The sequence below is a fragment of the Coregonus lavaretus genome (genome assembly GCF_964263955.1).
Source record: "Coregonus lavaretus genome assembly, contig: HAP1_SCAFFOLD_3891, whole genome shotgun sequence".
Classification (NCBI taxonomy): domain Eukaryota; kingdom Metazoa; phylum Chordata; class Actinopteri; order Salmoniformes; family Salmonidae; genus Coregonus; species Coregonus lavaretus.
In genome coordinates, this window is record NW_028159809.1 from 1 (window position 1) to 56,900 (window position 56,900).

Sequence of the window (56,900 nt, forward strand, 5' to 3'; positions counted from 1 at the left end):
GGGAAAACATGGCAAAGGTCTCCGCAGCGTTCCCTAATCTGCCTTGAGACATTCCAAACGCTCAGCTAGAACCCCCTCTCCACCCCATTCCACCCCACCCTCCACCCTACCATGGCATGGCCTGTGTAGACTAAGGCCTCTGGGGCAGGGAGCCTCTCTTCCAGCTGCCAGCCTGGCAGAAACCCAGAGCCAGTCCCTCCCTACCCTGTCCCTCCCTACCCCCCTCCACCACCACCCCTCCTCCATTGCCTGTTCTGACACAAACCAGCCTCGGAAGGCCTAGCCCAGACCAGACCAGGACCACGGCTGAAGCAGTTGTCACTCAGTAGTGGCAGGCTCCCCTGGCGTTACCCCCCCTCCATCCCAACCTCCACCCCCCTTGGCTCCTGGCCCTGACACGGCCCAGACTACCAACCCATTTCCACCTCTTCCACAGGCCTGCTTCCGCACAAACACTGAGGGGCTGAGGCTGGCTACGGCTCGGGGCTAGAGACGCATTGCTGGTTTATTTTACTAATTAAAACTAACGCCGGGGTTCAGTCGGGTGTGTGGAGAAACCTACCCAGCTGATTGGACTCTACACAGGGGGAGGAGGAGGGTGACAACAAACTCTTTCTTAGACTCACACACCTTCACTCCCTCTATTCATTCATGTATATGTGTGTTCATGCAATACACCTCAAATCTCTTTCTCTCGCGTGCTGTCTCTCTTCAATCGTTCTCTCTTTCTCTCTCTCACACACACACACACACACAAACAAACAAACACACACACACTGTTTTTCTACTCTCTCTCTCTGATGGCACCATGCCGTGCGGGGTGTGGATTTATTCATTCTCCTGATCATCAGAGCAGCTCCGAGGTAAATAGTGGGTGTCAGAGATCCAATTTAGCAGCTGGTTGTATTAACCATGCACCATGCTCCTGGCCATGCCTGGGTAATGGGCCTCTAGCTGGAGAAATGACCGACCACAGCCCCCCTCTCCCCACTGGTCCTGGTAATGAATCTGCATGCGTGGGTAGGTAGGTGGTGGGCTAAAGCACATCTGGATGGGAATGAACTGAATGAGGTGATAAATCAGCGTCTGCCCTCGGTGCCCGCCATGCGATGCTCCAGTCACTGAGCATGAAGGGCAGCTGAATGGCAGGAGATGAGGAGGACTAAGTACGGAGCTACAGAGCGTGTTCTGTTGTCCTCTATAGAGGCCGTAGGGAGAGAGACCAACATCTCACTATACTGTACACACAGTCCAGCTCATGATCTGATGGAAGTGGTCTTTTTATCATAATTTTGGTTGTTAAAATGTGATATCAGAGAAATGTTAATATAGGATTATTTGGTGTTTAATTGAATAAGTATGGCATAATATAGGGATCTATATGGTAAGGCTTTTGCCAAATGTATTTTGGATGAACACGACAGACCACAGCTAATTACACCGGCACAGATGTTCCTAGGGGTCCTGACGGACTACCCCTCACACCCCAGGCTCACACACTTTGATCAATCACCTCAATTGAATCCTCCTGCTGGACTTGTGCCAAGCTACTAAGGCAGCTAGAGCTAGCGCCTGGAAACACCACTCACATTCACGCCACGGAAAATACTGAAAAGTGTTCTTATTCTGTGTCATTGACATTTCTATGTAAATCTGAAATGATCTTCTAAAAGTAATATTTAGTTCCCCTTCATCCAACAGTGATGCTGTGAAGACATTGGGTTAGCTAGCTTGCGCTAATCGCTATCTTGCCCTGCCCTGACTCCCATTCCATTGACTTAATGACTTGGGCTTTTCCGAGAACCCCTACATGCATTGTCTGGTATTTCAAGATCCCCTTTCTGACTGTAGGTATGTGTCCCAAATGGCACCCTATTCCCTTAATAGTGCACTCCTTTTGACCAGGGCCCTATGTAGAGTGTAGGGTGCCATTTGGGATGCTCAGTAGATCATCTGTTTGTAATCGATGGCCCAGTCTAATGGACCCAGGAGTGGATTTACACTAAATAAAGAGGGAGGGACAGATCCCATTGTTCTCCTCAGCTGTGAGAGGAGAGGGGGATCAAAGCTTGACTGGCAGAGAAAAGAAGGGTGGGAGAGAGAAAGAGGGGGGAGAGAGAGGAGAGAGGGAGGGAGAGAGAGAGGTGGGGGGAGGGAGGGAGAACCAAAGCCCTGGGCTTTCTGACGCTCACATATCAACTGGCGTCGGTCGGAGGCCTGGAGTCTAGGCCGGGAGATTTTCTCCTACCTGTTAGAGATTAGGAACCATCTCTTTTTTAGTACACTGTGATCCTCCGCAAAAGCTGGAAGGTAGGATGGCAGGCAGAGCCTGGAGTATAGGTCTGGGTCTGAAATGACACCCACTTCCCTATGTAGTGCACTACTTTTGACCAGTCCAGATAGGGGTCTGGTCAAAAGAAGTGCACTAAATGGAGAATAGGGTGCCATTTCGCATGAATCCCAGGTATTAGTATACATTAAGTATAGTCTGAGTCTGCAGGCTTAGCTGAGTATCTCTCTCTCTCTCGTCTCTGGTTAGTTTCAGACAATAGGGATAAGCAGTGCCGTTCACAGCAATGCTTTCTCATGGAAATCCCATCTGCAGTCAGTACAGGCCTTCTCTATGAGATCACTCCCAGAGCCCAGGCCAACCCCGGCTCAGCCTCAACCACTGTAGTCTCACACAGTACTCTGCTCTTCTCCACACTCACTCTCTCACACAGTGCAGTCTCTCACTTAAGCTCTGTCTTTCCTGCCCAAGATCTTTCTCTCGCTCGCTCTCTCTCTCTCAATTCAATTTCAATTTAAGGGGCTTTATTGGCATGGGAAACATATGTTAACATTGCCAAAGCAAGTGAAATAGATGATAAACAAAAGTGAAATAAACTATAAAAAATGAACAGTAAACATTACACTCAGAAGTTCCAAAAGAATAAAGACATTTCAAATGTCATTCTGTCTATATACAATGTTGTAACAATGTGCAAACAGTTAAAGTACAAAAGGGAAAATAAATAAACATAATTATGGGTTGTATTTACAATGTATTGGGTTGTATTTACTCTCTCTCTCTCTCTCTCTCTCTCTCTCTCTCTCTCGCTTTCTCTCTGTACCCCCATCTCACCTAGAGTCCTATACACACCTACCTCTGTTGCTGTATGTATTCTTTACTGTGTTGACCATACACTAGTACATCTCTCTGTCCTCCCAGCCCTGTGTTACTTTGACTCTGTGGCCCCTGATGTTGTCCAGAGCTGAGAGGCGGTGTCTCCTGTGACATTTATGGTCCTATATCTCTTAATTAGCGCCACCTAACACGCCTGTCTCTCCCCCCCCTCTCTCTCTCCCCCCCCCTCTCTCTCTCTCTCTCTCTATACCTCTCTCTCTCTCTCTCTCTCTCTCGCCAGGCTGTGGAGGCACAGATCAGGGGTTTCGGACAAACCCCATGTCAGCTGCTCATCGAGCCACACCCACCAAGGAGCTCCGCCATGCAGGTGGTGAGTCACACACACTCACACTCTACCCACAATGACCTCAATTACCTGGACTAACCTGTACCCCCGCACATTGACTCTGTACCGGTACCCCCTGTATATAGCCTCCCTACTGTTATTTTATTTTACTGCTGCTCTTCAATTATTTTTTACTTATCTATTTTTTACTTAACACTTATTTTTCTTACAACTGCATTGTTGGTTAAGGGCTTGTAAGTAAGCAATTCACTGTAAGGTCTACACCTGTTGTATTTGACACATCTGGCTTATATAATTAGATTTGATTTGACACAGACACACACACACACACACACACACACACACACACACACACACACACACACACACACACAGACTGACCACCATACCATACCCAGTACAGACCCATCTCCTCAGTAGTGAAGTATAGATTATAGAACCAATAGAATAGCCAGGAGAGCCATCCATCAGAGAGCTGCCTTGCTAAATGACTGTCTGACTGCTAGTATGTTGAATGACTGTCTGACTGTTAGAATGTTAAATGACTGTCTGGCTGTTAATATGTTAAATGACTGTCTGACTGCTAGTATGTTCAATGACTGTCTTACTGATAGTATGTTCAATGACTGTCTGACTGATAGTATGTTCAATGACTGTCTGACTGCTATTATGTTAATTGACTGTCTGACTGATAGTATGTTCAATGACTGTCTGACTGATAGTATGTTCAATGACTGTCTGACTGTTAGAATGTTCAATGACTGTCTGGCTGTTAATATGTTAAATGACTGTCTGACTGCTAGTATGTTCAATGACTGTCTTACTGATAGTATGTTCAATGACTGTCTGACTGATAGTATGTTCAATGACTGTCTGACTGCTATTATGTTAAATGACTGTCTGACTGATAGTATGTTAAATGACTGTCTGACTGCTAGTATGTTAAATGACTGTTTGACTGCTAGTATGTTCAATGACTGTCTGACTGCTAGTATGTTCAATGACTGTCTGGCTGCTAGTATGTTCAATGACTGTCTGGCTGCTAGTATGTTCAATGACTGTCTGACTGCTAGTATGTTCAATGACTGTCTGACTGATAGTATGTTCAATGACTGTCTGACTGATAGTATGTTCAATGACTGTCTGACTGATAGTATGTTCAATGACTGTCTGACTGATAGTATGTTAAATGACTGTCTGACTGCTAGTATGTTCAATGACTGTCTGGCTGCTAGTATGTTCAATGACTGTCTGACTGATAGTATGTTCAATGACTGTCTGACTGATAGTATGTTCAATGACTGTCTGACTGCTAGTATGTTAATTGACTGTCTGACTGCTAGTATGTTCAATGACTGTCTGACTGCTAGTATGTTAATTGACTGTCTGACTGATAGTATGTTAAATGACTGTCTGACTGATAGTATGTTCAATGACTGTCTGACTGATAGTATGTTAAATGACTGTCTGACTGCTAGTATGTTCAATGACTGTCTGACTGCTAGTATGTTAATTGACTGTCTGACTGATAGTATGTTCAATGACTGTCTGACTGATAGTATGTTAAATTACTGTCTGACTGCTAGTATGTTCAATGACTGTCTGGCTGCTAGTATGTTAAATGACTGTCTGGCTGCTAATATGTTAAATGACTGTCTGACTGCTAGTATGTTAAATGACTGTTTGACTGCTAGTATGTTCAATGACTGTCTGACTGCTAGTATGTTCAATGACTGTATGGCTGCTAGTATGTTCAATGACTGTATGGCTGCTAGTATGTTCAATGACTGTCTGACTGCTAGTATGTTAAATGACTGTCTGACTGCTAGTATGTTAAATGACTGTCTGACTGATAGTATGTTCAATGACTGTCTGGCTGCTAGTATGTTAAATGACTGTCTGACTGCTAGTATGTTCAATGACTGTTTGACTGCTAGTATGTTCAATGACTGTCTGACTGCTAGTATGTTCAATGACTGTCTGGCTGCTAGTATGTTCAATGACTGTCTGGCTGCTAGTATGTTCAATGACTGTATGACTGCTAGTATGTTCAATGACTGTCTGACTGCTAGTATGTTCAATGACTGTCTGACTGCTAGTATGTTCAATGACTGTCTGACTGCTAGTATGTTCAATGACTGTCTGACTGATAGTATGTTCAATGACTGTCTGACTGATATTATGTTAAATGACTGTCTGACTGCTAGTATGTTCAATGACTGTCTGGCTGCTAGTATGTTCAATGACTGTCTGACTGATAGTATGTTCAATGACTGTCTGACTGATAGTATGTTCAATGACTGTCTGACTGATAGTATGTTCAATGACTGTCTGACTGCTAGTATGTTCAATGACTGTCTGACTGATAGTATGTTCAATGACTGTCTGACTGCTAGTATGTTCAATGACTGTCTGACTGCTAGTATGTTCAATGACTGTCTGACTGCTAGTATGTTAAATGACTGTCTGACTGCTAGTATGTTCAATGACTGTCTGGCTGCTAGTATGTTCAATGACTGTCTGGGTGCTAGTATGTTCAATGACTGTCTGGCTGCTAGTATGTTAAATGACTGTCTGACTGCTAGTATGTTAAATGACTGTTTGACTGCTAGTATGTTCAATGACTGTCTGACTGCTAGTATGTTCAATGACTGTCTGGCTGCTAGTATGTTCAATGACTGTCTGACTGCTAGTATGTTCAATTACTGTCTGACTGCTAGTATGTTCAATGACTGTATGACTGATAGTATGTTCAATGACTGTCTGACTGATAGTATGTTCAATGACTGTCTGACTGATAGTATGTTCAATGACTGTCTGACTGATAGTATGTTAAATGACTGTCTGACTGCTAGTATGTTAAATGACTGTCTGACTGATAGTATGTTCAATGACTGTCTCTGCTTTGACTCACACTAGCCCCTCTATATTCCTTCCTTCTCCGTCCCCCGTCCCCGTCCCCGTCCCTGTCATCCCTCCATCCTAACCCTGGGAAACGTGAGCTCTGGTTTTGAACCCGTCTCCTCTCATCATCAGAGACGGGTGAGGTGTGATTTGGGGTGTAGGTGTGGCGGATGAGGGTGAATGGATTAGCACTGTGGAAACATGGTCCTGAGCCAAACTCCCACTCTACACCTTAGACAGACATAGACAGACGGGGGGACCAGGGGAGAACCAGAGGGAGGTGGACCGGCTGGGAACAATGGCCTAAAGGTGACAGGCTTTTAAGGGGCAGGAAGAGGGGTTGAGGCGGGTGACGTGCCGAGTTGAACCCCCCAGAGCCCCCATTAGCGCGGTGGCCCTGTGGTGCTGACAGCTGGAGACCATTGGCACACACACATATACCCAAACACACACGCACATACCGCTGCCCATACGCCACCCATGGGCGGCAGGTAGCTTAGTGGTTAAGAGCGTTGTACCAGTAACCGAAAGGTCGCTGGTTCTAATCCCCAAGCCGACTAGGTGAAAAATCTGTCGATGTGCCCTTGAGCAAGGCACTTAACCCTAATTGCTCCTGTAAGTCGCTCTGGATAAGAGCGTCTGCTAAATGACCAATTTATTATTATTAATTTATGTTTACCAAACACCCCATTAGTTCCTCACCGCAAATCCAAATAATGCTACATTCATGCACAGGTTTAGGGTCTAGGGTTTCCCCCAGACCTGGGTGCAAATACCACTTGAAATCTTTCAAACACTTTTAGCGTTTGCCTGCCTGGAGTGCCAGGTGGGTGAGGTTTGCACTTTTGGGACTTTCCTATTGTTTCAATTGCAACAGGCAAGCTCAATCAAGCACAGGTAAAGTATTTAAATTATTTCAAATGGTTTTTGAACCCAGGTCTTTTTTTAAATGTTGATTTGAAAAAATGCAGGGGTAGATCAGCTTTAATATTGCAGATATATTGTGGGTTCTATCAAATTAATTGTTTGCATAATTTCTAATCCACCTAATTTAGATTTTTTATTTCTTTATATTTTTCCCCCTACCGTACCATCCCTCCCTGATTGGAGTACATTTAATGGAAAACAATACTTCTACTGCTACTTACAGCTATTTTTTGCTCACATGTACAGTACATGTAGTTAAATAATTATATATTCCTAATTTCCTCTCTCTGCAAGTGCTGGATTATCACCCACAGCGGCCAATCCACCATTCATTCTGATCTTAACTCCAGCCCTCTGATGTCCACAGATTAACCCATCTTTCCCTGTATAAGGCCATTTTGCTATTTCCTTTTGCAATACATCCCTCACTGTGATGTCTTGTGACGGTCCTGAGCCGTACAGTACGGTAAGGTGCAGTATATAACAGTACAGTAGGGTGGAGTACAGTACAGTAGGGTACAGTACAGTACAGTAGGGTGCAGTACAGTACAGTAGGGTACAGTGCAGTGAGGTACAGTAGGGTACAGTACAGTGAGGTACATTAGGGTAGGGTAAAGTACAGTACATTAGGGTACAGTGAGGTACAGTACAGTACAGTACATTAGGGTACAGTACAGTGAGGTACCATACAGTAGGGTATAGTACAGTGAGGTACAGTACAGTACATTAGGGTACAGTACAGTGAGGTACAGTACAGTAGGGTACAGTACAGTACATTAGGGTACAGTAAAGTAGGGTACAGTACATTAGGGTACAGTACAGTGAGGTACAGTACAGTACATTAGGGTACAGTAAAGTAGGGTACAGTACATTAGGGTACAGTACAGTGAGGTACAGTACAGTAAAGTAGAGTACAGTAAAGTAGGGTACAGTACATTAGGGTACAGTACAGTGAGGTACAGTACAGTAGGGTACAGTACAGTACATTAGGGTACAGTAAAGTAGGGTACAGTACATTAGGGTACAGTACAGTGAGGTACAGTACAGTACATTAGGGTACAGTAAAGTAGGGTACAGTACATTAGGGTACAGTACAGTGAGGTACAGTACAGTAAAGTAGAGTACAGTAAAGTAGGGTACAGTAAAGTAGGGTACAGTACATTAGGGTACAGTACAGTGAGGTACAGTACAGTAAAGTAGAGTACAGTAAAGTAGGGTACAGTACATTAGGGTACAGTACAGTGAGGTACAGTACAGTAAAGTAGAGTACAGTAAAGTAGGGTACAGTAAAGTAGGGTACAGTACATTAGGGTACAGTACAGTGAGGTACAGTACAGTAAAGTAGAGTACAGTAAAGTAGGGTACAGTAAAGTAGGGTACAGTACATTAGGGTACAGTACAGTGAGGTACAGTACAGTAAAGTAGAGTACAGTAGGGTACAGTACAGCGAGGTGCAGTACAGTAAAGTAGAGTACAGTAGGGTACAGTACAGTGAGGTGCAGTACAGTAAAGTAGAGTACAGTAGGGTACAGTACAGTGAGGTACAGTAGGAGCTGCTGAGATGAGAAGAAAGGAGCAGTAGAATAATGAGGGAAGAAACGGGGAGACACTTTCCTAGACAAATAAACGAGGTTGTTGAGCAGGGCCTGAATTCCCTGTGGTGAGACACACACGTACGCACACACATGTACGTACACACATACACACACACACACAGAAAAGAGAGGTTTTGACTTCCAAGGCAACACCAGAGAAAACCCATTGGAAACTCGACCCCAGTACTGCAGCAGGAGTGCACATGAGTCCGTACTTTCAAGTGGTTAAAGGTGTCTTGTATTTCATTGTTTGGCCTCTCCGGTGGTGGTAGGTGGGCCTGGTGTGTTTGGAGAGGCAGACTGATGTTCACACTACCTTTCTCTTTCCCTTCACACCAGCAGCAGATGAGGGACTTCTTTCCTTCTTGCTCTTCTTTCCTTCTCTCTCTCGTTTCTTTCTCTCTCTCGCTTTTTCTGCCTTGCACTCGCAATTTTTCTCTCTCTCTGACTCACCCCCATTTCTATCTCTTTACACCTCTCTTTGCTGTCTCTTTCTCTCCCACTGTCTCCTTCTCCACCTTTGTATCCCGTCCCTCCCTCCTCCATCTCCATCTCCCCCTGTCTGAGTGTAGTGTGGTGTCAGACTCCAGTCCTGGCATCTCCCCATGTTGGTGGTCAGTAATGACGTTGTCAGAGTACTCTAGTAGCCTGTTAAAACAACAGAGATTTACCCCAGTGTGCCTCTGACGTTATGCATGTGTACTATGTTCCCCGGCTCACTACAAGCATCCTGCAAATGGCTCCTCAGTCTGAATAAATTCTGCGTCTCAAATGGCACCCTATTTCATGTGGAGTGCACTTTCTTTGACCAGAAACCTGGTCAAAAGTAGTGTACTATATGGAGGGAATAGGGTGCCATTTGGGACACACACTGAATAATATGTGTGAGCCAAGCCAGTAAAAACAACTCTTATCAGTAGAACTGAACTCACGTCGTTTAAAGTGAGTGTCGGTGTCTTGACAAAGCTTGCAACAAATGAACATTCTAATATGAAGATAGATACAAAGGGCTTTTTATTTGACCGTTTATGCGGCGACTGATTGTTACTAATGATAAAAGTATCAAGTTCACGTCTGACCATTGTCATGTTAATGCCTATTTCCTGAAGAGACCTGAGCAAATTCTGAGGAAGAATGTTGACTTTGCTCATTGGTACAAGATAGATAAATAATGTCTAGCATGTACAGTAGTCCTTCTATAGAGGTTCAGTACAAGTAACTACTAGTAGCCTCTTGATTCATTACAGATGGTGTAGTATGTCAGACTAGATGAGGACTCCAGTACCCAGCAGCCCTCACTAACAGGCTATTAATGGTGTCACATTTGATGAGGCGTTACCATAGAGATAGATAGAGCACTTTAGATGGCTGTAACTAACCACAGATGCCATAATGCAACACAGAAACAAAGATGAGTCCTCTATCTATCTCTGTGGGCATTACAGACACTTTTAATAGAGAGGGTTAGGGAGGGAGCACTATAACAACGTTAACACAGGGAGTTACACAGAGGAGTTTTGTGCCATCGAGGGTATTCCCTATTTCACACATACACCCACACTATACCAATCCTGTGGATTTTTCTCCTCTTACGTTTTGTCTATTCATTTGTTTGTCTTCCGTTTCAATGCTAAGACATGTTCTTCCTTTAGTATTGACACAAACTTTGTCTTTAAGAAATAGTTTTCTTATGTCTGTTTTTCTTGCCCTGACTTATAATCGATGTCATTATGTGAATAATGGTACTCTGCTTTTAGTGCCTCAGCTTTTCTCCCAACTGCCCTCCTTCCCTATAGCTTGGCTGCTGAGTGCTGCTACTCCATGCTAGCTTCCTAGCTAACTTTCTCTCTGTCCCTCTCCTCCCTTCCCCTCTCTCTCTCTCTCTCTCTCTCTCTCACTTTCACTCTTTTCTGCGTGCTGCTGCTGCTCCTGCTGTTCCTCTTATCCTCCGTGCTCTCCTCCGCTGCTCCATTGGACTCCTCCTCCTCTCTGCTCCTCTCCCTCCTTCCCTCCGTCTGTCCGTTGATCTGTCCATCATCACCAGTATGTCCTCCTGCAGACCCCCCTGATGTTCACGGAGCAGATGCAGCAGGATGTCATCATGGTGTTGAAGTTCCCTAGCAACTCTCCCGTGGCCCACGTGGCCGCCAACACCCAGCCGGGCCTCGCTGCGCCTGCCATCATCACCGTCACCGCCAACCGCCTCTTCGCCGTCAACAAGTGGCACGGCCTCGCCGGTAAGAGGGGGATTGTTGGAAATGGAGTCTAAAGTAGGATTATCTTGTAGTGGTCAGCAGGCCTGAAATGTAAATTTAACCAATTCATTGAAATTCAACTAATATGTAGGATATGAGATATCAAGGATATACTATTTTTGATCATAAGTCTGATTTCATGTAGCACATCAAGGAATGGTACCTTTAGTCAGTATTTATCTTTGTGTATCTCAACGAGAGCAGCCGAAAGGCTTGTCTCTTTCATCTTCCCAGGACAGGACGTTGATTTCTGAGACAGTTGAGCGGTCCTCCTAAAAGGCAGGATCAAATGTGACACGTGCACTCTGCAAGCGTTAGGTTTCACTTCCACTTTGATACATCAAGACCTCACTCTTCATGGTTTATTTACCAAACATCAATCCTGCTGTGGAATAACAGGGAAGGGGATATGGGATGAAGTCGGAAGTTATGAAACTCAAAGACGATGAAGATTTGTAGATCTCATTGAATTTGGAGTATTTTGTTGTGATTAATTGATTTCATGTGATATTGTTTGTAGTTAGATCTTGAATTATGATATTTGCATTATTTTAACTTGTTTATGGTATAAATCTGTATTAATAAAGGATGTCCAGAGTCACAGAAAGAGTTAAAATGTAAGGATTCACGATATTATCTTATTAACTTGTTTATGTATTACTATGTATTATCAGAGTCAATTTGGAGTCACAGAAAACAGTTTTACAGCTAAATGTATCGCTTTGGTAGAGCACTCTGGGGGACAATAGTCTTTGAGTGTGGCAAATTATGTTTTAGCATTGCCCATATTGAACACAAGCCCAAGTACTCCACAGGGCCAAATGACTATGATATTAAACCCATCCTTCTTTCTGCATCCCTCTCTCATTCCTTCCTCCCCCACCTCTCTCTTTTCGTCTCACTCCATCTCTCTCTCTCTCTTTTTTTTTCTCTCTCTCTCTCTCTCTCGCTCTCTCGCTCTCTCGTTCTCTCTTTTTCTCTCTCTTTTCTCTCTCTCTCTCTCTCTCTCTCAGGTCATCAAGGCTCTTCGGTGCAGGACCAGCAGTACCAACTGCCGGTGGAAATCGACCCTCTGATAGGTCTGTCACTTGTGTGTGGTGTCTGTGCGCACTTGCGGGTGTCACTGCGTGTGTGTGTATATGCATTAAAGTGAGTAAGTGTATGTGTGTATGTATCTCTGGGTGTCTCTGGGATTCATTGTGATGACCAATGGCAGTGGCCCTGGCCAGCAGATTGCTGTTGTTTTTCAGCCTCTGCCCAACAACAGCCCGCCACCCCACCACCACCCCCCTGTCCTCTCATCTCCTGAAATAAATCCTCCACTCTGCTCTCTCCTCTGCTAAACCATTTGCATGCAAATTGGAATGCAATGAGCTGTGGCCCGGACTGGTATTTCATCATCAACCTCTCTACCTCTCCTCTATCCCTCTCTCTCGCTCTCCCTCTCTCTCTCTCTCTCTCTCTCTCTCTCTCCCTCTCTCTCTGGTTTAATTTGAGCCGGGGAAAGGATGTGTGTCAGTATAAATGAATATGAATGGAGTAATAATGTGTGATTGAGAATGCGCGGCGGGTGGATGTCAGGACAATATGGGTGCCTCTCATCACTCACGAGTTGATGAGGAGCGGAGCGCTAGTAATGTATAGGATGCATGGTCTGGGAGAGAGTGGTCAGAGGCAGAGCTCTAGTGATGTATAGGATGCATTGTCTGGGAGAGAGTGGTCAGAGGCAGAGCTCTAGTGATGTATAGGATGCATGGTCTGGGAGAGAGTGGTCAGAGGCAGAGCTCTAGTGATGCATCATCTGGGAGAGAGTGGTCAGAGGCAGAGCTCTAGTAATGTATAGGATGCATGGTCTGGGAGAGAGTGGTCAGAGGCAGAGCTCTAGTGATGTCTAGGATGCATCGTCTGGGAGAGAGTGGTCAGAGGCAGAGCTCTAGTGATGTATAGGATGCATTGTCTGGGAGAGAGTGGTCAGAGGCAGAGCACTAGTGATGTATAGGATGCACTGTCTGGGAGAGAGTAGTCAGAGGCAGAGCTCTAGTGATGTATAGGATGCATTGTCTGGGAGAGAGTGGTCAGAGGCAGAGCTCTAGTGATGTATAGGATGCATTGTCTGGGAGAGAGTGGTCAGAGGCAGAGCTCTAGTGATGTATAGGATGCATCGTCTGGGAGAGAGTGGTCAGAGGCAGAGCTCTAGTGATGTATAGGATGCATGGTCTGGGAGAGAGTGGTCAGAGGCAGAGCTCTAGTGATGTATAAGATGCATGGTCTGGGAGAGAGTGGTCAGAGGCAGAGCTCTAGTGATGTATAGGATGCACTGTCTGGGAGAGAGTGGTCAGAGGCAGAGCTCTCTCTCCTTTATTGTACTCTCTCTCCTCTCTTGTTTTCTCTCATTCTTCCTCTCTCTGTTGCTCTCTGGTTGCTCTCTAGCCCTCGCAAATGTTCACTCCTTTTCTTTTCTCTCTCACCCCCTCTTTCATTTTCTCCTTGTCTTTGCTCTCTCCCTCTCTAGCTCTCTTTCTCTCTCGTTCTCGCTCTCGTCCATACGCACACATTTTTCCTCTAACGGTTGACTAGTTAAAATGCCATTCCCACCCGCTCATCTTCATCCAGATCCATTTCTCCCCTTTTATGGCCCTCCTTTTCATATACAGTGTGTGTGTGTGTGTGTGTGTGTGTGTGTGTCGTATCAAATCAAATTGTATTCGTCACATGCTGTGTAAACAACAGGTGTAGACTAACAGTGAAATGCTTACTTATGGGCCCTTCCCATCAACACAGAGAGAGAAAATAGAAATGATAGAAAGATAATAACAGGAGGAATTAATAAACAATGAGTAATGATAACTTGGCTATAAACACGGGGTACCAGTACCGAGTCCATGTGCAGAGGTACGAGGTAATAACTTGGCTATAAACACGGGGTACCAGTACCGAGTCCATGTGCAGAGGTACGAGGTAATAACTTGGCTATAAACACGGGGTACCAGTACCGAGTCCATGTGCAGAGGTACGAGGTAATAACTTGGCTATATACACAGGGTACCAGTACCGAGTCCATGTGCAGAGGTACGAGGTAATAACTTGGCTATAAACACGGGGTACCAGTACCGAGTCCATGTGCAGGGGTACGAGGTAATTCAGGTAGATATGTACATATAACTAGGAATAAAGTGACAGATAATAAACAGTAGCAGCAGCATATGTGATGAGTCAAAGGAGTTAGTGCAAAAAGGTTAAAATCTTACGGCTTGGGGATAGAAGCCGTTCAGGGTTCTGTTGGTTCCAGACTTGGTGCATCAGAGCATTTTGAGGATCTGAGGGCCCATGCCCAATCTTTTCAGCCTCCTGAGGGGGAAGAGGCGTTGTCGTGCCCTCTTCGGTCCTCCGTTTCCTGTAACCCACGATCAGCTCCTTGGTCTTACTGACGTTGAGGGAGAGGTTGTTATTCTGGCACCACACTGCCAGGTCTCTGACCTCCTCCCTATAGGCTGTCTGATCGTAGTCTGTGATCAGGGCTACCAACGTTGTGTCGTCGGCAAACTCACCAACTGGGGACGGCCCGTCAGGAAGTCCAGGATCCAGTTGCATTTAGACAGGTTACCATGGCGTTCTTAGGCACAGGGACTATGGTGGTCTGCTTGAAACATGTAGGTATTAAAGTGAAGACACTTGCCAGCTGGTCAGCACATGCTCTGAGTACACGTCCTGGTAATCCGTCTGGCCCTGCAGCCTTGTGAGTGTTAACCTGTTTTAAGATCTTACTCACATCGGCAACGGCGAACGTGATCAAACAGTCGTCCGGAACAGCTGGTGCTCTCATGCATGGTTCAGTGTTGCTTGCCTCTTTGCACTTATTACTGAAGCCAGTGACTGATGTGGTAAACTCCTACTGTAAAATATTCCAGTCTGCGTTAGCGAAACAGTCCTGTAGCTTAGAATCCGCTTCATCGGATCACTTCCCCATTGAGTGCGTCACTGGTACATCCTGTTTGAGATTTTGCTTGTAAGCAAGAATCAGGAGGATAGAGTTATGGTCAGATTTGCCAAATGGAGGGTGAGGGAAAGCTTTGTATGTGTTTCTGTGTGTGGATCTAGGGTTTTTTCGCCTCTAGTTGCACACGTGACATGGGCACTTGCATAGATGTGCATGCATATTTCTGAGTCTATCAATCTTTTAATAATAACAAAAAGCCCCTCTACTTTTTTACATTTTTTTCTTCACACTCGGATTAGGACGACTGATTCTATCTCTGCAACTCACTCACAGCTCTATTTTGTCATTTTTCAGCACCAGCCCACGCTCCACATCACATGTATAATGCGTGTGGTGGGGTGATATTTTCTGAACGTGTCATTTATGTATTTATACTTCTCACATTCCACAAGGAGCTTCAGTTTAAACACAGTAAATTGTATGTGACTGGCGGGGCGGCCGTGGCGGGGGGAAATGTTGATAATTGGTTGAAATATTCGTCAGACATGGCGTGCTGGTCTCTGTCAGGGATGCCTGGGCCGGACCCACACCTGTTCATCTTGAGTTAGAGCAGAAGAGAGAGAGGAGAGAAGGGGAGGATAAAGTTACAGAAGTCTAGAACCTAATGTGCCTGTTTGTTCCCTGGAAACAGATTAAGTCTAGTCCCGGACTAAAAATGATTTTTAATGGAGATTCTAATAATGATTTAGGATTAGACTTAATGTTTGTCCGGGAAACTGGCGCAGCGTATCTTAATATCTTACCCACTACAAAGCACATGATGATAGATGGCTACATCTGCAAGGCCAAGGAAGTGCATCAGTCCAAAACAGACATGGCTCTGCCTTTGTTTTAGTCTGTTATCTCTTAGTCTTTTATCTCTCTCTCTCTCTCTTTCTCTCTGTCTCTGTCTCTTTCTCTCTCTCTCCAACGAACCTCCAACTCAGTGATAAGGGGCCAAAGTGGATTTAATTTATGTTGTCCTGACGATGCGAGGAAGTCTCTTCTCCTTCTGGGGAGAGAGAGAATATGCACGCTCATCGTTACTCAAACTCTTAGGCCCAGTGGAAAATGTGAAACCCTTGTAAACGCCACGTCCTAGATGTTTTATGTATTCCCTCACAAATCAAAATGGTGCTGCTGCCGTGGCGACGACCGTAAGTAAACGCCATGCGTGACAAATGTCATAGTTGGTAGCTCCAGTAATGGTCTAATGTCCTTGTGAAAGCGATTTAAAGCGGTGATATCTTAAAAGAAAACTAACAGATTTTATACAATATGTTTTTCCTCAGACTTACCTGCTTTACTTAATGAATTACTGTACAACATCTCAGTCTGTATATTTCTCTCCCTCACCTCCCCCTCTCCCCTTCCCTCTCCCCTCTCTCCCCCCTCTCTCCTCCCTCTCACCTCCCTCCTTCTCTCCTCCCTCTCCCCTCCCCCTCCCTCCTCCCTCCCTCTCTCCCCTCCCCTCTCCCCTCCCTCCCTCTTTCCTCCCTCTCCCTCCTCTCTCCCCCCTGCTCTCCCCCTCTCCCCCCTCCCTCCCCCCTCTCTCCTCCCTCCCCTCCCTCTCATCTCCCTCTCCCTCCTCTCTCCCACCCTCTCCCCGCTCCCTCCCCCCTCTCCCCTCCCTCTCACCTCCCTCTCACCTCCTTCCCTCTCCCCCCTCTCTCCTCCCTCTCACCTCCTACCCTCTCCCCCCTCTCTCCTCCCTCTCACCTCCCTCCTTCTCTCCTCCCTCTCACCTGCCTCCTTCTCTCCTCCCTCCCTCTCTCCCCTCCCCTCTCCCCCTCTCTCCTCCCTCCCCTCCCTCCCTCTCTCCTCCCTCTCTCTCCCTCTCCTCCCCCCTCCTCCTCTATCTCCTCCTCCCTCCCTCCACCCCTCCCTCCCCCTCTCCTCCTCTCCTCCCCCTCTCCAGCCAGTAACGTGGGGACCCACCGTCGTCAGATCACAGACCTGTTGGACCAGAGCATTCACATCCACTCGCAGTGCTTCATCATCACGGCAGACAACCGCTTCATCCTGCTCTGTGGTTTCTGGGACAAGAGCTTCCGCGTCTATTCCACTGACTCAGGTACATCCTTTTAGAAATCTGCTCTACCACAGTCACATCAGAGTTCTATGTAGTCAACCCACCCAGATACAGCCCTTATGTATCTGTTCATTAATACTTTGATATAGTAATCTGACCCATGTACAGTCTTTATACTATTGCCTCTACAGATTCTTATTCTCTTCTCTAACTCAGGTACAGCCCTTACAACATAGCTCCATATGAGCACTGTGTATATCACTGCCTCAGAATCAGTCCTTATTCTAGACTCTACTAGAATCTAGAATTCTAGAATCTAGAGCGTCTTCAGTGTCCAATTAACTTCACCAATCACTTCACAGCCCCTAATCATCGGCCCTTCCACAAGACACCTAATCCATCAGGTACAGCCTTTTATAGTAGGTATAGCCCCATTAGAGCCCTGTTTACTGTACTGACCCAGGTACAGCCTTTATAGTAGCTATAGGTATAGCCCTATTAGAGCCCTGTTTACTGTACTGACCCAGGTACAGCCTTTATAGTAGGTACAGGTATAGCCCCATTAGAGCCCTGTGTACTGTACTGATCCAGGTACTGCCATTATAGACTCTATATTTCCATTTAGAGCCCTATGTATTCCCACTACCTCTCTATTTCCCACTACCTCTCTATCCCCCAGCTACATCTCTATCCCCCAGCTACATCTCTATCCTCCAGCTACATCTCTATCCTCCAGCTACATCTCTATCCCCAGCTACATCTCTATCCCCAGCTACATCTCTATCCCCCAGCTACATCTCTATCCTCCAGCTACATCTCTATCCCCCAGCTACATCTCTATCCCCCAGCTACATCTCTATCCCCCAGCTACATCTCTATCCCCCAGCTACATCTCTATCTGACAGCAACAGCTCTATCCCCCAGCTACATCTCTATCCCCCAGCTACATCTCTATCCCCCAGCTACACTCTATCCTCCAGCTACATCTCTATCCCCCAGCTACATCTCTATCTCCCAGCTACATCTCTATCTCCCAGCTACATCTCTATCCCCCAGCTACATCTCTATCCTCCAGCTACATCTCTATCCTCCAGCTACATCTCTATCCTCCAGCCACATCTCTATCCCCAGCCACATCTCTATCCTCCAGCTACATCTCTATCCCCCAGCCACATCTCTATCCCCCAGCCACATCTCTATCCCCCAGCTACATCTCTATCCCCCAGCCACATCTCTATCCCCCAGCTACATCTCTATCCTCCAGCTACATCTCTATCCTCCAGCCACATCTCTATCCCCAGCCACATCTCTATCCCCCAGCCACATCTCTATCCTCCCAGCTACATCTCTATCCCCCAGCTACATCTCTATCCCCCAGCTACATCTCTATCTCCCAGCTACATCTCTATCCTCCAGCCACATCTCTATCTCCCAGCCACATCTCTATCTCCCAGCTACATCTCTATCCTCCAGCTACATCTCTATCCTCCAGCTACATCTCTATCTCCCAGCTACATCTCTATCTCCCAGCTACATCTCTATCCCCCAGCTACATCTCTATCCCCCAGCTACATCTCTATCTCCCAGCTACATCTCTATCCCCCAGCTACATCTCTATCTCCCAGCTACATCTCTATCCTCCAGCTACATCTCTATCTCCCAGCTACATCTCTACCCCCCAGCTACATCTCTATCCCCCAGCTACATCTCTATCCTCCAGCTACATCTCTATCCCCCAGCTACATCTCAATCCGACAGCTACCCCATCTCCAACCCCATTCAGACCCACTCTGGAGATCTACATAAGGCCTGTGATTCAATTTCGAAAGGGCCATGCTCTCTATCTCTCCATCTCCTATAAAGGGGAAGAGAGGGAGGGAAAGAGGGGCGGGTAGGTGAAGAGAGAGACCATTGTGTGTCTGTCTCAGGGGTGTGAGACCGGAACACAAACACGGTTTTAATCATACACGCGTTCAACAGCTGCTGTCCCGCTCCCCATAGCCCCCCAGGTTAAAGAATAGGACTGATTTGATCAATTACGACACTTGATTTGGAAACAGCGACACACTCCTCCCTCTCCACCTTGCTCATAGTGCCCTGTTGATTGAATAGAATCTGAAATTGAAGTGGGTGTGGGTGTATTTAAAGGCATAATTCACCCAAATTACAAAATTACATATTGGTTTCCTTACATACTAGCTAGCCATTGCTTTCTGCCAACGAAGAAACCCGTCCTCCCACGGCACGAACGCACAGAGAGAGCCAAGCTAACGTTAACTAGTCACCCATGTCCCGAATTCCCTTGAACGATTCTGGCTACCAGTATGTAATACGGTGCAGTCGTCCTGTCCCCTTTGCAGAAAAGCATCCCCAATGAATGATTTTTTCGCCTCCATGCTTCACAGTTGGGATGGTGTTCTTGGGGTTGTACTCATCCTTCTTCTTCCTCCAAACACGGCAAGTGGAGTTTAGACCAAAAAGCTATATTTTTGTCTCATCAGACCACATGACCTTCTCCCATTCCTCCTCTGGATCATCCAGATGGTCATTGGCAAACTTCAGACGGGCCTGGATATGCGCTGGCTTGAGCAGGGGGACCTTGCATGCGCTGCAGGATTTAAATCCATGACGGCGTAGTGTGTTACTAATGGTTTTCTTTGAGGCTGTGGTCCCAGCTCTCTTCAGGTCATTGACCAGGTCCTGCCGTGTAGTTCTGGGCTGATCCCTCACCTTCCTCATGAACATTGATGCCCCACGAGGTGAGATCTTGCATGGAGCCCCAGACCGAGGGTGATTGACCGTCATCTTGAACTTCTTCCATTTTCTAATAATTGCGCCAACAGTTGTTGCCTTCTCACCAAGCTGCTTGCCTATTGTCCTGTAGCCCATCCCAGCCGTGTGCAGGTCTACAATTTTATCCCTGATGTCCTTACACAGCTCTCTGGTCTTGGCCATTGTGGAGAGGTTGGAGTCTGTTTGATTGAGTGTGTGTCTTTTATACAGGTAACGAGTTCAAACAGGTGCAGTTAATACAGGTAATGAGTGGAGAACAGGAGGGCTTCTTAAAGAAAAACTAACAGGTCTGTGAGAGCCGGAATTCTTACTGGTTGGTAGGTGATCAAATACTTATGTCATGCAATAAAATGCAAATTAATTACTTAAAAATCATACAATGTGATTTTCTGGATTTCCGTCTCTCACAGTTGAAGTGTACCTATGATAAAAATTACAGACCTCTACATGCTTTGTAAGTAGGAAAACCTGCAAAATCGGCAGTGTATCAAATACTTGTTCTCCCCACTGTATATATACACATCCTTTTTTTAAATATATTTTCCTTTGTTACTTTCCAACCCTACCACCCCTCCCCTAATTGGAGTAAACTAGTGAACAACAACGCTTAGGCCTTTACTTCCAGCTTATACATACTATATACATTTTATGGACACTGTCAATTTTTACAATAGTTATGTTTTGTTTGTTTTTACTCCTGAACTTCCTCTACCCTCAACCTCTCCGATAATTTTCATGATGTCCATCCGGTTTGCTTCTATATGCCATATCTTTCAAACTGTGCTCTTTCACAAAGGATCTCAACCTATAACCTATATACTTATTATGGACACAGTATGTTTTACGAGTATGAGTTATCTTGTTGTTACTAGTTGTTATTAGTCCGTGTAGAATAGTTAACAGACAGTAGACGCATGCAACAACTAGGTATATTACTGGTTCATAGAGTATATTTTTTGCTCAGCACATTTGTTTGCAAGTAGATCATTTATATGATGGAATATTATATTGAGACATTTTATGTTAATGACAGATGTTTTATAAATGTTATTTTAGAACGTTTACCATTAGTGTTGTTGGTAGCACTTAATTTACAGTAGTATTACAGCATATTGTGTTGCTTGTATGTCAAGTGCCAAATAGAGTAAATGGAGTACTATAAAATATATTGCCACCATATTTTAATATTTCATAACTAGAATAAAAATCAGAGGGCTGTGGTTTATATTGTGTGTGTGTGTGTGTGTGTGTGTTTCCAGGAAAGCTGACCCAGATAGTGTTTGGTCACCGTGACGTGGTGACGTGTCTGGCCAGGTCTGAGTCGTACATCGGAGGGGACTGCTACGTCCTGTCAGGCTCCAGAGACGCCACGCTGCTGCTCTGGTACTGGAACGGAAAACACAGCAGCATCGGAGAGAACCCCGGAAGTAAGTACACTTCCTATGCTAGGTGGAAAATATCCTACAGTAACACGGAGAGTAAGTCTGCGTTTACACAGGCAGCCCAATTCTGATTTTTTTTCTTCACTAATTGGTCTTTTGACCAATCAGATCAGCTCTTTTGCCAATAATTGGGCAAACAATCAGAATTGGGCTGCCTGTGTAAACGCAGCCTAGTATACCCCAATCAGAACCCTGCTAGTAAGTGCTGGGACATTCTTCTAACAGGCTGCAGCAACCTTGGGCTCCCGAGTGGCGCAGCGGTCACTGCATGTCAGTGCTAGAGGCGTCACTACAGACCCTGGTTCGATTCCAGGCTGCATCACAATCCTTCCGTGATCGGGAGTCCCAGAGGGCGGTGCACAATTGGCCCAGCGTCGTCTGGTTTTGGCCAGGGTGTCATTGTAAATAAGAATGTGTTCTTAACTGACTTGCCTAGTTAAATAAAGGTTAAATAAAATAAATAAAAACCTAGCCGTACCCTCCTCAATCCTCATATTAGATCACAATCAAATCGTTACAGGGGTTCCACAAGCAGCGGACACCATTGAGGCAGGGTGGTGTGTGCGAGGTTTGTGATTTTCAAGTGCTCCCCCCCACCACACCCCATATCTCACACACACACACACTGTTGCCCAGAACCCTCTCTCTCAGAGACAGGTCTGACTGTATTTACGGCCCCAGTCTGTAAAGTAACATCTCGTTTCATCTGACCACACTAGGTTTTCTGCACACAGATTGGATTTCAGGGCACTGACTATTGTCAAGAAATGGGCTCTCGCTCTAATGTGTGTGTGTGTGAGAGAAAGTTAGTGTGTGTGCGCGCGCGCATGCATGCGTGCTACTCATACGTGTGTGTGTCGTCCCTCCATGTGTGAGTGAGTGAAAGTGAGAGTACGAGGGCCACTTAAAGACGATAAACGTGACGTGGGGGTCGCTGGTCACATGAAAGCCCACCGCCATCCATCTGATGTGGGGTTAGAACAGTCATGAAAAGTGAAAAACGTTGCCGTCGCGGGCCGCCCCTTCCAGCTCTTGCTCTTACCATAACATATGGCATGGACCATGATGATCAAAGGACTAAACACACCGCACAGAGCAGTGAGCGTCACTGCCTCCATGGTGCTAATTTGGCTAGCTTAGAGACCTTTACATGCTGTTAAGTGCTCTGCTACAAATGGACTGCAATTTATGACAAATTGTGATTTGGTTAATAAGACACATCGGTTGTTGATCTGTTGATTTGAAAGACGGAACGTTAGACGGTGGCGTGTCACTGACCTCATCTGGTGTTTTGGATGTGGATGTCGTAGTCTATCCCACCACAAGTGGAATTTACCAAGAGGTGTTTCTAAAACTAAAATAAAGTAAAATAACATTATAGGCCTATGGGAAGTGGGCATGTTGCTGAAGTTACAAAATACAGACTTGTGTTTTTTTGTTATTTGGATGATATTTTGTGATTTAGCAGTCAAGAAGTATTCCTTGTTTCTGAAGTGTAAATTACCATTGGCCCGCATATTCGGTTAATTCTAAATTATATCAATCATTTGATTTATAATCAATTATCATATGAGGTAATTACTTCACACATGGATGATTACATCACTCTGAGTACAATCAGTATACATTTACATTTAATTTATAAAACATGCATACTGTGGGATGTTAATTTGTACCAATAGATCAAAGAAGAAAATATGATTACATTCCACACACATTAAATGATGTGTGTGCCTTATGAATCCCCAATTCCACATTGGCTACTCATGACTTTAAGGTTGGCAGGTTTGATTGAATGGGGCGGTTGTCTTAGGAGTAGGGTATCTGTGTCTATGTACATTGTCATTCTCCTGCCTCAGCCAGTGCCAGTTTGCATGGTGTACAGTCTAGTAGTGAATCTAGTGTATGTTTGTATAAAGTGTGTGTGTACTTCAGTGCCTTCAGAATGTATTCATACCCCTTGACTTATTCCACATTTTGTTGTTACAGCCTGAATACAAAATGGATTCAAAAAAATGTTTCTCACCCATCTACACGCAATACCTCATAATGACAAATTGAAAACATGTTTTTAGAAATTTTTGCAAATGTATTTAAAATTAAATATATAAATATCTAATTTACATAAGTATTTACACCCCTAAGTCAATACTTTGTAGAAGCACCTTTGGCTGTGATTACAGCTGTGAGTCTTTCTGGGTAAGTCTCTAAGAGCTTTCCACACCTGGATTGTGCAACATTTTCCCATTGTTCTTTTCAGAATTCTTCAAGCTCTGTCAAATTGGTTGTCGATCATTGCTAGACAACCATTTTCCGGTCTTGGCATAGATTTTCAAGTAGATTTAAGTCAAAACTGTAACTCGGCCACTCAAGAACATTCAATGTCTTGGTAAGCAACTCCAGTGTATATTTGGCCTTGTGTTTTAGGTTATTGTCCTGCTGGAAGGTGAATTTGTCTTCCAGTGTCTGGTGGAAAGCAGACTGAACCATGTTTTCCTCTAGGATTTTGCCTGTGCATTCCAATTCTTTTTTATCCTGAAAAACACCCCAGTCCTTAACAATTTCAAGCATACCCATAACATGATGCAGCAACCACTATGCTTGAAAATATGGAGAGTGGTACTCAGTAATGTGTTGTATTAGTTTTGCCCCAAACATAATGCTTTGTATTCAGGACAACAAGTTAATCGCTTTGCCAAATTTTTTGCAGTATTACTTTAGTGCCTTGTTGCAAACAGGATGCATGTTTTGGAATATTTTTATTCTGTACAGGCGTCCTTATTTTCCCTCTGTCAATTAGGTTAGTATTGTGGAGTAACTACAATGTTGTTGATCCATCCTCAGTTTTCTCCTATCACAGCCATTAAACTCTGTAACTGTTTTAAAGTCACCATTGGCCTCATGGTGAAATCCCTGAGCGGTTTCCTTCCTCTCCGGCAACTGAGTTAGGAAGGACACCTGTATCTTTTTATTTTTATTCACCAAAAGGTGCTCTTATTTGCGAGGCATTGGAAAACCTCCCTGGTCTTTGTGGTTGAATCGGTGTTTGAAATTCACTGCTCGACTGGGGGACCTTACAGATAATTGTATGTGTGGGGTACAGAGATCGGGTAGTCATTTAAAAATCATGTTAAACACTATTATTGCACACAGAGTGAGCCCATGAAACTTATTGTGTGACTTGTTAAGCATTTTTACTCCTGAACTTATTTAGGCTTGCCATAACAAAGGGCTACTGATTGAATCAAGACATTTCAGCTTTTCATTTGTAAAAATGTTGATAAACATAATTCCACACATCTAAATGTAATCAATTTTAAATTCAGTCTGTAACACAACAAAATGTAGAAAAAGTCAAGTGGTGTGAATACTTTCTGAAGGGACTGTATCTGTATATGTGAATCTGTTATTCTTTGGCCTCAGCCTGAGCCAGCCTGCATGGTGTACAGAGTAGTTTGTGTGAATCAAGTCTGTCTCTGTGTCTGTCTATGTGTCTGTCTCTGTGTCTGTCTCTGTGTCTGTCTATGTGTCTGTCTCTCTCTCTGTCTCTGTCCGTCTCTCTGTCCATCTCTCTGTCTGTCTCTTTCTCTGTGTCAGAGAGAGAGAGAGAGAGAGAGAGAGAGAGAGTGTGTGTGTGTGTGTGTGTGTGTGTGTGTGTGTGTGTGTGTGTGTGTGTGTGTGTGTGTGTGTGTGTGTGTGCGCATCTGTTATTCTGCAGCCTGCCTCAGCCAGAGTCTGCATGGTGCAGCAGTGAGTATTAGCAGCAGGACTTTAATCAGACCGGCCCACCACCACAATATGATGCTCCATTGCTCTAGACCGCAGCAGGGTCTGCTAACCACTCACACACACACACACCAGAGATTCCTTTATTCTCCCGCCAAACACAGTGCTTTCAAGTTCAGCCCCCATACAAACACACACACACACACACAAACACACACGCTAGTTCCTGTTTAGCTGCTGGCTGACACAGATTAGCCTTCTCTGTGCCAAATGTGTCTGCAGTATCCAAATCATACATTTGCACACACACACGCTACACACACACACACATCTACACAATCAGTGCCCACTCCGTACACTCTTCTCTGTGTGAGTGAAGAGCAGTAGAGAGCATGCACAGTGGGAGGGGATTCTGCATACTATACTGACCTCTGGTGGCTCAACGGTAGAGCACACAGGCTTATGGGTCTTCTCCCACCACATTACTTTTTAATAAAGATACATTGAGGAAGTAGCCTCTAGATAATAATTCAGTGAACAACAGCTGAAATTATATATTTTTTCTCTCTCAGTAGCACACACACACACATTTCTCTTTCCCCAGGTAAATGATACTCTTCTCAGTCTACACACACACACACACACACACACACGTTAGCAGCGTTGGTTATATGTATTAGATTGTAATCAGATGTCTCCCTAATGCAAACCAAATGGTGGCGAGCAGCTCAAAGGTTAAACGATACACCAATGTATCAGTTTTATTGATCTTCCGCGGGCAAAATCCGACATCACGCTTTAATCCTCGCCGTTGTAGGGCATAAATCAGCGTTTTTGACGTTTAGGATGTTTGCCAGTTAACTTAATGAAATCTATACATGGAGAGGTCATGACCTGTTGGCCTGTTGTGGCCACGGTATCAGCCTGGTGGAACGAAGTTGGAAAGTCATCAGGGAGGCTGGCAGACACACACACAGAGTCATCAGGGTGCCTGCCTGGGCCTTTAAAAGCCGTTAAAATATTTCACTGAAATGAACTTAAAGGGGTTGTCCATCATACCAGGAGCCTTTTTACTTTGCAAGGGAGGTCAGTGGAGGTATGGAACTTCCGGAACTTTCTGCCTTTACTTTACTGTGTTTAGGGTTACTAACCACCAAGCTGAAGGCAGTTAGTGTATCGGAGGAGTCTGCACTAATGAAAGATTTACACACGTTGGGTTTTTACTCCCGAAAGTTCAAGAGTCAATAATTTATGTGTATTGAGTTAAACTTTCCAAGTCTAATTCAATTAGGGAGTGAAGTTGTTAAATGTGCAGTCAAAATACTCAAATGTATACGAACGCTTGTTGGTTTGCACAATAGCTACATAGTGGGAAAAGGGGTAGTGAAAGAGGCACATCAATGGTTAACCTTGTCAGCTGTCTCCTAGGTATGCTCTCTACAACATAATTCCTCAGAACGTGCTATTCCAGTCCTCAGGGATCAGCAAAGTTGGTGGCTCCCATGTAAAACAATTTGGTATTTAACAACCATGTCCATTCTAGCTTTTCCATTTCTATGACTTCCTTCTTGAAGTGCTGTCTGTCTGTCTGTCTCCTGCTGTAGTTGAACTTGACCCTGTCCTCTCCTCTGTTTGAGAAGACCCAGGGCACCGTGTGAGACGTGGCATTAGGACGCCCTCTGTCTGATAGTGAACTCCTAATGAACTGCAGTGTGGTACTGACTGTGGGACAGTGCTTTAGCAGCTTTACTATGACCTCTGACCTCTCACCCCACATCAAAGGGAGCAGGGGTCAGCTGGGACCCCCTGTTAAACACCAATATTATCAGTGCAGCAACCTGGCTCCTGTAAAGCACCACAAAGTGGCAGGCAGACTTTACTATCCCTCAGAGAGAGGGAGAGATGGAGGGAGGGAGGGAGGGAGGGAGGGAGGAAGGGTGAGGGGGGGTAAGGTCTGACTCTTTCTTCTCTGTCTCCTCTGCATTGGCTGTATCTACTTAACAAGAGTCATCACTGACTGATGTAGTGGTCAACATTGTGGTATATCCAACAGTAGGCAGTACCAGTATTGGCAGGAGAGGTGGTGTTGATTGGTTGGAGCTAACCCAGGGCAGAACACTTGTTTGGGCTCTGTCTCTGACGGCTCAGCCCAACGCATGTGAATGATGGGCTGTTCTTTTTGGCACGTCTCTCTCTCTTTTCTTCTCTTCTCTCTCTTCTCCTCTCCTCTGTCGCATTTCCTAAAGGACGGTATCAGAGCCCAGTCTCTTGTCTGGAGGCATCTGGAGGTGGTTAGGTTCTTCTGGGGGAGTACAGTGTGTTAAAGGAAGAGGGAGACTGTTAGTGACAAGTGTTGGAGAGAGAGTGGAGATGCTATCACTGGAGTCCTGCCTGTTTGCTGAGGGGTAGGTGGGTGGGTGGGGGGGGGGGGGGGGGGGAGTTGGGAGTGTGTGTTTTGGTCTATGCTCTTGTTCCAGTGAGTCCACCACATAGCCGCCCACTCTTAAATAAGGACCAGTTCTCTCACCCACCCACACACCCAGTGGCTACAACCACTGACAGTCATGATGAGAGCTCATCAGAATCACTCTGCCCCTTCACATTGTTTTATAACCGGAGCACACACTCTGACAATATCGTGCCATTCATTTCTGAAGATTCATTTCTATGTGGTGAAATGTATGGTCTTAGAGTGGGTCTACCACCAAGCATCACATTCTGAGACGTTATGACTTATAGAAAAATTATTGTGTGGATTTACCGCCCTCCAGTGGCTATAAAATGAACATGCCCACACCTGATTTCCATTGGCTAATGTGCGTTTGTGTGTTATTCCCCAGCTGAGTTTGTGACGCCCAGAGCCATCCTGACGGGTCATGACTGTGAGGTGACCTGTGCCAGTGTGTGTGCCGAGCTGGGACTGGTTATCAGTGGCTGCAAAGGTTAGTATGTGTGTGGATCAACCAAGGCATCAAAGTAACTTAGATCCTGGTCAGACTGATAATATGAATGTCAGAACAGTGAACCCTTTCAATACTGAACAAACTCATATTGTCAATATAGACAGTTCTGTAAATCGCTTTGGATTTAAAAGAATAAGAAATTACCCTATTATAATTGTATTATTATGAAAACCCTTGAGTGAATCAGTGGAAATCAGAGCTTAGTTAGTAACTTCTATATTCCTCCACTCACAGAGGGCCCGTGTCTGATCCATTCCATGAATGGGGACCTGCTGCGGACCCTGGAGGGCCCGGGAGGCTGCGTGCAGCCCCGTCTCATCCAGTCCTCTACAGAGGGCCACGCCGTAGTCTATTACGACAAGGGACACTTCTGCTTCTTCTCCATCAACGGAAAGCTGCTGGGACACATGGAGGTGGAGGAGAACATCAGGGTAAAGGAACCCACTGATATAGAGGGACAAAGTTGTTTCATTAAGCTTGGAACTGTTTTAATGTTCTGTTGGAAAGCCTAGTGTACACACGTTTTGACCTTCATCAAGTAACTCCACATGAGGTGCTTATTTCTAGACAAAGAATGGAGTTGGCTGCCTCTCTCTGTCCTGTTCTACTGGTCTGGGAGAGTATCTGTGCTTCATCATGACAGTGGTCTGCTCTCTGAAGTCCAGCTCTGCGGTCTGAGGCCTGTCTGCCTCAGGCAATACACGTCTACAAACCCCTCACGCACACACACACACACACACATGCATGCACACACACACTTCTAGCCTAGGAAGTGCCAGGTCAAAGGCTCTTTCCTTCCATTTCTCCTCCAACCTCTCCTCTCCTCCAGTCCAGACAAGTCTCTTTGATCCTGGGCTCCCATGTCGAGTCCTATCAGGTCTTAGTGCTGGTTCAACATAGCAGGAGGGCGGACATTCTCCCAGTCCTAGCCCCATTAACAACCCTCAGGCACCACACGACACATTCCCACATTTCACATTTCCTGCCTCACGGCTACGGTGTCACAAAATGGCCGCCACTCTTTGGCCAGTTTCCCTTTCCCCCTGTTTCCGATGGGCCTGGGAAATGTAACCCACTCTTAGACACACCTGCTTCCCATTTGAGCCAGCTGTACTCTCCCCCTGTCACAGTCATAGTCACAGCCATAGCCCCAGGACCTAGGCTGATTACTGAGCTATATAAATACATACATCCCCCATTTGTTTCCAATAAACAGACTGCATCAGAATTCATTGGCAGAGCAAGTCTGGTGTTGAGTTGATATTCATTGTATTGAAATCACATGCTGCTGAATAGGAAAGGTTAGAAACAGGAACAGGGATGACCTTAGTTTTCTACTGTAGTGTTTCAGATTCAGATTCAACTGAAGATCCAGGCTCTGTCGACCGGGAGACCCATGGGGCGGCGCACAATTGGCCCAGCGTCGTCCAGGGTAGGGGAGGGAATGGCCGGCAGGGATGTAGCATGGCGTTTGCAACGCCAGGGTTGTGGGTTCGATTCCCACGGGGGGCCAGTATGAAAAATAAAATAAAAATAATGTATGCACTCACTAACTGTAAGTCGCTCTGGATAAGAGTGTCTGCTAAATGACTAAAATGTCAAATGTAAGATTAGGTTGGTGAGATGCAGATCAAATTATCCTCGAAATATCCTTCATCAGATTAATTTTCAGTTTTATCCACCTCTATTTTGGTAACTACAACCGTTTTGCCAATAGTGTAGGAAGTTTCCTTTTTTCATGTATATAAACTGTTATTTATCAAAACCACAACGACTCTGATAGAGAGTTAGTTGCTGTCTTATCCAACACAGTTTGGAGGTTTTGCCAGGTCTCCATAGTGTACTCCCCCATCCCGTCTTTTTCATGTACATAAACCGTTAGCCATTCCTGGTCCGTTTTGCGTCTCTCCTCTGCTGTGTGTTGTAAATTCCATGCCACGTCAGACAGAATCAGGGGAGTCTTAACATCTCAGGGTAGCTCTGTGAGAGCAGCGGGCCCCCTGGTCTCAGTATGAGGCCTGGACGTGGTGTTTAATGCACTGCACTAGACACCATTATCAATCTTCAGCTAGCGCTGCGTCCCACCACACAGCATGACTCCGGGATAAATAAATGTTTGTCCTGGCCCAAGGTGTCCCCTTACAGTAGTCTTATGCCAAACTGTGTGTTGGTGTGTGTTTGTATGTGTGTATGTACATTTTTCTGTGTGTGGGTGCACAAGTGCTTATGTGTGCATGCGGCGTGAATGTGACTGTGTGTGACTGTGTTTTTGTGTGACTGTGTATGTTAATAACTGGAGCCTGTTTTTTTTTTATTGGTATTTATTATGGATCCCCATTAGGTCCTGCCAAACAAATTAAGACAAAAATAAAATGAAACATTATTACATCACTACATATCTACAATACAACATTTATAATACCACCGTACATACAGTACGTGTGTGTAGAGTGAGTGTTCTGGTGTGTGTGTGCGTATGCCTGTGTGTGTGTGTGTGTGTGTGTGTCTCTTCATTGTCTGCATTGTTCCATAAGGTGTAGTTTTATGTTTATGTTATTGCTTGCATGAGTTACTTGATGTGGAATAGAGTTCCATGTAGTCATGGCTCTGTGTAGTACTGTGCGTTTTCCTGAGTCCATTTTGGGCTTGGGGACTGTGAAGAGTCCCCTGGTGGCATGTAATAATAAATAATAATAATATGCCATTTAGCAGACGCTTTTATCCAAAGCGACTTACAGTCGTGCGTGCATATATATATATTTTTTTGTGTATGGGTGGTCCCGGGGATCGAACCCACTACCTTGGCGTTACAAGCGCCGTGCTCTACCAGCTGAGCTACAGAGGACCACATGTCTTGTGGGGTATGCATGGGTGTCTGAGCTGTGTGCTAGTCGTTTGAACAGACAGCTCGGTGCTTTCAACATCTCAATAACTCTCACTAAGGCAAGTAGTGATGCAGCCAATCTTTCGTACTCTTTGAGCCAGGAGAGATTAACATGCATGTCATTGATGTTAGCTCTCAGTGTACATTTAAGGGCCAGACGTGCTGCTCTGTTCTGGGCCAGCTGTAATTTGCCTATGTCCCTTTTTGTGGCACTTGACCATATGACTGGGCAGTAGTCCAGGTGCGACAAAACTAGGGCCTGTAGGACTTTTGTTGATAGCAATGTAAAGAAAGCAGAGCAGCGCTTTATTACGGAGAGACCTCTCCCCATCTTAGCTACCGTTGCATCAATATGTTTTGACCATGACCGTTTACAAACCAGGGTTACACCAAGCAGTTTAGTCTCCTCAACTTGCTCAATTTCCACATCATTCATTACAAGATTTAGTTGAGGTTTAGGGTTTAGTGAATGATTTGTCCCAAATACAATGCTTTTAGTTTTTGAAATATTTAGGACTAGCTTATTACTGCATCTCTTTGTTAAATGTTGCAGTGATTTCACTTGCTGTGGTAGCCGACGTGTAGAATGTTGAGTCATCAGCATATATAGACACACAGGCTTTACTCAGAGCCAGTGGCAGGTCATTAGTAAAGTCATTATAGAAAGTAAGGGGCCTAGACAGCTGCCCTGGGGAATGCCCCAACTGTAGCTCAGTTGGTAGAGCATGGCGCTTGCAACGCCAGGGTTGTGGGTTCGTTTCCCACGGGGGGCCAGTATGAAAATGTATGCCCTCACTAACTGTAAGTCGCTCTGGATAAGAGTGTCTGCTAAATTACTAAAATGTAAATGTAAAATGTAAATGTAAATGCCCGACTCTACCTGGATTATGTTGGAGAAGCTTACATTAAGAAACACCCGCTGTGTTCTGTTAGACAGATAACTCTCGATCCACGCTATAGCAGGGGATGTAAAGCCATAATACAGCAGCAGATTATGATGAATAATCATTTTTCCCATTTAGAAATGGGCCTAGTTGCATTGGAGGGCAAAGAGAGTTGGAACTCTCAGCAACAGCCTCTCTCCTAGCTGGTTCTCTGACAGCAGATTCATCCAACATAGTTGAGTTGAGGCCATGCAGAATGGATTACAGTCTTACCCCCACTAATATAACTCAGACAGTGTAAGTAACCATTCTAGCAGATTGTGTTCACTGTCTACTCTGTGTGCATGTAACTGCTAGAATGAACAGCACCATAAATTCAGCTTTACCTTTGGCAGACGACGCAGAATCCCACCTAACCCTTCACATTCCCCTTCGCCCTTCACATTCCCCTTCGCTCACCCTAAAAAGCAGGAAATATGGGTGTTAAAATGAGCATGTGGTTCTATAATGGTTCGCCCTGGCATCATGGCCAGGCTCTGAAGTCATCCTTCAGATACCTGAGTCACGTCGGCCATATTGGCTCCTGTGGAGACGGCGGCCATCTTGTTTGGCCTCCCAGTCGCAGAGTGGCTGATTTATTCTGTCTGGGAACAGCCTCCTACCTGGGTTTGGCTGAGTCGTCTGCCAGGTCTCCAACCCCCCACCAGCACACAGTGGGTTATATACTAGGCCTAGCCATAGTAGGCTACGTCAACACCATAGAAGGCTACGTCAACACCATAGTACATCAACAGTGCCAAAGGCTGGATTGAGTAACACTGACTTCACACGGTCTAAATGGAGGAACAATTGCCACAGAAAGAGAGTAACTGTCAAGTTAGTTCATGCTTATGAGTTGAGGTCATGAATCAGAACAAGTTCAGTTTGGCACTGCTGCCACTAGTTCTGTGAATGTAATGTGGGCCATTCCTCAAATACTGAGAGCCACTTTGGCAAACAATATCTTAACTACATGCTCCTTTATTGAGTTATTCCTAAATGATGTTGATCTAAATCTCTGTTTTCTTAATCAATAGTGTCAGATTAACTCACATAAATTGCTATGTGGCTTTATATGGCAAGATAAAGGACGCAATTACACAGATATCAGACACACAGCAAACAAATCTAAACAGAATGTCATCCCCCACCCCTCCCTCCCCCGATCACCCCACAGCCATGCTCCATTCCCAGACTTCTTTCCCAGTCCTCTTGGATGGCGATCTAACAAAGTGCTTTGGAAAGACTGATCCCTCAGTCCCGTTGCCAGTGTGAGTGTGTATGTGTGAGTGTGTGTGCCTGAGTGAGTGTGTGGCTCGTGTGTATGCAAGTGCACTCGAGTGTGTGTGAGAATGAGTCAGGGCATTAGTTCAGACTGCCAGGTCTTCTGATACTGCAGTTTACTGTTAGCAGTGGCCCGTTCACTGCACATCTTCCATGTGGCTCATAAGAATAGGCCAAAGGTTGTCTCTCTGTCTGTACTGTATATCTGCAACCAATTATCACTTCAACTCCATTGGGAGCAGTCAGGCTAGCTAGAGTGATCTTTGACTTATAGGGTAGACATTTTCCCCTGTTTTGAATGTGCAACTACTGTCGTTGTTAAACATTTTTATTGTTAAATTATCCACTATATTTGTTTTAGTGGTGGTATAAACATCTAACGCAACTTTTGATTGATTTGAGTTGGTATCATAAAAGCAGCTAAACTGATTGCCAGGAATGTGACAAGTTGTGTTAAGTTCAAAATGAAGTTTAATTCATTAGAAATATTTTGCATATAAAATATACAGTCAGGTCCAACATTATTGGCACCCTTGAGAAAGATTAGCAAAAAAGACCTTAACATAAATTCAAATAATGAGCTATATTGTATGCTCATCAAAATGGGGAAATGATATAATGTTATACTAATGCAAGTATAGAGCATGTGGCTCTGTAATGGTTCTCTGGCATCTTGGCTCTGAAGTCATCCTTCAGATACCTGAGTCATGTCCACCATCTTGGCTCCTGTGGCCATTTTGTTTGGCCTCCCAGTCACAGTGGCAGATGTATTCTGTCTGGGAACAGCCTCCTACCTGAGTCGTCTGCCAGGTGTCCAACCCCCCACCAGCACACAATGGGTTACGTACTAGGCCTAGCCATAGTAGGCTACATCAACACCGTAGAAGGCTATGTCAATTTCCCAACATTTAGAATGAGTAAATACGGTCTTTGTTCATGCTTATGAGTTGAGGTCATGAATCAGAAAAAGTTCAGTGTGTGTGTGTGTGTGTGTGCGTGGGTGTTTTGATTGTTCAATTATCCATTATATTTGGTATCAAATGTAATCAAATCTAATTTTGTCACATGCGCCAAATACAACAGGTGTAGACCTTACAGTGAAATGCTTACTTACAAGCCCTTAACCAACAGTTTTAAGAAAAATAAGTGTTAAGTAAAAAATAGATTAAAATAAATAAATAAATAATAATAATAATAATAATTAAAGAGTAGCTGTAAAATAACAGTAGCGAGGCTATATACAGGGAGTACCGGTACAGAGTCAATGTGCGGGGGCACCGGTTAGTCGAGGTAATTGAGGTAATATGTACACTACCGGTCAAAAGTTTTAGAACACCTACTCATTCAAGGGTTTTTCTTGATTTGTTTACTATTTTCTACATTGTAGAATAATAGTGAAGACATCAAAACAATGAAATAACACATATAGAATCATGTAGTAAACAAAAAAGTATTAAACCCCCAAAAAACCAAAAAGTAAATAACCACCTTTTGCCTTGACGACAGCTTTGCACACTCTTGGCATTCTCTCAACCAGCTTCATGAGGTAGTCACCTGGAATGCATTTCAATTAACAGGTGTGCCTTCTTAAAAGTTAATTTGTGGAATTTCTTTCCTTCTTAATGCGTTTGAGCCAATCAGTTGTATTGTGACAAGGTAGGGGGGGGTATACAGAAGATAGCCCTATTTGGTAAAAGACCAAGTCCAAATTATGGCAAGAACAGCTCAAAAAGCAAAGGGAAACGACAGTCTATCATTACTTTAAGACAGGTCAGTCAATATGGAACATTTCAAGAACTTTGAAAGTTTCTTCAAGTGTAGTCGCAAAAACCATCAAGCACTATGATGAAACTGGCTCTCATGAGGACCGCCACAGGAATGGAGGACCCAGAGTTACCTCTGCTACAGAGGATAAGAGTTACCAGCCTAAGAAATTCATTAGAGTTACCAGTCTCAGAAATTGCAGCCCAAATAAATGCTTCACAGAGCTCAAGTAACAGACACATCTCAACATCAACTGTTCAGAGGAGACTGTGAGAATCAGGCCTTCATGGTCGAATTACTGCAAAGAAACCTCTACTAAAGGACACCAATAATAAGAAGAGACTTGCTTGGGCCAAGAAACACGAGCAATGGACATTAGACCGATGGAAATTTGTCCTTTGGTCTGGAGTCCAAGTTGGAGATTTTTGGTTCCAACCGCCGTGTCTTTGTGAGACGCAGTGTGGGTGAACGGATGATCTCCATGTGTATATCCCACCGTAAAGCATGGAGGAGGAGGTGTTATGTTGTGGGGGTGCTTTGCTGGTGACACTGTCTGTGATTTATTTAGAATTCAACGCACACTTAACCAGCATGACTACCACTGCATTCTGCAGCGATACGCCATCCCATCTGGTTTGGGCTTAGTGGGACTATCATTTGTTTTTCAACAGGACAATGACCCAACACACCTCGGGGCTGTGTAAGGGCAATTTTACCAAGAAGGAGAGTGATGGAGCGCTGCATCAGATGACCTGGCCTCCACAATCCCCCGACCTCAACCAAATTGAGATTGTTTGGGATCAGTCGGACCGCAGAGTGAAGGAAAAGCAGCCAACAAGTGCTCAGCTATGTGGGAACTCCCTCAAAGGGTGGCTATTTGAAGAATCTCAAATATAAAATATATTTTGATTTCTTTAACATTTTTTTGGTTACTACATGATTCCATATGTGTTATTTCATAGTTTTGATGTCTTCACTATTATTCTACCATGTAGAAAATAGTAAAAGTAAAGAAAAACCCTTGAATAAGTAGGTGTACATATTACCTCAATTCCCTCGACTAACCTGTGCCCCCGCACATTGACTCTGTACCGGTACCCCCTGTATATAGCCTCGCTACTGTTATTTAACAGCTACTCTTTAATTATTTTTTATTTATTTTTATTATTTATTTATCAATTGTTTACTTAACACTTATTTTTCTTTAAACTGATGGTTAAGGGTTTGTAAGTAAGCATTTGATAGACTAATTATTAATGACTAATTATTACACCCTGAAACTGTGTGTAATGTGTTAGAAATGTGTGCGTGTAGGAACAGTAAAGGCTATGGCATTGAGCCACTATTTAGCAATGTGAGTAAGAGTTAGGCCAGACAACAAAGGCAACTGATAACTGAGGAATTTAGGGAGTAGAGAAACTGTTATGAAAACATGGTGCAGAATATTGTGAGAACGGCAATAACTGAGTAATGCAGGGAGTAGGCTATGATGAGTGTGTGTATGTATGTGTGTATGCATGTGTGTGTGTAAACTGATTTGTCTCCTGAGTGGCGCAGTGGTCTAAGGCACTGCATCGCAGTGCTAACTGTGCCTCTAGAGATCCTGGTTCGAATCCAGGCTCTGTCGCAGCCGGCCGCGACCGGGAGACTCATGGGCGGCGCACAATTGGCCCAGCGTCGTCCAGGGTAGGGGAGGGAATGGCCGGCAGGGATGTAGCTCAGTTGATAGAGCATGGCGTTTGCAACGCCAGGGTTGTGGGTTTGATTCCCACGGGGGGCCAGTATAAAAAAAAGTATAATAAATAAATAAAAATATGTATTCACTAACTGTAAGTCGCTCTGGATAAGAGCGTCTGCTAAAATGACTAAAATGTAAATGTAAAATGAGAGCAGTTTTAGAGTGGAAAACTACAGCCCGCCTACAGAGGGGAGGGAGTTTTTTGTATGATGACGTATGAGTATAAAAGATGGACTCTGAAATTGTGATGGCAGAATTCTCAATGAATAAATCTCTGACTATGCAGATCGAGACTCTGTTCGTTACTTAAATCCCAAAAGACTTACAACCTTTTGGGAGACGCACAGAGACACTGAAATAGTTTGTTAAATAATTCACATAACAGCATTTCACTGTAGGTCTACACCTGTTGTATTCGGCGCATGTGACAAATAAAATTAGATTTGATTAGATTTGATACCACCACTAGAACAAATATAATGGATAATTGAACAATCAAAACACCCACGCACACACACACTCGAGCACACACACACTGAACTTTTTCTGATTCATGACCTCAACTCATAAGCATGAACAAAGACAGTATTTGCTCATTCTAAATGTTGGGAAATTGACATAGCCTTCTACGGTGTTGACGTAGCCTACTATGGCTAGGCCTAGTATATAACCCACTGTGTGCTGGTGGGGGGTTGGACACCTGGCAGACGACTCAGCCAGACCCAGGTAGGAGGCTGTTCCCAGACAGAATAAATCAGCCACTCTGCGACTGGGAGGCCAAACAAGATGGCCGCCGGCTCGAAAGGAGCCAAGATGGCCGACGTGACTCAGGTATCTGAAGGATGACTTCAGAGCCTGGCCATGCTGCCAGGGAGAACCATTATAGAACCACATGCTCCTAGGTAGAGTTAAAGTGACTATACATAGATAGTGAACAGAGAGTGGCGGCAGCGTAAAAGAGGGTGTGGGGTGGGCTACCCGGACAAATAGTCTGGGTAGCCATTTGATTAGCTGTTCAGGAGTCTTATGGCTTGGGGGTAGAAGCTGTTAAGAAGCCTTTTGGACTTAGAGTTGGCGCTCGGGTATCGCTTGCTGTGCGGTAGCCCCAGTGATGTACTGGGCCGTACGCACTACCCTCTGTGTTGCCTTGCGGTCGGAGGCCGAGCAGTTGCCATACCAGGCAGTGTTGCAACTAGTCAGGATGCTCGCGATGGTGCAGCTGTAGAACTCTATGAGGATCTGAGGACCCATGCCAAATCTTTTCAGTCTCATGAGGGGGAATAGGCTTTGTCGTGCCCTCTTCACGACTGTCTTGGTGTGTTTGGACCATGATAGTTTGTTGGTGATGTGGACACCAAGGAACTTGAAGCTCTCAATCTGCTCCACTACAGCCCGTCAATGAGAATGGGGGCGTGCTCGGTCCTCCTTTTCCTGTAGTCCACAATCATCTCCTTTGTCTTGATCACTTTGAGGGAGAGGTTGTTATCCTGGCACCACACGGCCAGGTCTCTGACCTCCTCCCTATAGGCTGCATCTAACGCAACTTTTGATTGACTTGAGTTGGTGTCACAAAAGAAGCTGAACTGATTGCCAGGAATGTGACAATCTGCGTTAAGTTCAAAACTAAGTTTTGCTCATTTGAAATATTTAGCATTTGAAATATACTCTGCCGGCTGCACCACAGATGGCTGGATAATGAATGTTTTTGTTTAATCTACCATCCGTGACTGAAATAGCTGCATCCCATCTAACATACAGTATGTTGATGTGAAACCGCTAATTAGGCTAACTTACACTACTTATCACTTACAAAATGTCCTTGTCATTTCATCAGCGTCCGTTACCTCGTGATTGATGCCTCCGACTGGCTTCAATTCCCAAATATATACTGTATGCATAAATATACCCCAACACAGAAGTTTAGTGTAGCACCGTAGTGTATCCCCCTGTTTCCCTGGGGACCCATTAAAGTGTAACACAGCCCATAAGTGCACAGGAAAACCAGATGAGTAGAATAAATCTCTCTCCACTGTGTCGGAGGGGAGCCGTGGCTTGTAGCAGTTCAGGTGGATGGACTGCTGTGCCGTGCTGCTCGCCACATGAATGCTGTGAAATATCTGATTGATACTGTGCCTCTCTCCCTTGGCGCAGGGAGTGCTCACAGAGACTGTGATTGAAATAACACACAGTGAGGTGGTGAAGTCACTGGTGTCCTATGCTAGGTCACTATATCTGACCACACCACAAAGCCTATACTACTAAAGCTTTGGTTGGATTGTATTGATTGTTATTAAAGAGTTGTTGTAGACGCCTCGCTGTATTGGACAAATGGCAGACGTCAATAGGGCGACAGGATTCCTCACTGACCAATTGTGCTTTATGATGGAGTGGTCAGCTCTGGTGTGGTGAGGGAGTCATATATCCCATCCAAACGTCTGCATGTATTAGCGCCCTCCAGTGGTAGGTGCAATAGGTTGCAGGTCATGACATTGTCCACAGGAGGGCGTCGACAGCATCATTGGCAATGCAATAGAACATTAATACAGCGATGTTCCCTATTGTCTTGTACATAATGTCTCCTGTCAGTTAAAGTGGTGCTGTTTCTCCTCTCCCATCAGGCCATGCTGCTGAGTCGTGATGGCCAGTACCTGCTGACGGGGGGAGACGGGGGAGTTCTGTCTGTCTGGCAGGTTCACAACCTCAAACAGATGTTCACCTACCCAGGCTGTGACGCAGGCATCCGCTCCATGGCCATGTCCCACGACCAAAGGTAACATACACACCTGGACCCTGGTTACTCTGTCATCTTGTTGTGTGGTATCACGTTTTGGCAAAAGGAAGAAATAATTGAAATATACTATCTTCACATGTGGTTTGTAGTAACTAACATCAAAACTTCCCACTCTAGAATGCATAGAATACCAAGATGAAGACCTTGGTGTTATCCACAGTATAATGACAGTAGACGTACTGTGTGTCCTAAAAGTACATAATGTTCTGTCTACATGTATGAGCCTTAACTCAACACTCCCTCTCGGCTCTGTCCTCTCCTAGGTGCATTATAACCGGCATGGCGTCCGGTAGTATAGTACTGTTCTACAACGACTTCAACAGGTGGCACCACGAGTACCAGACCAGATACTGAGGCAGGACCACCCCACAACAACAACAGCAACAACAACAATCCTTGAGAATCTGGTTAACATGGGAACTACCTACTGCAATCCTGTCGTCTGATGTACTAAGGCACTACTCAATACATATTGATATCCTGAATGTATCTTAAGAGAAGAAAAACTGTCTGATTCTGTCGAAAGAAGCAAACTATTTTTTTTAAAAGGGCATTGCTATATTTTGTAGGGCGTATCGAAAATTTCATATAATATAATATCTTAGGGTGGGGTTATATACCTATGGTTACAAATCTATTTTTAGCTTGTTAAGAGTCTATTTTCATCTCGAGCAGAGGAAAATAAGGGTTCAAAGTGGAAGTAGGTAGAAAAGTATATTTGCATCTATTGTCTTAAGAATCCATATATTTGTGTACTTTAGGGGTGAGTGATTTTTTTTCAATAGGTGTGAAACGTGGAGATATAATCATTAATATCCTTTTTTTTTCATGCTCTTTTTGCTACTGTGTGGAAACACAGGGATATAAAATATGTGAAGTTTGTGAGGCGATCGAGCAGGAAGTTCAGTTAGTCCTTTTATGTGTTCATGCCATGAGAGGGAATATATTCTATTTAAATGTTTGTACCACACCTCCTCTCTGTAAGCGGACATATCTTGCCTTCCTGTGCATGAGTTATTCCTCTGCTGTCCTGATGGTGGCATACACTGCACAAAAACATGTCACCAGTTGTCATATGTGTATCAGACAGTCGTCATAGTAACAAGATGGCTGCCGGTGTGATTAGTTTGTATCCGAGTGGAGTGTTGTCATGACGATCATTAGCTTTATTATGTATGTACTGTAACCATACTGATGAATAATATGTCTGTCAGTAGAAACAGATGTCATGGGCTACGTCCTAATTCTATAAAATGGCATCCTTTCCTCATCTCATTTCCTTCATATTGCTTACTTATCACCTATCAGTCCTTTACATGAAGGAGATGGGACAAGGAAAGGAAGCCATTCAAAATGGCTGACGTAGCCATGATGTGCTTCTTTGTATGACTTCTTGTTAGCTTTACCTCCTCTACTGAGGCATTTGCAGTACTTAAGCATATATCATATTAGCAATTGACACAGTACCCAAACCATGCTAGGATCATCAAAGTCCACTGTCTCCAAAGCATCTCATCATGGCAAAGAGAGGTGCAGCGAAATGAGGGACTCGTCAGTCTGACTGTGTGTCACGGTGAATATTCACTGGTTAAACCCGACCACAGACAACCCTGGTCCTGGACAGCCAAAGGGTGTGCACTTTTTAGTTCAAGCCCAGCTTTAAAATACCAGATTCTACCTACTTATGGGCCTTCAGGTCAAAACTGAATTGAATCAGGTGTTTTTGGTGCAGGGTTGGAACAAAAACAAAAACCCTGCACACCCACTGTGGTTCCTCCAATACAACGGTTGCTCATAAGGAGAAACATTCCGTGTTGGTTTGATCTACGCTTGGTGTGGTTACGACTGCAATGAAATGGCTACTACTGTATTTTCTATGTGTCACTCGATATTTTGGCAATCAATTTGGAATGAGTGTTTTTGAAGCGTGATGAGTTCTGACAATAAAATTGAATTTTGTAACTTGAGACGTCTTGTCTTAATTTGAACTCTTATTTGATCTAACGTTTTCTGAAGTTAGACTGGAGTAACCACATCGTTCACAGCAGCTGCACAACTTCCTCACCTGACTGCAGTCAAGGCCTAGGTAGGTGGGTATGTTTAACCCATAGAGAATGATAGAGGCCTCTAGTGGCCAAAAGGCCTATTAGCATGGGCAGTATCATTGAGGGCTTCCACCATTTTAATGTAGTTGACTGGGTGAGACTTCCAACTTCATTGGCTGATCCCTCCTGGTGACCCTGTTGGTGTCATGTCCAACCAGGTCATCAGGAGGGCTCAGCCAATCGCGAAGAAGAAAAGGGACTACTTTAAAATGGCGCTGCCCATGCTGTCACAGGCCCTATAATGGCACAGATACAAAGATGAGACCTCTATCTCTATGGTTTAATCTTAGGTTTATTCAAATTGCGAAACTAGAAGTGTATTCAAAAAATATATATATACACTTTTGCATAAAGACCTAGATGGAATATCATCAACCAACGGCATTAGATTTGTGGAAATATATTGTGTAGCTTTCCCTTTAAGAGATATGAAGGTTGGCAAGTCTTCGCCAGCTCCTGCTTGCTGCTCTCCATGTGGCAAACCCCCAACACAGTGCTGGTGCTGCCAATTTATACCGTAATAGTCCACTCAGGCCAAGTGACCTGCAGAGCAGGGGGTTATGGGAGCTTGCTTGGTTCCCCATAGGCTCAATGTTAGAGCTAGATCTGGTAACCGTTTCTAGCCTGGTGAAAGGCTCAGTAGATCTGATTCATCTGGATAGGTCTGGAGCAAACCTTATGTCATCAAATAGCGGTTTTGATTGGCTAATGGCTTGGTTGGAATTAGGCCATGTTGTTGCTTCAGATATTGTCCACAGGAGGGCGCTGATGATCACATGGGGCTCAGTCACTTTACCTCATTGTGATTGGCTTATAATATCTGATCGCTACGCACCTTCATCAACATAGGTGTCTTAACTTTTCACACACACTCAAAAACATAGTGCCAAAGAAATAAAAACATCTAAAATGAACACTTTGATTTGAATACGTTTTATTGCGTTTTAAGTTCTCCGATGTGCTCCTAATACAAAATGATAAAGGAGTCACAGTGGCTAAATGTCTGCACAAACTAAAAGTGCTGGCCAAAGCTGACAGGAGTGTCTTTCCTGTTTGAAATGACATTTTCATACACATGTATCCAGACTAAAACTGTAATAAAGAAGCATTATGATGATGAAAGTGTAGTTTGACTAGAAGTTCTACAACAGAACAGCTAATATACATAGTAGTACCAGCTTGACGTGTGTGTGACCTGTTTTGTGATGAGGCAGAGGGAGGAACACGGCATGCAACTAAAGCCCCTTGGAGTGGTAGTGTTGTGCATCGGAGCCATTATCAATATCAGAAGGGTTAAACCCTAACCAACTGCAGTAGGCTAGGTACCCTATTTCCATACATAGTGCACTACTTTTTACCAATGCCCTATGGGCCCTGCTCAAAAGTAGTGCACTATATAGGGAATAGGGTGCGATTTGGGACGTAACCATGGACTTTAAAACAAGTGCATTACAGACAAAGTAAGACAAGAAAGTAGAACAGCCTCACATTATTATCAGGTAAATCTGTACTAATAAATGAGTATATGAGGGTATAGAGCTCCCAGTGTTTTCAGCCAAGCTGGTTTCAGAAAGGGAATTTCTAGCTACTGGGTCAGGTTCATTAGGGCACACAACGAAAAACATTTTAAAAGTCCAGGAAGTCCCTTCCTGTTTTCTTCCTGATTAACATTTACATTTGAGTCATTTAGCAGACGGTCTTATCCAGAGCGACTTACAGGAGCAATTAGGGTTAAGTGACTTGCTCAAGGGCACATCGACAGATTTTTCACCTAGTCAGCTCAGGGATTCGAACCAGCGAACTTTCGGTTACTGGCCCAATGCTCTTAAACACTAGGCTACCTGCCGCCCTGAACACACCCCTGATCTGGCAGCTAGTTCACAGGCACACCTCTCCTCATCGACACATTCATCTTCTATTCTGTTGTGTCTCTCTTTTGGTGTTCAGCAGTTAAACACTACAGGCTCCACAGCAGACCAATGATAAACAGGCTTACAGGCAAAAGAAGAAAACAAACTCAAACCTTCAACTTTCATTTGGATGCCTCTTGTGTCTGTCATACAATACTATATACATCTACAGTAGTATGTTATCTTACAACAGACGGCAAGCACACCAAATAATACACTTATAGCCATTATCAACATGTGTGCGTGTCTACCAACCAACCAGAGACAATAAATAAAACCAAAAATAAACGTTAGCAGAAGTCATTCCAGAAAACCCCATCTGAAACCACTCTGTTTTCTCCACATCTCTCATATATAAATACACACATACTGTATATACAATCAACCAAAATGTACAAAACACCTCAAACTCCATCTTGGAGCGTGGATATGATGGGTTCTCTACAGAGATTGTACTATAGGTTGTAGGAGCCATTTTGCTTGTTTTTTACCATTTGTTGCTTGTTGCTAAGAACGATACAGCAGTGGATATCAGCTGATATACTGTACTGAGGATGGAGGTGGAAGGTCTATCTGTATCTAGCCCCCTACATGCGACCCATAGGTCTGGGGATACAGTGGGTGGCGGTAAGGGGGCTGGAAAGGGACAAAGTAGACCATGGTCCAGCAGCCAGTCTTCTCATCCATCATTCTTTTTCACAGCTCTCTGGCGGTAGCAGCAGCGACAGCTTCAACGTCAAGGCCCACCAGGGGTTGGGGCACGGTTGGGGAGGAGCAGGTAATGGATGATGGAGGGGTGGGGGAAGTGGGAGGGGAGCAGGTCAGGGGTGAGGGAGGGCTAGGAAAGTCAGAGGGAGAGAAAGGGGCAGGAGGAGGGGAGGAAGCTTTGCATTTGGAAGGTGATGAAGGAGTGGGGCAAGTAACAGGCATAGGAGAGGCAGGAGGGAAGGTACAGAAATGGAGCTTGGTTGGAGAGGAAAGAGAGGGGGACATTTTGAGTTTGGTAGGTGAAGAGGGAGAGGGAGGAGAGGGAGAGATAACAGGTTTGGTAGGGGAGGAAGGAGAGGGAGAGATAACAGGTTTGGTTGGGGAGGAAGGAGAGGGAGAGATAACAGGTTTGGTAGGAGAGGAAGGAGAGGGAGAGATAACAGGTTTAGTAGGAGAGGAAGGAGAGGAAGGAGAGGGAGTGATAGCAGGTTTGGTAGGGGAGGAAGGAGAGGGAGAGGGAGATATAACAGGTTTGGTAGGAGAGGAAGGAGAGGGAGAGATAACAGGTTTAGTAGGGGAGGAAGGAGAGGGAGAGATAACAGGTTTGGTAGGGGAGGAAGGAGAGGGAGAGATAGCAGGTTTGGTAGGAGAGGAAGGAGAGGGAGAGATAACAAGTTTAGTAGGAGAGGAAGGAGAGGAAGGAGAGGGAGAGATAGCAGGTTTGGTAGGATAGGAAGGAGAGGGAGAGATAACAGGTTTGGTAGGAGAGGAAGGAGAGGGAGAGATAACAGGTTTAGTAGGAGAGGAAGGAGAGGGAGAGATAACAGGTTTAGTAGGAGAGGAAGGAGAGGGAGAGTTGTTGGGCCTGGTAGGGGAGGTAGGATAGAGAGAGATGTTAGGCTTGGTAGGAGAGGAAGGAGAGAGAGGGACAGAGGGAGAGGAAGGATAGAGAGGGACAGAGGGAGAGGTAACAGGTCTGGTAGGTGTTGAAGGAGAGATGGGAGGGGAAACAGGGACGGGCACATCCGTCTGAGGGCTCTTGGGTTCCTCCTCTGGCAGGGCAGGCTCGGTGGGTGATGTCAGCTTGGTGGGTGATGGCAGCTTGGTGGGTGATGGCAGCTTGGTGGGTGATGGCAGCTTGGAGTTGGGTGAGACTGGTGAGGCTTGCTTGACTGGCATGGCTGCAGGATGGATTACCTTCTTCCCAGGCAGTGGTGGGGGTGGAGGTGGTGCTGTGGGCCTCTGGCTGCGACGAGTCAGCTGGATCCTCTTCTTATCTAGAGCTGTGTTCTGGTAGAGGTCAGAGGTTAGGGAGAGAGAAAGTCAGACCAACACTCACCTGCTGTACTGTACAATTCAACAGAACCAAACAGGTAGGGAGAGACGGACATAAAAAATAGTGGGTCAATCTATAATGGAAAGAGAAAACTGACCCTAGATGACTTTCAATCTCACAGGATATACCTTTAGCAACTGATCTCTGACACAGTAACTAACATGGACTAACATTTATATGTAACGTTAACACAGTAGATAAAAATCAAAAACTATGGACAGGAACTTCCATGGATCCATAGATAGGATGATGTTACAGTGACAGACCCTTCACAGTAGTAGACTGACCCAACAAGACAGCAAATCATATCATCAATGCTCAGTGTAAGGGAAAATGAGAAATGATGCTAGAGAGATTTTTCCTCATCACAACCCAACCCAATTATAGATACTGAAGATCAGATCTGGAATTGCAGATCATTTGGATTGCTATAATAATAATACTCAACTATGTAACAATCAGAAGGCATCAAGATTTCCCATGTTCCCTTTGGTGAGTGAGTCTTAGTGGCGTCAGTGAAGAAGCATTAAAGAAGCGTAGCCTTCAGTGTTAGTACATACCATTGCCTTGGAGCTAATTCAGAGGGTGGCAATGTGGGCGTGTCGGGGAGGGGTGGAGGGGGCGGGGAGGAAGCAGAGGGGACAGAGACTAGTCTTACTCACAGCTCAACAACATTAGAGGAGACACAGAAATCAGGGCTGTTTGATTCCTGATCTGGTGTGCCACAGAACTGCTAGTTTTCCTCTGTCCCTGGTAGCTAAGTGAACAGTTAATGTCATTGGTTAGCCAGAGAGTCCACTACTCACCTGGTTTCCAAGTCTAAACAAAAAAAGCAGTGGTGTCCCACTGGGCACAGACATCAATTCAACGTCTATTACACATTGGTTCAATGTAAATTTCATTGACATGACGTGGAAACAACGTTGATTCAACCAGTGTGTGCCCAGTGGTGTGGCTCTTCAGGCCTGGAACTAATTAGCCCTAAAGTCTGCTATGACAACTATCTCTCAGGATGCTAGTTAGCTCATTGACATGATTTTAGAAAAATCTTAACTTCTGGGGAGTACTATACTTTGGTAAGGCTAAAGGAATGTTAAATCCAAGGCAATATAAGCAATTTTCATCTGTCTCTCTCATCCAGTGCAGTAGTGCAGTTTAAATGTTTTACCACAAGGTGGTGGTAGAGCTTAATTTAACAATTATAAGGAGATGAACTGTAATATATCCAAAGGACATTGACAGCAGGTTGGCATTTATTGTCATGAATCTTGTTCTGGAGGCAGCTCTGCAGTAGTCACTAGCTAGCACAGCCACAAAGTAATACAATCTAATTTTAAACCTAATCCTAACCAAACTGCTTAATGCCTAACTCTAACCTTAAATTAAGACCAAAAAACTCATTTTTGTTTTAATTAATTTTTACGATATACCCAATTTTGCAGCTGGTCCATCTAGCGGAAATCGCTCAGTTCTGCCTCCAAGGCAAGATTCATGACAATAAACGTCAACCTGCCATTGACATGGCCAATTGTTATTTATTTTTTATTTTATTTAACATTTATCTTAACTAGGCAAGTCAGTAAAGAACAAATTCTTATTTACAATGACGGCCAATACATGTAGGAGTAGGATCATGGCTTTACATAGACATAAAATATATTGTAAAATTGCCATAGACATTTAATGTCCCCAGGTTATTGTAGGGGCATTAACTATAAAAGCACTACTTTGGATGAGTGACAGAGACGGGGGCAAATTAAACATTAATTCAGCAGAAGCAATGAGGGCTTCTCTTACGACTAGTTAGTTAGCATGCCAAATAACCACCCAGCCAGCCAATAACACAGAATACAATAAACATGTACAAACCTAAAATCAGACAACAACTCTCATCACAGCAGTGACATCATTGTCAACAAAGTCAGTCCACACAGAGACAAGTTGATTAATGAAGATGATTATGAGTGAGGAAAAAGTGGAGGATGAGAGAGGAGGATGAGTGAGAGAGAGAGAGAGAGAGAAAGAGAGAGGGAGAGAAAATGAAAGAGGCCCCATTGGAGGAGGAGAGAAGACCTTAGGCGAATTACACGAGGGGGCAGAGCAGCCATGCAAACTGATTGAAGGCCACTGGAGAAAGTTACTGAGTTATTCTGCCCAGATCAATCTGTTATAGAGAGGCATTACTGGAGCTGGGAGAGGGGAAGAAAGCGGAGGACGGGGGAAATCGGTACCCTGCACTCAGCTCCAAAGCTTCCCCTGTGGTCCTGGGATGAGGTGGGAGTGGGATGTGCAGGGGGGGCGCAGGGATCACCTTTACATCTCAAACTGTCAAAGGAGATTTTCAACAAAATGAGGTTTACCCCCCAAGTCAGGGGCAGTCCCAAATGAACCCTTACACGCCCCTTAGCACATGCTAATCCCCTTCTACTGCTGCAGTGGGTATACTGGACACAGGTGGCTTCCTCTCATTGTCTCCTCTCCTTCATCTTCACCTACAAGGAAGGAGATGAGGAAGTGGGAGCTAATTGAGATGCATCCATTGACAGACCTATGTTGTATTGGTAATTGACAGGCCAGCTCCAGCTCCATAGACCCCCAAGTGGACCAGAGTGGGTGGGTGGGGAAGTGATGTGACTAGAAGTGTGCGGCAGATCGAGAGGAAGTTCACTACCCACAACAGGAAGTTACATAACTGTGCCAGGAGGAGCATAGGCTTGTGGGACAAAGCTTAAAAACAGATAAAGAGGATAGGAGGATATGACTAAGGATGTACCTCTTTAGACCAATGTACTCTGGAGTCACTGAGAACATTGCGTCAATGCTAAAACACTACATTTCTACTACAAGGACGAAAAAGTGTTTTAGAGATAAGATGATGAATCAGGATTTATCCATGTGTAATCCCAGGGGAAAGCATTTTGAATAAATTCTGCGCTCTTAAAACCCTCAGTGATATGATTACATGAACAGAAGTTGTCCATTTCTTATCTTTCCTGTCAGATAATCTCTCATGTTCTTTTGGATCAAACTCTTATGTAACTAACTGATTAATAGTACTATATGTGAAAATGGTTATTCTTGGTTTGAAAGTGAGTAGGTGTAGTGCTGAACTGACTAACATTTGTTACAGCTCATTTTTGTTTTTGATCAATCTTAAAATATAAGCTGATGTTTTGTTTTTGGTTCCTTCAGAATACGACTGGTGGCAAGAAAATCTGGCCATGGTTTCACAATTCTGAAAATATCAAGCATCTACAGACGAGGACTCTGGGGTGTCTATGTACGACAGATGTTGGAATACAGAGAGTGCAGATGAGGGAAAGTATATGGAGATAAACAATGTGTGTAAGGGAAACGTGACCAGAAACTAGTCTCCATAGAGAGGAGAATGATGGGTTGTGATAGTGAATGTTGTCGTCGTGTTCTCACCATGATGACTGCCACTCCTGCTGTGGTTGTGCTGTGCTTTGGCGCTGTGTTGAAGTGTGTCCTCAGTTTACCTGACACCTCCATCTTCATGTTGTTCTCCATGTTGTCATCCTGCAGAGACACACACATATTCTCCTTTATGGTGTCACACACACACACACACACACACACATCACACACACACACACACACGCACACACACACACACACACACACACACACACACACACACACACACACACCACAAAAGTCCACAAAACAAGTTACCGTGACCCAGGGGTGAGAGAGGATGTCCTGTGCCGTGTAGCGAGCCTCCACGTTCACCTGCAGCATCCGCCCAATCAGCTCCTAGAAAACACATCAGGTCATGGTGACATCATCAGTGGTGACTTCTTCAGAGTCCAGTCTCTCTCTCAAGTCATGTCATCGCAACCTTAACTTGACATGTTGACAGTGAGAACATTGTAGAAGTGTCACAGAAGCACTGTTTGGCTACGTTCACTGTGCCTCCAACCAGGGTTGTATTCATTAGGGCTTACCATAACAAAACGTACCAAAATATTTTGTAACGGAAAACGAAAATGAGTCAGTCCATTTTCTTCTATTCCGGTAACTAATGAAGAAAACATGTACTGTCCTGTAAAAAAGTAATCTACAGTGGCTTGCGGAAGTATTCACCCCCCTTGGCATTTTTCCTATTTTGTTGCCTTACAACCTGGAATTAAAATGAATTTTTTGGGGGTTTGTATCATTTGATCAACTTGAGCGTGCATAACTATTCACTCCCCAAAGTCAATACTTTGTATAGCCACCTTTTGCAGCATTTACAGCTGCAAGTCTCTTGGGGTATGTCTCTATAAGCTTGGCACATCTAGCCACTGGGATTTCTGCCCATTCTTCAAGGCAAAACTGCTCCAGCTCCTTCAAGTTGGATGGGTTCCGCTGGTGTACAGCAATCTTTAAGTCATACCACAGATTCTCAATTGGATTGAGGTCTGGGCTTTGACTAGACCATTCCAAGACATTTAAATGTTTCCCCTTAAACCACTAGAGTGTTGCTTTAGCAGTATGCTTAGGGTCATTTTCCTGCTGAAAGGTGAACCTCCGTCCCAGTCTCAAATCTATGGAAGACTGAAACAGGTTTCCCTCAAGAATTTCCCTGTATTTAGCACCATCCATCATTCCGTCAATTCTGACCAGTTTCCCAGTACCGGCCGATGAAAAACATCCCCACAGCATGATGCTGCCACCATGGTGTTCTCGGGGTGATGAGAGGTGTTGGGTTTGCGCCAGACATAGCGTTTTCCTTGATGGCCAAAAAGCTCAATTTTAGTCTCATCTGACCAGAGTACCTTCTTCCATATGTTTGGGGAGTCTCCCACATGCCTTTTGGCGAACACCAAACGTGTTTGCTTATTTTTTTCTTTAAGCAATGGCTTTTTCCTGGCCACTCTTCCGTAAAGCCCAGCTCTGTGGAGTGTACGGCTTAAAGTGGTCCTATGGACAGATACTCCAACCTCCGCTGTGGAGCTTTGCAGCTCCTTCAGAGTTATCTTTGGTCTCTTTGTTGCCTCTCTGATTAATGCCCTCCTTGCCTGGTCCGTGAGTTTTGGTGGGCGGTCCTCTCTTGGCAGGTTTGTTGTGGTGCCATATTCTTTCAATTTTTTAATAATGGATTTAATGGTGCTCTGTGGGATGTTCAATGTTTCGGATATTTTTTTATAACCAAACCCTGATCTGTGTTTCTCCACAACTTTGTCCCTGACCTGTTTGGAGAGCTCCTTGGTCTTCATGGTGCCGCTTGCTTGGTGGTGCCCCTTGCTTAGTGGTGTTGTAGACTCTGGGGCCTTTCAGAACAGGTGTTTATATACTGAGATCATGTGACAGATCATGTGACACTTAGATTGCACACAGGTGGACTTTATTTAACTAATTATGTGATTTCTGAAGGTAATTGGTTGCACCAGATCTTATTTAGGGGCTTCAGCAAAGGGGGTGAATACATATGCATGCACCACTTTTCTGTTATTTATTTGTATTTATTTTTTTAAACAAGTTATTTTTTTCACTTCACCAATTTTGACTATTTTGTGTATGTCCATTACATGAAATCCAAATAAAAATCAATTTAAATTACAGTTTGTAATGCAACAAAATAGGAAAAACACCAAGGGGGATGGATACTTTTGCAAGGCACTGTACATTTAAAATCTGCAATATTACAGGCAGAGGTATACAAAAAATAGACTGTTGAGATCTCTAGACGTAGGCCTCTCTTTGTTAAGTCGAGGTGCCACTGCAGCAGAGGATTTAGTTAGTGGTTCAGCCTTGCTCTGAAATAGCTGCTGTCAGTGTAACACATGGTGGTAATTTAGTGGGTGAGAGGAGGGAGGAGGGAGCACCATGCCCTTCACCACTCACTAGTCATTAAAAGGGAGAGAGAGAGAGAGAGAGAGTGAGAGAGAGAGAGAGAGAGAGAGAGAGAGAAGAGAGAGAGAAAAAAAGATGGAGGCAGAGACAGAGAGAGAGGCAGACAGAAAGATGGAGGCAGAGACAGAGAGAGAAAGAGGCAGAGCAATAAAAGGCAGAGAGGCAGAGCGAGAGAGAGTTCCCTCAGATTACAAAGACCCACAAAGAATTCGAAAACAAACCCAATTTTGATAAACTCCCATATGTATTGGGTGAAATACCACAGTGTGCCATCACAACAGAAAGATTTGTGACATGTTGCCACAAGAAACAGACAACCAGTGAAGAACAAACACCATTGTAAATACAACCCATATTTATGTTTATTTATTTTCCCTTTTGTACTTTAACTATTTGCACATAATATGACATTTGAAATGTCTTTATTCTTACATTTTTGTATTGTTTATTATCTATTTCACTTGCTTTGGCAATGTAAACATGATGACCTGTGCCTGCTGTCACCCCCCACAGCACATGGCCTACAGCAGAACCTGGACCTAGAGCAGTACTGCCAGACCTGGGCCCTGGCAGTAAACCCCAAAAATACAAAAATAATGATTTTCCAGAGAAGATCTAGATCTCAGGGAATTAGACCAATGTTCTCAATTGGTACAACATATATAGAGTACTGCACACACTATAATTACTTAGGTTTAAAAATAAGCTCAACTGGACACCTTAATGAGGCAGTGAAGGAACTGAGAGAGAAAGTACTAATTGAAATACCTATTCAAATTTGGCTAAAACTAATTGAATGTGTCATTGAACCAATTGCACTTTATGGCAGCGAGGTGTGGGGTCCACTTGCAAAACAAGATTTGACCCAATGGGACAAACACTCAATTGAAACCCTGCATGCAGAGTTCTCTAAGATTATCCTACAAACAATGCATGCAGGGCAGAATTAGGACAATATCCACTAATAATAAAAACTCAAAAAATAGCAATTAAGTTTTGGAAACATCTAAAATACAGTGACCCCCTCTCATATCATTACCAAGGCCTGCAATGCCAAGAGCTGAGCAAAGAAATGAGTCCCCTCATCCAGCAGAGTTCACAAACCTGTTCGACTAACACACTGAAGCCTCAGGACCAGAACATCCAATCAATCAGAATAAACCAAATTACAACACAGTCAAAACAAAACTACATTACTTATTGGGAAACACAAGCACAAAGTAAAATGCAGTGCTATCTGGCCCTAAATCGACAGTACACCGTGGCAAACTATTTGACCATGGTTACTGATCAAAACCTTGACAAAGTACAGGCTCAGTGAGCACAGCCTTTCCATTGAGAAGGGTAGACACAGGAAAACCTGGCTCCCTGTAGAGGAAAGGCTGTGCAACCACTGCACCACAGCAGAACCTGAGACAGAGCTGCATTTCTTTAAAAAATGTCAAAAATATAAAACAATTAGAGAGTGTCATTTCCCCAAATTTGAGACCCTTATTCAATGTTTCAAAGACCCCTCTGATGAGAATAGGCTACCTGTGGGCATACGTCCTCTATGCTTATTGTTATTGTTATTGTTCAATGTATGGTCATTTTGACCCTTGATTATTGTTCTACTGTTGTCCAGTTGACAATATTAATTATTATTATTTTAATTATGTTAATATTGTAAATCTCCAAAGTAAGCTTTGGCAATATGTACATTGTTACGTCATGCTAATAAAGCAAATTGAATTGAATTGAATTGAGAGAGAGAGGCAGAGCGAGAGAGAGAGAGAGAGGCAGAGAGAGAGAGAGCGGCAGAGAGAAAGAGAGAGGCAGTGAGAGAGGCAGAGAGAGAGAGAGAGGCAGAGAGAGAGAGCGGCAGAGAGAGAGAGAGAGAGCGGCAGAGAGAGAGGCAGTGAGATAGAGAGAGGCAGAGAGATAGAGAGAGAGAGGCAGAGAGAGAGAGAGAGAGAGAGGCAGAGAGAGAGAGAGGCAGAGAGAGAGAGAGAGAGAGGCAGAGAGAGAGAGAGGCATAGAGAGAGAGAGAGGCAGTGAGATAGAGAGCGGCAGAGAGAGAGAGAGAGAGCGGCAGAGAGAGAGAGAGGCAGTGAGATAGAGAGAGGCAGAGAGAGAGAGAGAGAGAGAGAGAGAGAGAGAGAGAACAGAAAAGAGGAGTAATGAAAGAAGGCAGCCTAAAGACGTGAGAGTGGAAGAAGAGATGGTGTTTGCATCCCCTCTTTCGCTCCTTCTAAACTAACCCTCTCTTTTTCCCTCTCTCCTCTCTCTTGTATAGAGCATCCCTCTCTCTTTCCAAACCATCCCTCTCTTTCTTCAGTCCCTCTCTCCTCTCTTCCATTTCGGGAGATCTCAACGGGACCCTCCCACCCCCTTTTACCCCTCATTACTGTCACTCAAATGAAACGGGGGCTGACGCAACAGGGGTGGTGTTTGTGTGTGTGTGTGTGTGTATGTGTGTGTGTGTGAGTGTGTGTGAGAGTGTGTGTGTGTGGTGGTTACCTTGGCTGAGTCAGTGACGTTGTCCCAGTAGGGAGCAGGGAAGTCCAGTCGTCCCACCAGGATCTGGTCAAACAGGTCCTCTTGAAGGTTGTCCTCACTGTAGAGAGAGACATACTATGCCGTGAACAGATGGATATTTCAGCACATTCAACATACTGTAGTGTATACACACACACACACACTACTACATCCCATATTTTTACATCACAAATGTCCTCATTATATTCACGTCACATTCATAGACACACAGCCTCAGAATAACTCTGACACCATTGTCCTATCTATCCCCTCACTAACTGGCTGCATGCATTTTCCAATTTAGCACCAGGATTCAATTCAAGGACACACCAGAACATAACAAGAGTACCCACAGAAGAGGTACAGTAGGGGGTGGATAGGATGACTGACTATGAGACATAATAAATCTCTCCTCAGCTCTATTCTGGCAGACAATCCTCACTGCGATGACACTACTATCCAGAAACCTTGTTTATGTCTATGCCGCGCTGTTAATCTATGCGAGATCACGTTTATGCTAAACCGCAGGTATAAAAAAACAATCAAATCAACTCATGTAAATTCACGTCGCCTGTATTTAAATAGCAGAATGAATGTGCGAGGGCCAGACGCCTGGGTTTACACTAAGGGCCAGACGCCTGGGTTTACACTAAGGGCCAGACGCCTGGGTTTACACTAAGGGCCAGACGCCTGGGTTTCCACTAAGGGCCAGACGCCTGGGTTTACACTAAGGGCCAGACGCCTGGGTTTACACTAAGGGCCAGACGCCTGGGTTTACACTAAGGAAGCCGAACAGATGTGCTAGGCTAGCCCACTCAACACTTTATTTTCAGCATAAGGGAACACTTACAGGGCATTCACGAGACCAATTAGACATTTCTAAGAGTTTTCCCAACAGTAAGGATTAAATCCCTGTTTTCTGTAGGTTAAAGTACATCCTAGACAGACTAGTAGAGGTTCAACTGTGTGAATCAGATATGAAGCAGGTAGCCAACCGTAGAATTTCTGAGATGACCATGTTAACATTAAGCGTGGTGACTGTGTAATGAACGCTAACCACATCAAGGAGCAGCCATGTTGTTGTGTAATGTACCTGAGACTATATCCATGTAGGTGTTCTGGAGGTTAAATAACATGATGTTGTGTAGTGTACCTGCGGAAGGGAGGGAAGCCACACAGCAGGATGTAGGTGATGACCCCAGTTGCCCAGATATCCACTTTCAGACCATAACTGTGGAGAGAGAGAGAGAGAGAAAGAGAGCAGAGAGCAGAGAGCGAGAGATAGAGGCAGAGAGAGAGAGAGAGAGAGAGAGAGAGAGAGAGAGAGAGAGAGAGAGAGAGAGAGAGAGAGAGAGAGAGAGAGAGAGCAGAGAGCAGAGAGCAGAGAGCGAGAGAGAGAGAGAAGAAATATGATGAAAGTGTGGGTTAACATCAGTGTGGGTTTCCCCTTCAGCGGCGCTAGTCACTAGAATGTTTAATGCTATCGATACAGGTGCAGGTTCCTTGAGTCGGCAGTAACTCACCCAGCCTCAGCGATGATCTCAGGGGCCACGTAGGTGGGGGTTCCACACACGGTGTGCAGGGGCCCCTCAACCACGGTGGCCAGACCAAAGTCCCCCAGCTTCAGAGACTTAGTGCCGTCAAGGTATTCACACACCTAAGGGACAGACACACAAAACATAGTTACCAACTCATGTCACCTCAATGTAAAGGCATTGTGCATTTCATTTGCAATTCATTGAGCATTTCATATGCATATCTCAAATCTCATATGTCTATGTCTAGGCCACTGGTGGAACTGTCACAACAATTCTGATACATTGTAGCTAGGCAACTACTGTATGTCAATTCAACAATATGTGATCTTACAGGGTACAGTGTAGCTGGCTACCCCAGTCTTCAGTGTGGTCCCTCACTACTCACCAGCAGGTTCTCAGGCTTGATGTCTCTGTGTACTATGTTCATGTTGTGGAGGTACTTCAGGGCTCCAGCCAGGTTATACACCATAACACTGGCATCTCTCTCTGTGTACTTAGTGGAGGATGTGATGGCATCAAACAGGTCGCCACCCTGCAGGAAATGGACACATTAGACACATTAATATTGAATTAAGTATTTGATTAGGTACCTAAAATATTAATGTTGCATGCACTGATGAAGTGCAAATTACTGCTGTTGTGGGTCAGCTGTGGTTGACTATACTGTAGTGGTCAGTAGTGGTTGACTAGATACTGTAGTGGTCAGTAGTGGTTGACTAGATACTGTAGTGGTCAGTAGTGGTTGACTAGATAGTGTAGTGGTCAGTAGTGGTTGACTAGATAGTGTAGTGGTCAGTAGTGGTTGACTAGATAGTGTAGTGGTCAGTAGTGGTTGACTAGATAGTGTAGTGGTCAGTAGTGGTTGACTAGATAGGGTAGTGGTCAGTAGTGGTTGACTAGATAGTGTAGTGGTCAGTAGTGGTTGACTAGATAGTGTAGTGGTCAGTAGTGGTTGACTAGATAGTGTAGTGGTCAGTAGTGGTTGACTAGATAGGGTAGTGGTCAGTAGTGGTTGACTAGATAGTGTAGTGGTCAGTAGTGGTTGACTAGATAGTGTAGTGGTCAGTAGTGGTTGACTAGATAGTGTAGTGGTCAGTAGTGGTTGACTAGATAGTGTAGTGGTCAGTAGTGGTTGACTAGATAGTGTAGTGGTCAGTAGTGGTTGACTAGATAGTGTAGTGGTCAGTAGTGGTTGACTAGATAGTGTAGTGGTCAGTAGTGGTTGACTAGATAGTGTAGTGGTCAGTAGTGGTTGACTAGATAGTGTAGTGGTCAGTAGTGGTTGACTAGATAGGGTAGTGGTCAGTAGTGGTTGACTAGATAGTGTAGTGGTCAGTAGTGGTTGACTAGATAGTGTAGTGGTCAGTAGTGGTTGACTAGATAGTGTAGTGGTCAGTAGTGGTTGACTAGATAGTGTAGTGGTCAGTAGTGGTTGACTAGATAGTTGTAGTTGGTCA

The 56,900-nt window shown here is 44.5% G+C and overlaps 2 protein-coding genes across 2 annotated transcripts; one reads left to right on the forward strand and one right to left on the reverse strand.

Annotated features, from left to right (window-relative positions):
• Nucleotides 1–3,407: 3,407 nt before the first annotated feature.
• Nucleotides 3,408–41,437, forward strand: LOC311122420 (lipopolysaccharide-responsive and beige-like anchor protein; the record flags this gene model as incomplete). The annotated part of the gene is made up of 9 exons (XM_084196776.1): nt 3,408–3,497; nt 10,959–11,136; nt 12,168–12,233; nt 17,049–17,204; nt 21,215–21,382; nt 27,964–28,065; nt 28,321–28,517; nt 39,298–39,449; nt 39,734–41,437. Coding segments are annotated over 9 exons (1,200 nt in total), but the record flags the coding sequence as incomplete, so codon positions are not given.
• A 6,543-nt stretch (nt 41,438–47,980) lies between these two features.
• On the reverse strand, nt 47,981–55,975 carry LOC311122421 (serine/threonine-protein kinase DCLK2-like; the record flags this gene model as incomplete). The annotated part of the gene is made up of 7 exons (XM_084196777.1): nt 47,981–48,021; nt 48,959–49,069; nt 49,226–49,306; nt 53,888–53,984; nt 55,059–55,136; nt 55,429–55,562; nt 55,829–55,975. Coding segments are annotated over 7 exons (675 nt in total), but the record flags the coding sequence as incomplete, so codon positions are not given.
• Between the last annotated feature and the right edge of the window lie 925 nt (nt 55,976–56,900).